Genomic DNA, 70442 nt, shown 5'->3' on the forward strand with positions numbered 1-70442 from the left:
AGTCTTGTTATTTCCAAAGTTCCTCTTTTTGTTACTATAGCTACTTCCACCGCAGCTCAACAGGGAAACACTGAGGGAATTTGATGTTGAAAAGACTGTAAATGTTGCAGATATCCACTTGACGTGATCAACTCAGACTGCTGAAGCCTCATATAAGCTTCACATCAACTTTTAAATGCATTTTTGCCCAAATTGGTGGACACACTCTGGCTTTTGGCCCAGTATGAACAGGAGGAATGATTACAGCGAGGAAAACCTATTTTACTTTTCACATGGACACCTGACTGCTGTTTTAAGACAAGCTTGAATAGCATGTTTGGGTGGCATACACTTAATTTTAAGTCATTATAGTCTCATTATAGTCATTATGACTGAAAATTTAAATATCCCATCCAGACATGGTTTAAGATATAAAAAGACAATTTACTTTGGATAATAATTTGACTGATTTGGTTTCTCAACAAAATGGCTCAATTACTTTGTGAAAAAAAAAAATCTTATAATTAAATATTTCTTTTCCCTTGTTGAAAGATCCAGAATCTGATCTGGAATGATTTTTTTTTTCATTTCAGAAGTTGAACTGCTGGACACAAGATGTATCCTTCTTCACTGTAAAGTCCATTTTTAGTGTTTGTGCACCGGAGGCTTCAAGTTTCTACATCACACTTGTGTTAGTTGCATACTGGACCACGATTGGCTCCAAACTAATTGTGATGTCACAAAATCATGCTCGTATGAACACTTGTTAAACTGAGATTTAAGGTGAGCACAGAGAAACTTTCCTTCTTTAGCAGATGAATGTGAAAACAAACTTTGCACACACACCATTCTACACAGAGAAGAGAACAACAGCCAAATACGTTGTTTAGTGGAGGGAGCTTTAATAATTTGATTAAATATATAACATTCCTAGAAGTTTATTGAAATAATATTATATGTCGATAATTTCACCTTTTTTTTTGCAAAATCCTAAATTCCATTAGGCTACATGATTAGGGTTAGATTAGATTTAAAGGGGCACTCCACTGATTTACTTACAGGTGAGTTTACTAGTATTGGGGAGTACTACTCAACATGTAAAACAGTTGCATAGCATCATGGCTGAAAAAATAACCCCAGATGTTGTCATCAGGGTTATCTCAGCTCAGGCTTGAGACTTAAAATGTTTGAACAGAAATCTTGTTTTACAAACTGGAGACCTGAAGTTTGAAAAATGTGGGTCTTTATCAGGTAGCCAGGGCCTAATGAAAAATACTATAAAATTGCATTATGAGAAATTGTTTTTGCATCTTGACATAGACATATGTGCTTCTACTGCTTTGATTTCAACCAAATCTGTTGCTAGTCCCCAACTTTATGGAGTGCTCCTTCACACAGGATACTTATATGCTTCATATTTTGCCCTAATGTCACAGCCAAGTGCCTCGAAAATAGTTTTTGGTCAGTCCAAGTGACCAAATGGTCAAGAGTACACCTCTGTTTAATCCAAGTGCTGGCTGGTTTGCTCAAATGCCACTCTGTTGTGTCCCTGAGGCAAAATGAACCCTACAAACTGATGCTTGAATTAGGTCACTACTCACTGTTACAGAGTGCTGGGATTATGCCAACATCTTTTTGCCTTACCTCAACCTGAACCCAGCCTTGGCCCAATGCACACTAGTTATCTTTGCAATGTCTTGCATAACCAAAAAGTGCCAGCCATAGAGGCAGCACTATGGGAAAAGAATGAATGTGAATGTGAACATGAATGTTCGATTTCTGATTACTGAATACTATTACTTATTACTCAGTGATAAGTAGTAGTGCATACTCAATATATGTTGGGCAACACAGACCTGCTTCCTGCCAAAAACAAGCTGTGAGAGGAGGCAAATAATATGGCACTACTAGTATTTTGTATGAGGAATTTGTCATTTCTACCCTCAAAGTAATGATTCTTTCATATAGTTCATGCCACCAAATCCTCTGTATGCATCTTACAGGCTGCTGAGAGTACTGGAACCTTTTGTATTTCAGTTCAAGCATTTCCTTAAACCTAAACAAAACTCAAAATCTTGTTAGAGGTGCTCTCCTTCCCTAGACAGTCTTTGCACAATACTGAACATATCTTTTATATGAAGGATAAGGCTGCCTTATTTTCACCAAAATATATAATGTGTTAGCTCTTAATACTGTCTTACTTCCCTTCCCTCTCTGGGACCCTCAGGCCCAAGCCCAATGTCTCCTATTGAAGATGTAGATAACAAATATACAGTTTCTTTTAAAAAATAAAAACATAAAAAAAGCTCAGTACAAGCTGGGCATTGTAGTTCTTAGCAAACATCCCTCAAACAAGAAAAAATAGTGCATTTGTTAGGGACTATTTTCAGTTGTGGATTAATACATGCTAGTTAGCATTTATGTGGGATTGAACCAAAAATAAACTACAATGCCCCTGTTCACCATAACGAAGGAACATGTCACCCAGTACAACAAGGGGTCTGATTTAGGCCTTTGTGTTTCAATTATAGATTAATGATAAATAGCTACCCAATATCAGGATTTATATTCATGACTTATCCTTAACCCTGTAAACATATAAAATACAGACATATAGGCAATATAATATTGCCTATATGCTGTATGTATAATACTTTACAGTTATCCATAACATTTGTAATCTCAGTAAACTGTAAATGTACAAGCCTCTGAGGAAGCACAGTGACTTGTATTGTGAGAGCTAGAGGCGGAGAAGTGTCGGGAGCGCGCTCTGCTGTGGGCTCTGCGCTCCTGTGGTTCTATCCGGTTGGCTGCTGCGGGAGGGGAGCGCGCCCGGGCGGCTCCGTAAAAAAAAAAAAAAAAAAAAAAGAAGCAGTGAGCTCGGTGTGACAGCTCAGAGCTGTCCACGTCAACACACCGAGCGAGCACGGCGGCAGGCGGCAGCGATGGACTCCACGTCTCTGGTGAGCCTCTCCGCCGTTTTATCGGACTCGGGAAACGCGTTTTGGTTTAGAGGAGCAGGGCTGGTAATGTGCACGGCAGTTTATAGAATTTTTAAAAATGTTTTTATTAGCGTGCGGGACATTTGTTGCATTATGGCAGTTTCTGTGGTGGGCAATACGGGAGAGAAGGGGAGGGAGAGGGGGAGGGAGGGAGGGAGGGGGGGGCTTGCTGCAGATTGTTCATAAATCAGTAACAGGTTTTATTTATTCTTTAATGCTTATACTGTCTGTGAGTTTGACTCTTGACAGCGGGCGTCATGTTGTGCGATTGTGGACGCGCAGGCCTGACCTGACAGTGTTTCACATGCAGCCAGACAGCGCGTTCAAAAGACACACTTTTTTCATTCTGTGCGTGTAAAAATAGTACAGATGGTCTGTTCTGGTTACAGTGCGAGCAACTTATTAGGGTGTTAAGTTAACTCTATTACAATACACCGGTTGAGCCACAGCTGTTATCCACTTATCCACACAGAGTCCAGTGCAGAGCGCAACAGGACAGTAGCCTACTATAAGCCAAAGCTTCAGTTACTGCATGGATCACCGCTACAAAACCAGTGAAGAGACACAATCCTATCTTTACCACACATTAGGATAAATAGAGGAGTGTGTGGTGTTTGGTTAAAGCACGTCCGGGGTTTTTAAATGTGCGCTTGTGTTCAGCATGTGTGCACAGATCGGTTGACGTGTAGAGCAGAGTAGGTGCCACGTCCACCGTTCTCTCTCGCTCTCTCCTCGTTTGCCTTGCGCACCATTTATTCAGCCTCATTCTCAGTCAGTCAGTCTTTAATCTCCAATTTTCCCGACTTTAAAATGTGTAAGTCATTATGTCAGTTTTAGCTGTTCAAATGTCTTTGTTTCATTTTGTCTTTTTTCACTTTTTCTCAGTGGTGGAAAAGTAACGAAGTACAATTACTCTAGTTGTAGCTTACTTAGTATTTCCATTTGATGCTCCTTCTACTCCACTGTGTTTATCTGACAGCTTTAGTGAGTTACTTCACAAGTAAATAGTTTACATACAAAACCTGTGATAATCTTATAAATGTTAAACTAACCAACAGTAGTTAGTAGCTCCACCTGACCAACTACAACATTAAAATTCTACTTAGACATTACTGCGTCAGTAACAATACCATTGTTTGACACAATAGGACACTATAGGAGTTAACAAGTACTTGCACTGATATAAAGCAGTTAAAATTGATCTTGATCATCTTGACCACCCACAACAATAAAATGTGTACATGTTAATGCATGAATAGTAATAACCCAATTATAGATTATAATTTAATCCCCTAAAAGGAGCCAATCGATATAATGAGTGAAACTTGTCCTGCTTTCCCATCCTGTAACATTAATCAATTTCAAGTAAAAGACCTACATTCAAAATGTTGCTTAAAGCACAACTCAAGCTATTTAGTAATGCACTTCAGTAAAGTTGGGGAGTTTGTTAGAGACAAAAAAAGAATGATCAAAATCTGTGCTGCAGCAGAGGCCAAAATATATCCTGTCCTTAACTCTCTAGTATGGGTCAATCTCCAAAAACCCTGGATCCTACATTTCCCATAATGCAGTTCAGTAGCAGTGGTGGCCTAAAGGTTAGAGAAGGGAGCTGTGACCGGAAGGTCTTTGGTTCAATCTCCAGACCAACAGGATAAATCTGGGTGGGGAAAGTGAAAAAGCAGCGCTTGCCCCTCTCTCATTACCACCACTGAGGTGCCCTTGAGCAAGGCCCTTAACCCCAACTGCTCCAGTGGAGCTGCTCAGTGGATCAGGCTCACCTTCCAGGTGTGTGTGTAACTGTGTGAATGTGATCTGGGTGTTCCTGCAAAAGAGAGACTTCCTCTCAGTGAAACGTCCCTGAATAAATAAAGGTTAACGTCTTGCAATGCAGGCTTTCTGATATTAATTTGTAGTATCCAAGCTGAGATAATCCAAATGACATCATCAGGGGTTATTTTTTCAACTTGACAGTCTGCAGCTTTTGGATCTGTGGTGTTATAAATAGGTTGGTAATCATCATGCAAACAAATACAGCTATCAAAAATAAGTTAACTTCCAGAGAAAAACGCATTTAAAACTGATGGCACTGTTGGGAAAGCATGTGTCTTCCAATTTTGTCTGACAAATGTCAAACAAAGAAAAACTATTAAAGTTATGGCTATAAGTTATAAAATGGATCACCTAATATTCAAGTAGAAATTTAATAAGTAGCATAAGCCAAGTTTCCAAATGTAGTGCAAATTGTAATAGAATTTACACAACATCGGCAAAAGAAAATGTGAATTAAGGCGCGTTTCCATTCACTGCTGTTTTGCGAATACTGAGATAAAGAGTTTGTGGCGCTAATTCTTAAAGTGTAAAAGTGTAAAAACTTTTTAAAATTTCTGGTGTTTCCACTCAGGGTATTTTTATGCGCAAAAATGCTCATAAAAACCATTGGATGGAAATGTAATTTGTGCTAGTGTTTGCCGAAGTTAAGACATCTTGCTACATTTGCTCTGGTAGAATAACTCCCTCTCCCTGTTTTGTGCTGTTAATCTTTTGGTTGTATTTTGTTGCATCAAAGCCTGTGCCAAATTTAGACTTTCAGCTCATTAAGCGTTCTAATGCTGGTTTCTTCAATTGAAAAGTAAGGTTCTCCTCTAGTTTACAGGGGTTTTAAACAATAGAATGACTGTTTGTGGTCTGGTTCTGTTCAGAAAAGCAGATGCCAGTAAAAATTATAGTTTGAAAGTCTTTTTTGCATCATTTAATATTCTTTTATGAAGGTCATTGTTCAAGAAACTGACCTGAAACAGGTCTCAGCCACTGGCAGTTATTCAGTATTGCAGCATCAACTAAATGCATAGAATGTCCTGTTTGCATATCTGGTCCCATAATGTGTTAAAAGTTGAAAAGTAAATCAAAATTGCTGTTAAGACAAATGCCGAGTCCAAATTGTAAGAAGCTACAATCTTTTATGTGTTTTTAGTTAGAGGAAAACTTTCCAGACATCTAAATTGGTCCTCTGGTTTTGTCTGCATCCATGACCTACTTATAAACATGCACACCAGTGAAAATCTTTCATTATGTTCAGACCAAACAGCCAACTTTTGCACTTCAGGCATTTAGCTGTCATCTTGATCCAGAGACTTACTGTACAGTGAGTGCAGCAGTCACACAAGTTTTCCCCTTTAACATTTACATTTGACATTGTAGGCTTAAACTGAGACTAAGGCTGTTGATGGACGGTGTTGATGTTGATGGTGTTACATTTGAATAAAGGATTCTTATTATTGTCATTTTGCAGGGAACAAACAGTGGTCGGCTTTTCATAGACAAGAAAGACTCTGATCTTCTAGAGTTATCCCTAATTTTCTGACATTTGCAATATACTGTTACATTTATATATTAGCCATTAAGCTGTTAAACTAAAGTAAATAATTGAGTGATCAGGTGTTTTTAATCCATCATGTCCTGTAAAGAGCTGTTCCCCTGAGCACAGGGCAGGACCAAGAATCAGCAGCTGTTTGTAACTTCAAACTTAGTCTAGTTATTACATGAGGGTTTCCTATGTGGGGATTTACGCATTACTAAATTAAAACAGGTTGCACCAGACAAACTAGTTCTTACATATTTATACTTACTACACTGCCAGACATACTGACACATAGCTGAATGAAGAAACCGACAAAACTAGCTCTCTAACATGCAAATCATTTAGAGTGAAGAGTAAAACAGACAGTATGGAAGATGAGCAACATGTTTGATCTGACATCTCATCGATAAGAATATGTTAGTAGAGGAGTTATAGTGTGCAGGCCTCACTCTCAAACTGTGACAATGACTGTCAACACTAACCTTAAAGGTGCTTTGTTGAGCAAACAAAAGTTATATTTGTATTAAGTGTCACTCACCAAACCATATCGTGTGTATCCATGAGTCCTGACAAATGGGTTGAATGCTTTTCCTTCCCCGTGAACCACTGGCAAAACCAAGTATTGAGATATGTACGTCGTGCATTGTTTACATCAATGCTTGCTAGTTTGCAGTCTTCTTCACTGCCTTTCTTGGCACGTTATCACTGTCAATTAGCAATTAGCTAACGTGTGAAACCGGTAGCAGATATCTGTATAATGTCGTCTGCATTCCCTCATGTGTGCAGATATGTCCTTGTGCATGTGCACAAAACACAAAACAGGCATCCACTCATAAAATCTTTGCTCCATAGCACTACTGATGGTCAAAAACTGTACAGGGTACCGTTAATTAACCAACGTCATAACAGATTTTAGCAAGATAATGCTAAAATGTTAGAATTAGTAAAGCACCATTAACATACATTTCACATAATAGCACAATATGCCTCAAATTGCAAAAACATTATGCCAATAACTCTGAAACACACATTGTCTGTTGTAAGTTTAATGCATCACTTGGCCCCCTTAAACTGTTACATTTGGAAGTTGTGTTATAGTTTGTGATGATACAGTAACTTCCTGATTACACTTTTGATGTTTTCTAGCAAGTGATTTACAAATCTAACTAGTACTGGATAAAGTTATCCCACAACAAGGTCAATTTTGTATCTGTTCTGGAGCATCAGGTTTCCCAGATGTCATGGACTGTGGATTCTCGTCCATATTGGCTTTAAATTTGAGATTCAAACTTAGTATGTTACTTGCAGCTACAAAGAATTAATGAATGACTTTACACACAAACTTAGTGATGGATTTACAAATAGCTGGTGCAGCCCAATCCAACTCTGTACATCACTGTGTACTGTGGGCCTACCAGCAGTGATGCCAACTATTAATGCAAAATAAATACAACCACATTGACAACTTTGATTATGAAAATTAGGGGTCAGTCAGTCAGTTGGTTGGGATCCTCTGATGCACAGGCAATGCTCCAGTCTCGCAAAAAACAAGTAACCCTTGCTGTGCTGAGAGGATGATGAAGAAGACTGTTGGGCCAGTCAGTGAAAAGAGAAATGATTTTCAGGTTTCAAAGTGGACTGGCTGATATTTTGACCTTTAAATATATTGCACATATCAGGAGGATCAATATTTTTAGCCACCAAGCAGTGTGGCTCTAAGAACTGACCACTTTGGTCCAGACTGAAATATCACCACAAATATTGGATGGATTATCATGAAATATGGTACAGATATTTGAGTTCCACAGAGGATGTCTTTGTTGATCCTGCATTTAGCGCCACCAGCAGCTGAAAGTTTCAGTTTCGCAGTAAAATATCTGAGCAGCTATTAAATGGATTGGCGCAACATTTGGTTCAGACTCTCATGGTTTCTAAAGGATGAATCCCAATAATTTAAGTGATCTCCCAACTTTTGATCTATCACCATCGTCAGGTTAAGCTATACTTTGTGTTAGCATGCTGGTGGATCAATCTATCTATCTTCCTCCTCCTTATCATCTTCATCCTTCCCCTCACTGTAACAATGGCGATACAAGGACAGTGGAAGTTGTTAGTTCCTGGTCTAAGTTCTGTGATACACTCTGACTGTGAATCTATGCTAGTCAGTGCATAACAGAACTTTGTCCCGGATCTGAAACCTCTTCGCAGAGACCAGCGGATGGATGAGTGAGATATGAGATATTTTCCAAGTCATTGTGGCCAATTGCAGATGCCGATACCGATATACGCACACATTTTTTCCACCTGGCTGAGGAGACTATTACACATGCAATCATAGATTGTACTAAGTATGATCAAGAAAGGCAATATATGAAGGAAGAACTTAGGAAGACTGGAGTTCAAGAGCTCTGGTTAAAACTTAAATGAACCTGCTGAGTGGGTGGAGCAGTAGAGTTTTCTTTGAGTTAATTAGACAGACAGGATTAATGTGTGGGATTTAATCTCTGGTCCACATGCAGAAGCAGGGGGTGGCGGTAATGCACATAATAAGCTGGTTGCCAACCGCCGTTATAAACCAAAAAAATGAAGAAGTTTGGGTTTTTTTTTAAACAGAGTGGTACGTCCTGTCAGCTGAGGTGTTTTCTATCTGTGCAGCCGAACACAGCAGCTCCTCCATGGACTGTTTCACCCTGATGGTCCCGATACCTCCTCCACAGGCTCCACTTCACTCAGCTGCCCAACAGACCAGCTGCTTCTTCTAACCTGAATAACAAGCCAGGGTTCGGTGCTCTGGTTGGATCCACATGGAGAGCCAGGGCTCGCTGGGAGGGTAGCTGACTTAAATGGAGCCTGCGGTGGAAGCACAGCCAGGTGGCAGAGGAGAAGGCGATGAATCGGCCTGTCATATTGGCAGAAACGTTCATTTTGGGCCGATGCCGATATTTCATTGTAAAGCCTTTATTGGCTGATACCAATGACGTGCTGATATTATCATGCATCCCTAGAAATTTCTTTGGTCATTTCTTCTGGAAAAGTGTAAAACAAACCTGTGTGACTGACCAGAACTAAAGCACAAACTTTTCAGAGAAATAACTTAACAACCTGTGAATGCATTCTGGGGTCATGTGTAGAAACTGGTTGGACTGGGCATGAGAGGGAATGTAAAGCAGGGTGTTGCTGGAAAAGGAGACTTTATCTGGATGATAAATGTTGATACAACATGTTGACCAGGTGTGGGAGGAATGACTGTGACTGTAGCTGGTATTATGAAGTAGACTTTGCCCGTCCTAGATGTTTTTCTGAGGTGACTCAGCAAAGCTTAAATATTTATGATTTTCTTTCTGTTTTTTGTTGCAGGAACCTTCTCTCTACACAGTGAAAGCTGTTTTCATTCTTGACAATGATGGCAACAGACTTCTGTCAAAGGTAAGTTTAAAGGATTATACCAGTGATTTTTCTTTTTTTTTTTAACCCATTAACAACAAATCTCATATATATCACATGATCCAAAGCATATAAAACACAAGTTTCAATTCATTCACTGTGGAAAAAAGTTAGGTAATCCATCACAAGGAACACATTGTTGTCTTTATTTATTTTGTCAAAGTCACATTTACCCAAAAGTGCATTCCCTTGGCAGACTTCAGTGTTTTTTTTCCCATTGGGTTTATAATTGTAAAACTCATATGACAGGTTTTACATTTCTTCATAGGGGAATATTTCGACATTTTTGGAAATACAGATATTTGCTGTCTTGCTGAGATTTAGATGAGAAGATTTATACCACTCTCATGGTAAATATGAAGCTAATGCCAGCTTAGTTGAGCACAAACACTGGAAACAGCACTTTTCCAACTCTGACACTTTTGTTGTGAGACAGCCGCTTTCAGGCACTGTCTCACGCTGTCCAGACAAATCTCACGCCAAATAAGAAGAAGCCACAAAGCCACTCCTTGATGAAAACTAATGCTGTATAAAGTAGGTTATTTAGGCTTCCTTTGCACACAGAACGACGTCTGAACATCAGGCTTTATTTCACCTTTCAGCACTTTTGTAAATGTTCCATAAACAAATGCAAATTTTTGTGGCTTTTGTTGATAAAGGCGCACACATACAAACCTCTCCGAAATCATAAAACCTTCATGTATATTGATCTTTGTACACACAATTTTGTACTTTCTACAGTTTCACATTACAGATTGAAATGTCCAATAAAATTCAACTTTTAATGGGATTATGGGATTACCTGTTAGATTAATGAGTTTTATAAATAATGTTGTTCATGTCATTGAAGGTAATCCAGGGTTTTGCAGAAACAGATTTTTCTCTGTTTGTTGCCTACAACAGTTTATATGTAGCATTTTTTCCTTTTTTCATTTTTTCTGCACAATACCTAACCCCCTTCCAAAACCTCTAAGGCTCACAAATTATCACATTTAGTTTATTTAATCTAAAACTGAAGCGCAAAAACAACAAATTTGTGCTTTAAAGGGGGTTTTGTGCATGACTATTTTTCGGCCGGGACCGGTTACTTCCTGGAGACTCCGCTAGTTGCCTGGCAACAATTTACAGGTGCTGCAAGTGGATTTTGTTATCATTGGACAGAGCCAGGCTAGCCTTTTTCCCCTTGTTAACAGTCTTTGTGCTAAGCTATGCTAACCAGTTGCTGGGTGTAGATTTATATTTAAAGGACAGATGTGGGATTTCTCATCTAACTCTGAGCCAGAATAACCATATTTCTGAGCTATTCCTTCAACCTAGCATTTTTAGCGCCAAAGCTCATCCACCCCTTCATGTCCATGTTCTCTGACTTAGCTCTATGTCCATCCATCCTGTCTGTTTCAGTACTATGACTCTGAGCTTTACCCCTCCATGAAGGAGCAGAAGAACTTTGAGAGGAACGTTTTCAACAAGACTCACAAAGCAGACAGTAAGCTCCACTCTGTGTGTGTCTGTTCTGGTGTATGCTGCATGTGGCCCTCCCTGTGTATTCTACTGAACACTCACGCTCACACACGTCTCCAATGTCATCTGTTACTTATTCGTCTGTCTAGTAGCCCAACACTTGTCCATGATACCAGCCTGAAGCAGTTTTTACATTATCCTGGTTTCAACTATGGAGCCAAACTATGATAATACAGTGTTAGTGTGAGCCTTGAAAATCTAGAAAATTGTGTTTTCTATTGACTTTTAAACTACTACTACATTACACACTGTCTGCTGCCTTTTGTGGCCCTGCAGAAGTTTCATTTTCAGGGCAGAAGGGTTTTAAGTCGAACAGTTTTACCCAGCTGATACCTGAGTCTCTGCCCCTGGCCTCCTTATCGCCAACCCAGTATATTCCTCCTTTTGTTCTAAACTCCTCCTTCATTCCTCTCTTTCTTCTCTTTCTTCTCCCCTGTCATGCTATATCCCCTCAACTCCCCTCCCATCTCATCATCTCTTTATCCTGCTCTTCCCTTCCTTAATGTATCCTATTGCTCCCTCTGTTTCTCACCCTCTCTTTTCTCCTTCCCTCCCTCCTTCATCATTTTACCATCTCTTTCTTCATCTTTTTCTCTTTTCTCCTCCCGTAGCCTACCTGAATGAACAAAAAAAAGCCTGCTATTCATGCATCTCTGTATTTTTATTGGCTGTTCTATTAAATCTGTTTTCCTGTCCTAGTTTTCATCTTTCACCCATCCCTCTCTCCTTCTCTCTTTAGATGAGATAGCTTTCCTGGAGGGGATGACCATCGTCTATAAGAGCAGTATAGATCTCTTCTTCTATGTGGTGGGAAGTGCTCAGGAGAATGAGGTAGGGTGCATTCAGTTGTCTCTGCCAAAACAATATATTTTTTCTGTTTACAGAAAATAATAAAAGGAAGATTAAAATGATTTGAGACACCCTCTAAAGCTTTGCAGGAAGGTCATATGTCGTGTTCATATCCAGAATAGGACCCCCTAGAGCTGACAGAGATTTGCTCACCAACCCTTTAGCAAGGTTTTAGACTTAAAGGATAAGGCTTATTGTCAACAAATCCCATGAAAAGACCAAAACCAACAATGCATTAGTTCGTCTCTCAATACTTTCTGATTTCCTTACTCAGCCTCAAGCCCATTGGTACTGACGACGTAAATCTTCAGAAAACAGATCACAAATATATAGTTTCTTTTTTAAAAAAGGTCAGTAATTTCCTAACACAGTTGGACACTGTCGTTTTTAGTATTCGTTTTTCAAACAGGAGTAAACACTCCATTTGTAGGGGACTATTTTAGTGGTGGATTAATGCACATTTGGTGAAGCAGGATGGTGCATGTGGGATTGACTCAAAATAAACTACAGTGCCCATGTTCATGGTAATGAAGGAACATTGATGTGTTTCAGATAGTAATGTACCCATTTAAATTGACTTTGTTAAGTGCATTTGAAATAAAGGTGTTTTTAAGGTATTAAGGTTTCAACTTTTCAAATAAATGGGCAAACTGATGTCTCTTTACCATACCAAACTCCTTTGTGTGTCTTCAGAGGTAAATTAATGCTTAATTAAGGGCATTTTCAGGGATTGTTGTTTCATATTGTGAAGGTCTGGAGATATTCTTGTTTTTACCCATCCAAAAAACAACTGCAGGTGGCCTCAGGCAGTCAAAAGGCTGCCTGAGGATTTTGAAGGTGCTGTTATCCCAGTATTTTTTTGGAGAGATTTTCCCCAGACATCTGTGAGCCTGAAGATATTCCTCACTACATGAGATTAGTGGGATTGAAAATGTGACTTTAAGTAGCCTGACACTGATGCTAAATATAGCTAAAAGAGAAATGTGGTAGTGCAAAAACACTACTTAGCAGCGTCAATTGTTAAAAAATTATTAACGCTGCATTGATTTAGGCCACAATAAACATGTGTGATTCTTAGCTTGTTGTAGAGTTTCCAAGTGGCCATAAAAGTCTAATTAATGCAACTTTAAAAACAAGTGTTCTTATCTTAAAATTGTCCTTTTTTCTTTTTCTTCCTTTCCTCTTTAGCTGATGCTGATGTCCGTACTGAACTGCCTGTTTGACTCCCTCAGTCAGATTCTCAGGTACGTATCAAGCCTTAATAAAATTTGAAAGCATAAATGATTGTGGATTAATTAAATGATTATTCATGTTCTAAATGAAAACAATTCTCTGTGGTGTCTGCAGCTTCAGTTATGTTGCAAGATGAAAAAAATTTCAGACTTTTCTCCATCCACATCCATCATTGTGATGTTAGAGCTTTTTTTGTCATGTGGTGATTCACACACTTCTCCAGTCTAACACTGCCATCCTTCCAACAGAGCCTCTCAGGGAGATAATAAGTCCCTGTGCTGAATTTAATGTAAAATTCAACAGAAGTGTGTATTTTTTGACCTGATTCCATTTACAAAATGATATTTGACAAACAAGGGAGCTGAATGATGACAAAATGACACCCAGTCCTCATTTTTAGATATTTATTCAACCAAGATTAGTTTGCAAAGCCGTCTGTGTGTGTTTCAGTCTGTGTGTGTTTGTGTGTGCATGTTGCACACCAGGATCCCTCACTGTTGACTGCAATATTACCAGCCAATCAGCGGCTGATATAGTTGCTATGGGAACCGATGCAGTAGTGATGCAGAGTGTGAGCGATAGAGGCATGAAGAGATTATATTATAATACAGTATGAAAGATTATAGGCTATTCTAAGTTCCATTGTTCAATATGTAAATATCCAGATTTTAGAGTACAGTATAAAATCAATTTTAAACTTGAATAGTAATTGTTCTCTATGCCAGCATAGTGTATTCTTTTCAAATACTACAATACAAATTGTTTTGTCCTGCCAATTAGACCTGGTTCATTTTGATTTAAATATTAATTTGAATTTTAGTTTGAATTTGAATCCAATAGAGATGTGGACAGAGGGCATATTTACACATTTAAACTGCTCAATTCATGCATCCTCACATTATCTGAGCAATAGGTCAAATGACTTTGTGTCATGTGAAAGGGCTCGCTCATAGTGATGAATCCATGGAGAATTATGGCCTGACTCTGCAGTTCCTCTCAGCTCTATGCAATATTTTAGTGTCTTTCAGGTCATTGTTTTGGTTTTATGGTTTGCAGCTTTACTGTTTTTTTATTAAGTCTCACTGTTGTCATCAACCTTGTTGCAATCTGCAGCAGGCAACTGTTTTCAGCAGGAAAGCTCTGTTAAACCCACTGTACACTACCTACCCAGCAACTAGTTGGTGAACATAGCAGAGGTAGTGCAAACCAAAACAGAACTAAAAGCAGAGTGAATATTGGACTTACATTTATCTGGTCACCAGAAACATGACTCCAAATGGATGCTAATGTTGCTCTGTGTCTGTGTTAATAGGCAAATGTTTGCTAATGTGTTAGCATAACAGCTTTATTCTGTAATAAAATGTTAACATTGTGCTTGCAGTGTGTTCTACTGTTCCCAAGTGGCCAAAAAGAGATGAAAGCAGCTTTCAGAGAATATGAAATGGCGATTTTGGAAGAATTACCTTATCTTCAAATGTGCGACGCTATATCCAAAGAGCTATACAGTAACGTGGTCTGTGGCTAATTGTTGTGTTTTTCCTGCAGGAAAAATGTGGAGCGCAGGTGTTTACTAGACAACATGGAAGGAGTTTTCCTTGTTGTGGATGAAATCATTGATGGAGGGTAAGAATGAATGGGGTAAAGATATACTATTAAGAGCCATTTAGAGACCAAGACTAATATATACTAACTTAATTCCAACTCTTTTTACGGCACGTTCAAACAAATCGACTTATGTGTTTTATCCTGTTGGCTGGTAAAATAGTTGCAAAGTCTAAGATATTTTTCTGCTCTGGTAGTCACTTTTGCATATGGACAAAATAGTGAAGCCTGTCTGTGTAATTAAAGTACAGTATGTACAGATTGTGCTGCACTCAGTTCTGATTGGTTGCTTTTGTCCCGTTGCCAGGGTGATCCTGGAGAGTGACCCCCAGCAGGTGTTACAGAAGGTCAACTACAGGGTAAGATGATGGTCAATCATTCACGACTACCAACCATACCAATTTATTTACTGATTTGAATCATTGGAAAATCTAATAGAAAACAAATGTCATATTCTGAAAAAAAAAATGTTTGGCCTGTTCAGAATGATCCATACTGTAGCTTCCCACAGCTTTTCTCATTGGCCCCTTGCCTGCTCTTACCTGCTTTACCTTTCTCTCCTTCTCCCTGTCTCTCTTCTTCTGATTGGTGTCAGCTAATGTCAGAGCCAGCCTATGGCTTCGTCCTGTTTGATTACATCACCGGTAACCTAGAGGGCCAAACAGACAGGAGCCAGCTGCTGTAGACAGACAGACAGACAGAGGGTGAGAGAGAGAGAGTTAAAGAGAGAGATAGTCAAGTGGAAAGAGAGGATGAATGAATGAGAGTGAGACAGACAGGGAGGAGATGAAGGAGGAATGGTCCAGACAGATGAGGTATATGCATGGTGAGAGAGCACGCTGACTAACGGGTTTTAAGGATAAGGCCTGTGATATTTTCTTATTGTCAACAAATCTCACAATACTTTCAAACTTCTCTACCCTGCTGTGACTTTAAAAAAGGCTCAATAATGTCCTAAAACAGCTGGGCACTGTAGTTTTTAACAAACATTACTCAAGCAGGAGGAAACAGTGCATTTGTTGGGGACTATTTTCAGTGGTGGATTAATACACATTTGGTACTCTAGTGAGTATTCCTGCGGCAGGATGGTATGTGTGGGATTGAATCAAAATAAACTACAGCTTGTGTGCTCATGGTAACGAAGGAACATGTCACCCAGTGCAACAGTGTGGCTCATTGATGTGTTTTTAATAGTTTTTGAACAACAATGGAGCTCTAGGTCACACTTTGATTCACACACAGTACTTGTTAGTAGACCAATTCATTGTTGGTTTTGGTCTTTTCATGAGATTTGGTGACAGTAAGAAAAATGTAGAATATCATCAGACTTATCCTTTAAATCTCAGACTCATACCAACATTCACCTGTACCAAACTAACATGATGAAGCACTTTGTTTACTATTAACCCAACAGGAGATCAGAAGGAGGTCAAAGGTCAGAAGTCACAGTCATTCCCATGTTCTTTTAAAGAACCCTCAATGGTTCAGTTTTCCTTTTTGTGTCTTCTTTTTGTATCATCCTGACCTGTGACCTCCCTGTTATTAGAATTACTGCTCTGTTTTTGAAAGTATTTATTTCATTTTTCACATAAACTTATTTATGATTCAACTTGTTCTTTAAAGATCATCAGGATGTTCCTGTTTCACCAGAAGTTGCACAGGAAATGATCAGTACCATGTTTAGTTTGATCTGCAACAGATGGTCAACCAAAAATTCACGACTTGTTATGCTTTAAAAAATCTGTGTGTGTCTACTGGTGAAAGGCATACTGAACTGGTCCTCTGACACTGGCTGATGAGTGACATCAGCTGGCACCAAAAGAGCAGCCAACAGCAGAATAGAACTGAACGCATGCAATGAACACAGCAAATTCAATTTTGAATTTTGAAGTGTACTGCTGGCTTTCAGTGGTGGAAAGTAACTCAGTACTTTAGTTCAACTTTTATGTACTTGCACTATACTGTTAGTATTCCCGTTCAATAGTACTCTATACTTCTACTTAAGTGCATTTCAGAGGCAAATGTTTCACTTTACTCCACAACATCTATTTCACAACCGTAGTTACCAGCATCTCTGCTAATTAAGATTTTACATGCAAAATATATGATGAGATTACAAAATGTGGTAGATTGTTACACAACCCAGCAGTATATAAAGTAGTTCAAAACAGCTCCACTTAATAGTAGAATACTCCTTATACATGAGTGCATTAGTAATAATCCAATAACATGATTTATACGATAATGCAACACTCACAGGGGTCAATGAGCACCTTTACTCTTGATACTTTATGTACATTTTACTGCTAATACTTGTACTAGTACTTTGACTTCAGTAAGAGTATGAAAGCAGGACATTTGCCTATAATGGAGTATTTTTTACACTGTTGTGCTGCTAGTTTTACTTGAGTAAAGGATCTGAATACTTCTTCCACCACTGCTAGATTTAGGTGACCACCGTAGCTGGAGCAGCAAAGTATCTGACATGGCTTAAAGTCAGTCTGCAAATGACACAAATGACAAAAGACAATTTTACTGCAGAAATTAAAAAAAAAACATACAGTGAACAGGTGAATGTACTGCTTTGGCATGCAGTATACTCATCGTTTCTATCTGACAGTGCTGCAAGGGCAAACACTCTCTTATTAACACCATGCTCCATTACTGAGCTGGTGATAATGTGATTTTGTTCCAAAACTGTGCCAGAAGGACTGACAGACAGAAATATCACCAACTGGCCGAGTAATCACTGAGGCATTAATCCTTTAAATATACTGAGTATGTATGTGATGTTTTGGAATGAAACTCTCTGTTGTGGAAAAATTCTAATATGAGTTGGGATTGGCCAAGCTGCTAACCAACATGCTTTAAATGTCACTGATCTACAGTATGTAATGCTAATGGAGTTTGCTGCAGTGCTCTGCTTCCATGTTATGTGTGTGTGTGTGTGTGTGTGTGTGTGCATCAATTGTTTTGCATGACTTTTGCATCTTTCTCTCAGGAATTAATGTTTTTTTTTTCTTTTACAGGCGGATGAAAACCCACTAACTGAACAAAGCGTGGCCCAGGTAACACACACACACACACGCACAGAGATGCACACACATGCATACAAATAGAGACCAACACATACACACATATAGTAATTGCACTTATACACACATACAGAGACACACATATGGTATTGTGGATAGTCATACTTTATGCACCAAGGAAGCACAATATTTTGTCCTTTAACTTCCTGTCTATGCCATAAATGGGAACATGTCGTGTTGTGTTAATTGAATTCCGCTGCTTGTGACCACTTCCGGTGGACATTTATTATATATTAATATATATATTAATATTTACCCAGTGTTTAGGATTTCTATAAAAAAAGAGAATGAGACTTTCCTCAATGGCAATCTGACAAACATCAGCTACTAATTAGTTCCGTTCTTCTGTACAATGCCAGATCAGGTAATCATTTGTTATACTGTTAAAAGTCATGATTCAGAAATCAAGAATGAGCTGTGTTTGGGGCACCCCTGTGGTTTGGGGGTTTGGAGGCCAACATGAGCCAAAATGTCCCCAGTTCAAGTCCAGCTGGGGACCTTTGTTGCATCTTTCTCTTCTTTGTTTCCTGGCTCTGCTGGCGCAGTCAAATAAAGGCATAAAATGCCCCCACAAATTATATATATAAAAAAAGAATTAGCTGTGTGAATCAACAATTAGCTGACTGTGGAGCTGATTTATTTTAAATTTCCTCTGTCAGTATAAAGGTCGAATTGCCATCTGTGCTGTAATCAGCCAGATAAACCACAGCATTTAACATGTAGTTTCAGAGGGAGCATTAACAAAGCAAATAATGTTGATATGTTAATAACATGCATGCATTTATGCGCAGTCTGATATGTTAAGCATCAGTGCTTCACAGTAGAAACAACTAGCTATAACGCAAAGTAAGCTAGTTGAAAATAATGTCTAAGGTAACGGCCATTTTAATCACGTATCAATGGTAGACGTAGAATTGTATCTACGAGGAAGCTATATGAACCGATCAAACCTGAGATCATTACCTTGTGTCTTTATACTAAATTGCTGTTGCCGTCGTTGTGGACTGGAAGTTAAGAGACAAACACAGAAATGAAACGAACAAAATGGCCCCATAAGGTCAACAGATATGACAGACTTTTCATGCAAACACACGCACATAAACTCACATACACACTTAGATGTTGTTACTGTATGTACATACACATTCATACAGACAAACTGGTAGATCCACACATAAATCCTGCAGCAGGCACACACATGTGTACCTAATTTCTATACTGTTATTCATATGTAAACCTTACAGCTGCTTCTCTCTGCTACCATTAGCCTATAGTATAAACTCCCACACACCCTGATAAGAAGCACACAGACTTCATGGCAGACAAGCTCACTGTTTTCTGACAGAGTGATTAGTAGCAGTTTGACATCTGTCAGCTACATATATTCAGCAGGCTGTATGCTAACACTTTAGCTCACCATGCATGTTAAGTGGAAGGTAGCAGCTAGCTTGGCTTCATCTCCAAAGTACCATACAGCACTAACAGGCTCGACTGTGAACAAATGAACTGAAGAGTTGGAAAATTCTTGAGATGTAAAATTGCTTTGCTGATCAGAGACCTCCTCTGCCATAAAGTCAGTGTATTATTTTACTGTAATATCATTCCATCACCACAATCAAACTGCTCCTGTACATTGCATGCTTGAATTATTGCATATTGAAAGCTTTACTGATATTCTTCTTCTGTAGCTTGTGTGATGTCTCACGGCTTGCGTGCAGGAGTGAATATGTGCATGGACATGTTTCTGTGTTGCTTATAGAGGAGTGTGTGTGTATGTGTATGTGTGTGTGTGTGTGTGTGTGTGTGTGTCTTTGTGTTTCTGTGTGTTTATGCACATGCTCTAAGCTTCTCTTTATCTGCTGCTTTAACCCTGACAGCACATAACAGAGAAACTGGCTCTGACCACTAACGTAAGTCTTTACTAACTTCACAACAGCCCTACACTGCCGTACAAAGCTTATACTACTGTCATATTACACACCACATTATATAGTCAACACTGACTGTCAAAAGATTTTGAAGTATTTAGAGATCAGGGAAACTGATTTTGAATTGTCTCTTCCATACCTACATGTAGGTGTACATGTGATGTACTGAAAACATTAAATAACAGCTAAAAATAACAAGTTTATTCTGACTTTTCTCACTAAAGTCCAGACAACAGGATAGTATAAGCGTTATGATTGATGCAAATAAAATCTGTGGTGTAGGTTGCTGTGGCAACACACAAACATGGCACACAGTGCACTCATAACAGGAATCCCACAGTGACAAACTGTTTGTATGACTGTGATAACAAACAGACAGCTGTGACAGTAAAACATATGTAGGTAACAAATATATATTGCTGCCATTTGACATTTTTGACCCCTAGTTGTGCTATGGAGCAATGCTTTTACAAGTGGCTCCCTGTTTGGTTTGTATTGTGCACCTGAGGCCATGGCACTGCAGGGAGGTGTGTTGATCATTGGTGGAGGAAGTATTCAGATCCCTCACTAAAGTAAATGCAGTAACACTGCAATATAAAAACAGCCTACTCCATAAGTCCTTCAGTGAAAATGTCACCATATTAAAAGTATGTATTACTAGAAAAATATACTTAAAGTATCAAAAGTAAAAGTACTCATAATGGAGAAAAGACTTTGAGGTACAGATGAGAGCATTGCTCTGTATGATCATGACTGCAACCCTGCAGTGAATATTACCTGAGCTCCATGTGCCCCCTGCTGTCAAAATGCAGAACGACAACCTCACTGTTGAAGTCTTGATTTAACTTGTGTCGATCATGAAAAGACTGAAAGGAGAGATGATCACCTCGGCCTCTTTGATAGCGTATTCCCCCCCTCATGTCCCCTGTGTAAACTATTTTTATCAGCCATTTACTAGCCCACATACATACAGGGAAACTAACTAACTAAACTAATTCAACTAACTTTTCCATAACTGACTTTTTTACACACACACACACACACACACACACAAGAAAAATTACATTACATTACATTTTTTAAAATCAACCGTAAAAGTTTAAAAGACACTCTCATAATCATTAAATTGTGTGAAATATAATTAATATATATTTATAATTCAAACAGCTGTGAGATTGAATGCTGCTGATAATTACAGCTATATTAAACATGAACCACACTGATTGCAAGCTTTTACTTATAATGTTATTTCCTGTCAATATTTCACAGAAATATGTTGAAAAATGTTTTAACATGTTATAAAACTTGTAGAAAGTATTTGCCAAGTTGTCCAGCTAACACTGAATTCACCCTACATACTCTCTCCTCTAGTTTATTTAATGAATTAGACAATTGCATCAGTGATTAAAGCATTCTGTCATTGGAAATTGGCTGTATTTTGATAGTAATAAATTACAGATCAAGTAGTATATGTTTTCTGTGTCTGTAATGAAACAACAGGTGGTAAATATTTCAGTTCTTATCCCTGTTGTGCTCCAATATGAAGGCATGAAACCCCACATGGTCGCTCAGTTGCCTGAAAATATGCTCAGTCTGACATCTAGTGGTTGAACTGTGATACTCCAACACTAATCAAGTCATACAGAAAAGACTCCAAACATATATTTTTGTCATCAGCATGGACACCATAAAAAAAAACAAGCAAACAAAAACACTTTTGTCTCTCACTTGAGCTCAGCATGAAATTGCTTAAAACCAAGGACCAGGTCTTTAATAGTTAACTATAAATAATCTCATAGATGACATGCACACTTTATGACTCATACTGTATATTGCTTTATATCCTATAGAGGCCCATTTAGTCCTATTGTATATAATGCAGTTTATGAGCTACATAAAATAATGGATTAAAGCCTGTGCTGAAGTGTCACTCCCATTATATCTACAACTCAGCCAACACATTAAGGTCAATCAGTTTTCATATGATTATAAGGTAACCCACAATCAATGGTTCAATCACATGCATTTTCATTAGGAATTGCTTCACTAGAATATACTTTATATATATTTTATTTAATCAGGCTACATTATCTCACATATATATTTTTGTTCTTTCTTTGTGTTTTCCAGGTTCTGCAGTCGGCCAAGGAGCAGATCAAATGGTCCATATTGAAATGACTCCAGACAAATTTAGGATTCTTAAGAATGTTCTAGAGAACATTTCTAGTCCCAAAGCTATTTTTTATAGTAACAGACTAAAGGGAAGATCGTTACGCGGCTGCTGCCCTGTAGGCTGCAATTAACAAGTCAGTCATAGGATTTTGTTTCTCTGTGCGATGGTATTTTGTTACATTGTGTGTGACATGTAATTAATTTATGTGGTTTGAGAGTGATGTTAGGACACACTCATGTAGCAATGTCATTTAACAGGCCAGCTGACACCAGACACTAATGAAAAGTGGAGGCTCAGATAGTTTTATGGTCCAGCTGTGCTTCAGCATAACAGTTTGAAACTAATCAATAAGAATATTGGAAGAGTGAGTAGCGATCAGTTTCTGTTACTTTTATTTTGGTGGAGCTGGATCTTCCACCCTCATTCACTCAGACCTGAAGTGGCTATATGTGTTGCATATTAGTTAAATGCATTTTACACAATTTTATACACAGAGAATTGTTTTCCCCCAAAATATTTCATCTGCTAATAGTTTTGGAACAATCTTGTTGCAAAAATTGAGAACTCAACAATGCTGCATGCTGTAAAATGTTCCTATTCGTTAGTCAGTGTAGAAGTGTGTTATCTTCAGTGGACTGTGTCAGCATGCACAGAACTTATCATGTCACATTGTGTGGACATTCTGAAAAGTAAGAGTTGACACAACACTACTGCAGCAAATATCTGCAAATCCAAGCTGAAAGTTGAAACAAATTGGCTGTACAAATGTTACAAAATGAGAAAATGAAGTTATGATTGGAACAATGTCATTTAAAAACACACACGCTCTGACATCACTTGTGCACTGAAATGCTCAGTTGAATACATTTTGGGTTGTGCCAGTTGGCTCCTTAAACAACACTGCTTGTAAAGCTTATTTAAAGACTGTAAAGGAATAGTGATGCTTTATGACACTAAACAAATGTTAGCAGTATGTGTGTCACAGAAGAGGCAATATGTTACTTTTGCACTGTATGGAATTCCCTCATGAAGGTAAATTGATATCTGTACATCTTTACAATGAAAGGGAAACATGATTTTGTGGCCGGGGTTATAAAATAATGTCTATTTTATTGGTATAATGAGAGTAAAAGATGTTAATAGATATTAAATAAATATTTTCATAGTTGAAAAACAGAAATAAGCCAAAGACAAACTTGATTATTTTGTTAACATTTGGATGTTGAAGCTAACATTTTTGTCTGATTTGGGGCATTTTGTCTGTGCGCCATTTGTGAGACTGATAATAAAACTGTCCTGGTTCAAACAGTCTTCTTGTTCCTTAATACCTTTGTGTTTAATTTGCAATTTATTCCTGCCGGAAATCCTTGTTTTTTCCTTTTAAAAAGATGAAAAACAGTAATTGTGTCAGATGTATAATTCATTTGCCCACGTGCGTCTTTTGTCCAATCAGAATTCAACATCTACGACCTCAATGAATATTAATGAGCTCCATAAAGACGAACCCAGCCAATGGGCGTGATCAGGGATGTAATTGGTTGGAACCAGGCGACGTCAGGAGACACATGTGTGTACTCCCTCAGCCAATGGTTCGTTCTGGTTTTATTTCCCAGTAATGTGATTGGTTAGTTGCCTCATCCTCCTACAACTGATCCCCAAACAACCCGAAATACATAAAATCACATTAAAAATGAAGATTATTTGAAAGTTGACTTATTTGACTTATGTCAGCAAAGGAAAGAACAGAGGATTCATTTATTCATCATCAAAACCTTCAAATCATTCTAATATGCATTACTACTACAATTGTTATTACATTTTAATAACATATTTTATATTATTTACATTAAAACATATTTGCTATCAATTATTTTGACAAATTATGAGGAAACGTAAATATGATTTAATCACTGTGTTAAAAAATTAGAAATAGGCCTAAATAATCATTTTCTAACGAATTGGGCTCTCGTGATTTTACTTTTCATTGTTTTAAAAAGGATTTTTGACATTTCCATTATGTTTTCATTATGTTTTAAGAGTAAAATAATAATGACAATAATAATACCACAGATTTTCTATCTTCCTCCAGGTTTTTACCAGACGAGGTGCTTTACCTGCTTTACCTCTACAGTGAGGGGATCTGTTATGCTTTGGGGGGCATTTTGCTGGCATGGTTTGGGTCCACTTGTCCCCTTAGAGGGAAGAGTCACTGCAAATCAATACAAAGTTGTTCTGAGTCATTACCTTTATCCTATGATGAAACATTTCTATCCTGATGGGAGTGGTCTCTTCCAGGATGACAATGCCCCAATTCACAGGGCACAAAGGGTCACTGAATGGTTTGATGAGTATGAAAATGATGTGAATCATGTGCTATGGTCTTCACAGTTACCATATCTCAACCCAGTTGAACACCTACGGGAGGTTTTGGACTGACGTGTAAGACAGCCCTCTCTACCAGCATCATCAAAACAGGGAAAAGGGAATCTTTTGGAAGAATGGTGTTTCTCAGCCTTGGCATTGATTCTACAAGTCTCTGGAGCTCTTCTGGAAGGATGAAGACCATCCCACACCACTCAGAACAACTTTGTATTGATTTGCAGTGGCTCTTCCGTCTAAGGGGACAAGTGGACCCAAACCATGCCAGCAAAATGCCCACCAAAGCATAACAGAGCCAACAGATCCCCTCACATAGGGGTCAAGCATTCAGGCCTGTACCGGTTTCATTAGTGCGGGCAGTTTGTCCAGATATGGGAAGCTATAGCCTGTGGGGGGGAAAAAGATGAACATAGGCAACTGTAGAAACTAAAAACGATCATTTATCTAAATATGTAACCTGCAGGTTTCAGTATAGGTGTAAAGACCAAACTGAATGATAAGGTGAAAAGTAAAGAAAAAAATGGAAGTGAAACATGAATCTCATAAGTGACGCTGATTGTTTCCTATGCCGATATCTTTTAGTCTGCCGTTCAGTTCTCTGTCTCATAGCAAAACTGTCATGAAATTAGCTGAGACCACAGCGCCCCCAGTGGTCACGTCTGTTCATAATGCCCACAGCAATGTGGCCCGGCTAGCTCAGTCGGTAGAGCATGAGACTCTTAATCTCAGGGTCGTGGGTTCGAGCCCCACGTTGGGCGCTAGCTTTTGGGTACAATATAAGTTTGATTAGGATCATTAAAAGACCAAGTCTTAGAGACCTCCATATATATATGATACATATATATATATATATATATATATCAGGATCAAGTGCAAGTGATAGTGTTCTCACCGCACGTGTATGTCTCTTAAACCATACAACAGCGTCATTAAATGCATCTTCCTAAATTAAAGCACATGTGACTGCTACTGCAATCAAGTGCAAATGTCAAACTTGCAGCACAAACACGTTGATTACCTTTGTTATACTGCTAATTATCGTGGATTTCTATAATTGAATGACCCAGTTTTCAAGACACAACCAATCAGAAAGAATAGGGGTTGACTATTTAATGCCTGTGGAAAAGCTTAAGCTAAGGTTGGAAAAGTCCACAGACCCTTTATGTATTAAAAAGAAGCAGAAAATACAGCGAGCAGACAGGTGCTGAATGAACTGTGTGGTTACACACAGGTCAGGATTACAACTCTGCATATACTGGACCCGTTTAATAAATCTTTTGACAGTAAGTGATGACCACCACCAGATGGCATTGCAAGTGCCCGGCTAGCTCAGTCGGTAGAGCATGAGACTCTTAATCTCAGGGTCGTGGGTTCGAGCCCCACGTTGGGCGGAAAGTTTTGATTAACAGGCAGATTAAATCATGTCTTCAGTGACACAAAGATGTCAATGACGTAAGAAAATCTGCTGCTGCTGGCGCTAATGATGTGGCAGTCATTATAACTGGTCGACGTGGAGAACATTTTAACTGCTTTGTATGCTGTTGGGGAGTTTAATCTATAACACTGCATCATATTTAATTTATTGATCATCTGTTTTGTATCTAAAATATGAACCTGTGAAGTAACTAAAATTGTCAAATAAATGTAATGGGGTACAAAGTACAATATTTCCCTCTGAAATGTATAAAAGTATAAAAGTAAGAAAAGTGTAAAGTGAGAAAAGTATAAAGTAACAGAAAATGCAAATACTCCATAGTAAAGTACCTCACAATTGAACTTCAATACAGTAATTGAGTAAATGTACTTAGTTACTTTCCACCACTGCCTGGAGATCGGTTATAATTTCGGTCTGTTAACAATATTTTTAATTTCATGTATGATCCATAACTATTTCAGAGATAAGAGGAGGATACTGTCAAAGTATTATATTGTTTATTGCCTTCTAATAAAATGCATTTAAAAGTTTTCAATGATACTACATACAGAAAAGAATGTAGTTACATTACTATTGCATCCAACAGTCAAGGCCATACATATACAAAACATTAAATAGAACCATTTTAATGTGTTGACATCTTATTTGAAATACGGTATTTTGATGGGAGCAAAAAGAAAATACGAGCTTCTCTGTGTTTCCTGTAACATGATTTGATTTTCAACCAGTGATGTTAGATTTTCATTCAGACAGGAAGATAGATGTCGCCCTCTGGAGGTCGACAGCTGTTATGGCAACAACTAATAAGACAACATGAGGAGAGCAGCCATCAACATCATGATCTGTGTTATTTATACATTCTATTTTATTTCTTCAGCTATATGTTATGTTAGGTTGTTTATTGTGTCATGCACGTATGAGACCAGGCCACATGGACAAACCAGAAAAAAAAACAAAACAAAACAAAACAACAAAAACTGTTACAACAACAACAACAAAAATGGTTGCGGTGGAGTCAAACAAACTTCGTCCTCTGCCCCATGCTTACCAAATTTAATCTGCCACAAAAACACATTATCAGCCAGAAGAACTATCAAAACGAGCGACTAAAAGGTTCAGCCCTTAAATGATCATATTCTGAGCAATATATCATTATCACTAAATTATATGAAAATATATTTTATTTAGTGAAACAGAGCCATTGTTAATGTTTTCAGTTCCACCTGTGTTTTCCTCCCATGACAAGTCATAATGTGTGCTCTGAAAAAGCTCTATTGAGATGTAGACTCTGATTCAGACGCTCCAACACATGAACATTGTTGTTTTTAACCCGTTTTGCTTTATGCTTGCAAAAAACAAATTTTCTCCTAACTTTGGTCTAATCAGACCATAGACGCTTCTTCCAGCTGACTTTAAGGTCTCCAGAAATATGCTTCTGAAAAACTGTAACTAAGATGTCACGTGAGTCTCGCTCTCCCACCTCTCTCACATAAAGCTGTGACTGGTGTCACACCTGACCCATCTCTCCAATCTGAGTCTCTGAAGCTTGAAACTCTTTCAGAGTTGTCAGAAGTCTCTTGGTGTCTTCCCTCACAATAGCCTCCCTCTGGCACACTCACTTTTTGAGGACGGCAGGTTTACAGCTGTATCATATTCTTTCCATTTCTTACTGACTGATTAAACTGGACTTCAAGGGATGTTCACTGACTTGAAAATGTTCTTACATCCATCCCCTGACTTGTGGTCTTCAATCACCTTTTCACTGTGTTGCTTGAAGTGTTCCTTTGTCCTCATGGTGGAGTTTTTGCCATAATATTGACTCACAGATACAGGTGTATTTATACTGCAATCAATTAAAACCCTTGACAGCATGCAGGTGATCTCCATTTCACTAATTATATGACTTCTAAAATCAAGTAGCTGCACCAGTGATGATTGAGGTGTGTCTTATTAAAGGGGATGAATACTTATGCAAACATGCATTTAGTTTTTTATATTTGTAATTAATTTAGATCACTTTGTAGAGATTTGTTCTCACTTTGACATAAAGGATTGATTAGTGTTAAAGACAACACATGGAAAAATCCAAATTCCCAGAGAAAAATATAAAAGACCCTTGACTGTAGCAAGTATAGTTGTCTGAAAATATAAATGTTTCTTGCTCTATAGAGCAGGTTTTGTAACAGCCAACACTGAGATGAGAGACAGAGTCCTGCAGAAATTCAGAAAGATGGAAAATATACGCACAGAGAGAAAATGGTTAGGGGTGGACAGACTGCAGTGTAATGACTGGCTTTGACTTGGTGCTGACACAACAGAAAGAAATAGATCATCATCATCATCATCATCATCATCATCATCATCATCATCATCATCATCATCATCATCATCATCATCATCTGTCTCAGATGGTCTGGCTTTAATCAGAGCAGGTGTATGTAAACACACATGCACACACACACATACACAGAAAGAAAGAATGAAAAAAGAGGCAGAGGGGGAATTCAGACTGTTTGATTTGGCACTTGTTGCTGAGGTGTGTGTGTGTGTGTGTGTGTGTGTGTGTGTGCATGTTGGTGGGGGTCATGATTATGTTCTTTCGGTGAGGAGTCATTACCATGGCAAAGAGTGGGAAATAATTAGATAAAAAGTATACTTTTGCTTTCTCTCCTATCATTCCCCCACTTGGGCTGCTTTTCCAAGACACCACTTGTCAATCAAACAGCATGAGCAGGACTGTAACATGTCACTGGACCCTCTGTTGGTCCATGACATAAAGCTATCTGACATTTTTTCTCTCCTGTTCTAATGTGTGAATGTGCCTTGTTCACTGCCTGCCTGCTTTATATATGGCACTAACAAAGCCACACTTACTGCCATTGGCTGAAGGAAATTAACATGCGGCAGCTGATTGGCCAGAGTTTTGACAGTGACAGATTGGCCTCCTGGTGATTGGGTAATTAAGCTCTGATGTCACCAAATGTGGGTTGGGTGAGAGAAGGGTAGAGAGATAGAGAGAGAGAGAGAGAGAGAGAGAGAGAGAGAGAGAGAGAGAGAGAGAGAGAGAGAGAGAACATCAAAGGTAGGGAGGCATAGTGTCTGTGTGTGTGAGAGAGAGTAGGAGGGATGAAAATGAGAAAGAGACCCAGCACTAACATGGGGGGGAGAGAGAGAGAGAGAGAGAGAGAGAGAGAGAGAGAGAGAGAGAGAGAGAGAGAGAGAGAGAGAGAGAGAGAGAGAGAGAGAGAAAGAGACGTGTGTGTGTGTGTGTGTGTGTGTGAGGTAGTATTGCCAATCATCTAGCTCTTCAACAAAAAGCGTCATTGTTTCTCTGGAGCATAAATAAAGTGATTGAATTAACAGTGGTGTTTACTGGCAGGCTGCTGTTGGTTTGATTTTAAGTGAAAAATGATCAAAAATGCCCAAGAAAAAAAGCAGTGAAAATATCCCCACAGGCTCAAATCTGCAAACTATCAGTCTATTTTTGAAATAAAACATTCATCCAGCATCTATTTGATTCCCTGTAAGCCATACAACATTTCAGCTATTTTATTCTACATTGTTGAGTTTCTCTTGTTGTGTAAAAATTAAAATTAAAAATGTACTACCACTTCTCCCTGGTGCCTTTATTATTATAATATCCAGGTGTTATTGTAACCTTATCTTTGCATTTATGTCCGTAGTAATGTTACCCCATATTTCAGTATTACTGGATACATACAGTAGAGTATAGGGTTAGCTTTTGATAGATAGATAGATGGACACAAAGTAGAAAGTAGAAAGTACTTGTCTTTCTAGAGACAAGACTTAACCATCAATCTCTCACTGATATTGTGATGCTTAAAGACATATCTGTCTATCAATCAATCAATTTATCTATCTATCTATCTTAGCCTGGTTTATGTGACTTTAAGCCCTGTATAGGAGGTTAGAGAAGGGATATAAAGAAGATAAATGTTTAAAGCATTTTAAGCTATAGTTTGTCCCTACACTGAGATAACTCCATTTTCCATTTGGCCTCTCTGTCTGACTAAATGTTCTGGCTAAAGGGCCTATGAGTCAGTGTAACATTAGACAACATTATTCTACCATGCCTGTAGGATGTCAAGGCTGATTAAATGCTTTAGGAAATGTTCTGAGTGATTGTTCTGTCTCTGTTGCTGTGATATTGTAATGTCTTGTAGCATGACTTAAGCTTTATTCTTAAAGCAACGGTGTAATATTACAGAACCTAGGTGACATTTCAGCTTTCCATTAGGCCAAATGTTCTGTCTGCAAACCGTCACCTTTAATGTGATGTGGAAATGCAATTATGTTATTTTTCTACAGCAGGCTCCAGCTGGAAGCCTGGCTGTAAAAATTAATTAGCACCTTCAAAACGTCAAACCGCCAACATCATAAGCAGACAAGCGACAGCAGAAGAGTCACTGCCAACAACAGCCGCAGCCGAGGCCTCCAGAGACCCCCAGAAAGACCCACTAAAAAATACTTTAAAGGAATAGTTAGCCATTTTGTCAATTATGCTCACTCGTTTTCTTCCTGAGAGTTAGAGGATCAATACCACTCTCATGTCTGTATTGTAAATGCAGCAGACGGTTAGCTTAGCTTAGCATAAAGACTGAAAACAGGGGGAAATAGATAGCCTGGATCTGTCCAAAGGAAACAAAATACTACTAATCAACACGTTGTAGCTCGATGTTTAATCCGTACAAAGACTAGCCTGTAAAAATGACAGTGTGCTGTTTATGGGGGTAAATGGGCCGGACTATTTCTTAGCCAGGACCAGTCACTTCCTGGAGTCTGCGTTCGTTGCCTGGCAACTTGTCTGAATTTGGTTTTTACCCATCTTTATGCTAAGATAAACTAACCAGCTACTGGATCCAGCTACATACTGTACACATGAGAGTAGTTCTAATCTTCTCATCTATCTTGGCAAGTGAAGTGAATAAGCATATTTACCAAAACATCACACTGTTCCTTTAATACAACCTCAAACAAACTTCCAGAAACTTTTTCAAACATCTGTAAAACTCGGAAAACCTTCAGAAAGTTGTGAACCTCTGGATATTTCCAAAACTGCTTCTCAAAGACTTTTTTGGAGGTTCATATACAGACGCCAACAAAACTTCGATTGTGACAGACCCAGAGACCTTCAGAAACGTCTGACAATCTACAGAAACCTGTCCAGATGACAGAATCAGAAAACTCTGAACATGTCCAGAGATTTCTAGAAATCTCTGGATCCTACTGCGTGACACTTTCACAGACGTCCATAGATGAAATGGTTTGACACTCACTTTCTGTATTAGATCAGATTTGTGTGGTCCGTCTAAAGAACTTGAACCAGATTCTACCTGGTTTGTTCATCCTAACAGCCATGCTGAGGTCTGATCAGCACCACAGAGAGTTAAATACATGATCTGTACAGACGACCCAGCCCTGTCCTGTGCCCAAGCGGGCCAAAATTGGGCCTCATCGCTGAACTCCCATCATTCCTCATTCAGCAGCGAAAAGAGAAACACAACACATGGCCTTTATAGTGCTGGGCTGCACACCTCCTTTTCAAATAAATAGAAACTAAATAAATATAACCTAAGTCTTGGCTGGAGCAAACCGAGGGGCCTCTTATGCCACCATCTGGCCAAAGATCATCTGTGTTCCACAAGATGAATCACTCAATATTAAAAAGCCATCCTACCTTCCTATGTGCACACGCATATAACTCCTTGACTTCATAAAGCTACTCACCATGCTGTACATAACACTGTAAACTTATCTCCCAGTCCAACAAAACAACAGTTTGGTATCGTCATCAGTCAGTTTTACCAATCTCCCTTCAGAGGTAAATCCAACACAGTGAGAGCAGGAGAATTCTTTTTAAGTCTTAAATTTGTGCCATAATATTGAGATTAAATAACATTTAACAAAATCCAGAATTATGTTGCATGATCAAGAATGGGTGTCATTGTCAAACAGAGTGGATTATTTAGTTTTTTTGTTTTTTCTTTTCTGTTTGCACTTTAAAGTAGTTGAGAAAGTTTGGGGTAAAATTAGGGTTAGAGTATTGAAACTTTATTTTATCCCTTAAACCTGAACCTCTACCTTAAGCCTAGATTTCATTGTAATTCTAACCTCAAAACGTAGGCATGAGGTCTAGAAAATACACGTGATTCTTTAGGATCTGCTATACTTGGTGGAACATTTTAGACCCATGAGACAGCAAAAATGCAGATTTAGTATAGGATACATACACACACACATTATAAATGATGCCCCTGTGCTTGAAAAAACAAACGGGTTCCATGAAGGATCTCAGAGCTCTGATTGGAGAAACACAAAACCAGCCAACAGAAAAACACGCAGCCGCAATTAGCAACAGAAAAACCATTTATCCCAGTGTGAAGGTAAACATATAGAGACAAGTTAGTGAAAATAGAGGAGAGGGACGGTGGGGAGGGTGGGTGATAAAGCCAGAAAGCAGGGTTGTGCTTTACATTAACTATACAAAAAACTCTCTCTGTAATGTCTCTCAGTAATGCCATAAAAAATCTACAACCTATAGCTCCACTTGAGTTTATCTGAAAATTCTTTTGTTTTGTTAGTTCCTCCTCTGTAACCAAAAGACAACACAAATGAAATTTATATTTTGGTTTTCTTGCAAATTAAAGTCACATTTCACTATTGAAAGTCATATTTTCAGTTCCTCATCACTTCATCACCAGTAATGTAATCTCTACTGCATGTAGCCTGATGCACAGATTCATTAATACAATTGATTTTTATTCCAGTGGATCTACAATGCTACATTGTATTGAATGATTTTACACAGGAATTATTAATAGTGAAGCAACTGACTTTTTTGTCATTTGTGCAATTTCTTATTATGGCCACAAGGTGGTGCAAAAAGCTTGTTTACAGACAAGTCATTTAGGCTAACAATCACTATTCTCTCTGTATTCTGAACTGTTTACCACACGCACACAAACACAACACACACACACACACACATATAACAACTGCCTTTGTATTTGAAAAGTGCTTTATAAATAACACTATCTTACCTTGCCTTATGGATAAATTTGGATTATATGTAACTGCCATGTGTTATACTGTGGCATTATTTATTGAGGAATGTGTACTATGCTATCTTGTATTAATCTCATAGAATATGCTGTTTCACTCTATTTTAGGAAACCTTTGACCAGGGTTAACAGATGAAAATGATCCCTCTAGGTCAACTCTGGCTCATTTGCAGTATTTTTCTGGTGATCCGTATGCATTGTGCTTGACAATTAAACTTAGAGAATAAATACAGGTCAGTTTACCTGTCATGAAGTGTACTACTCACTACAGAACAGTTGTATAGTGTCCTCTGTGGCTCTATATGAAATGATAATCCTGATGATGTCATCAGGGTTATTGGTTGCGATGTGGGAAGTGTAGGATACAGTGAATTTGGAATTTGATCCCTTGATGCTTAGTACTGAAAGTCAGAACATCTCTTTTGCCTCTGATGCTTTTATTCGTACCATTCTGTTTCCCCACTTAATGGATGTGTGACACTAAATCACTTGAGTACCACGTTATATTGTGTGACTATATACTAAACAGCAGTAAATGATCAAACCAACACATGGATGCAAAAGCAACAGCAGTGTAAATTAACTCATCACAGTTACAGTCATGTAAGCTCATGCTGCCATATTGGAGGAGTGGTAATTGCTTGTGCACATTTCCACTTGATAGTTTTAATCTCTTCCTCAAAAGCAAAAACTTTCTCTTTGCAAAACCAAAAAACTAAAAGTGGCACAAGGAGATACTTTCAGCTTCTTCAAGTTTGTTCGTTCTTCCAACATGATGGCATGCAGTTCATAACCACTGTCAGTGATGTCATGACCAGCTTGGATTCAACTCTATGGATGTAAATAAAGGAGAGAATTTGGATGTAAAGGCCAATATGATATATTGTCTTTGGACAGTGTGTGTGTGTGTGTGTGTGTGTGTGTGTGTGTGTGTGTGTGTGTGTTAAAGGAGAGGGAGTGGTTTATGAAATATTGGTCAAATTCATCATTGCAATGTTGTTACCATGACGTTGCTATGTGTTGTTGCGACAACCCTGGCGCCTTGGTTGGCTTTGATCATGTTGACCACTCTATCACACACACACACACACACACACACACACACACACACACAAACACACACAGAGACGCATAAATGTGTTGTCAAGCAATTCTCAGTGATTGTCACAGTGGCTTTCACACACATTTTCATTTTCACATGCACACACACACACAGGCTTTCAAATGCTTCTCATTGACTGTTACAGGCTTACGCGCACACACACACACACACACACACACACACACAAAGTCATCTGAATGGCTGTCAGTTCTGCTTGTCTGACGTGACCAAAGGGTGTCCGGAACAAAGGGGGGAGTGACAGGCCTCTCTGATTGGTCATGGCAGACTTTGACTGACATGTGATGGCAGCTGGGTGGAGTGTGTGGGAGCCATGCTGCCTCACAGCAGAGTCTGGTGTGTGTTTGTGAATGTGTGTGTGTGTGTGTGTGTGTGTTGTGCTGATGTTGCTGAGCAGCGCAGACTACACGGGGTAACAAAGAAACAAAGTCAGAAGTTGTGATTACTCTCCAAAACAGACTGTCTGAATGTATCTGACAAATCAGGTTTATGATTGAAGACAATATTAAGACTTTCCATCACAGTTAGAAATGTACTAGACAATCTCACAACTGCAGACTGATTTTACTTTATTTTATTTTAAACTTCCAACTGTGTCAAATTGATGAAAATCGACACTTTAAATGATTTTTCTTCTTCAACTAATCAACTTTTTTCTTTAACTGCTTACGGTGCAGACTTGAGTTGTAGTCAGTGCCTCCACTTCAACTGAAATTTCAACTGCAGTTTGCCTAAAGCTTCGGGCTTGGGTCAGGTTCAGGTTGTATTATTTTCAAATGTAACTGAAGAAGAAAATTCTCTCTCTTTGACTCTGCCCAATTGTCCAGTGGGAAACGGGAAAGGACACATCATAGCTAATGCGTTTAGTTAGCTTTAGTTATGTTTCAGGGAAGGCCGAAACATTATGAGCTTGTTGTGACAACAGATAAAAACCTCCAACCTACTTCTAAAACTGCTACTCCTAAAGAGCACTGCGATGATGCCTGTACAAAGCTTCAACTGCTTTCATCTTTATTATGCATGGCCAAAAATCATTCTGTAAATCCTCCCAGCTACATGCTATGAATTCTGACTTTTATTTACTTTAACTTCACTTTATCTATCTGTATTCACCATGTAAAATGTAATCTGAAAGGATGATGATGATGTGCAATGAAGATATTAATAACTTTATTTAAATAGTACTTTTCCAAACAAAGTTACAAAGTGCAAATTAATAACTTATTATAAACTATCTTCATAGAAATACAAATAGTAACCTGAGCTGGTTCAAATGATGATGATGATGATGGTAGTGATGAGGGTGGCTCTCAATAGTGTGATTGACAAATCTGCGCATATGTGTGTGGAACAAATTGATTTATTCTGACATGTGTGCACTTTAACTTATATGAACCGTGTGCGTGTGTGTGTGTGTGTGTGTAATTCATGAGCAAAATACAACTAATTGCAACCACTTGTTAAAGGCTGAGGTCTGCATCTCTTCTTATGTCATATTACACACACACACACACATACACACGCACGCACCACAGTAAGTCATTATTGCCGGCATGAACGTAATCATTAACCTACAACTCTTTGAGACGCATATATCACACACACACACACACACACGCACACACACCATCATGTTCAAGCTAATCATGAGCCAGTGTTCATTTATAATCAATCTCAGGCGCTTGACACTAGCTGTAAATAAACAGACCTGTGTGTGTGTATGTGTGTGCATGTGTGTATGTGTGTGATTTCCATATGGCTAGCATGGAATGGGAAGCAGGAAAGTAGTCTCGGCATCTATCCATCACTTTGACCGTGCCGCAATCCACGTGCCGTGATTTGCCTACTCAATCTGTATGTATGTGTGTGTGTGTCTGTGTGCATGTGTATATTACCCCCTCTGATTGGTTGTAATGTTTAACACATGGCTGTCACAGTGGAGCTCACTTTCCCACCAACACACACACAACGAATCGTCTACAACTGGTCACTGTTGAGTAGTTTGGATTGAAGTGCCTTGCTCAGGGGCATCAAATGCTGACAGTTGACCCAGTGACAGTCACAACTAGTCTGAGAATTTCAACATGTGACTTTCCAGTGCACAAATCCCTCTCATGCACATACATACAAAATTACAACCTCTTTCATAATAAGGGACTTTAATTGCATTTTGACTGCAGGAACCTAGCCTATGTTTTAACTCCTGGCCTATTGATTCTGCCCTCTGTAAAAGTCCCATCTGCTGGGGTACACATTTTAGAAGCTTTAGTTTGCAGCTAACAAGCCTTGAATGAAACCAGCAAGTCCTCCAAATTAAACAACCAAATATGTCGTTTGACCGTGTGACTCCAGAATGACACATATGTTTTCTAATCTGTCGCTCCTATCAGCAGTAATCGGCAGGACAACATAATTTGTCTGTGCTTTCCAAAACCATTACACATCAGTGTTAAAAAATAATGATTAGGTTGTGGATAGGTTTAGGGAAAGATCATGGTTTGGGTTAAAATGATCACTTTGTTAAGGTTAGAGAAACATGTGGTGTGGGTTAGGGTTACTGAGTCCTTGAAGTTAGGTGACCTTCATTGTCATGGTTACAATGATAATCACAGGGTTAAGATTGGGGGACAATCATGGTGTTGGTTCTTGAGGGGCTGTCCAGGCTCGCGGTTGGGGATCTGGCACTTGAGGTTGGGGGCGGGGGGCGAGCAGCAGTCTCCTGTTGCAGGTTCCACTGTTGGGTTTAGCCATCCACTCAACCCACCACCTCCAAATAAGGAAATTTTAACTTACAGCATGTATGTCATTTGAACTGCATCACGTCTCTGGGTCATAATTACTATGGAATCTAATTACTAGATGGAATCTGTCAATCAAACGTAACTATAGGTAATTTTTGGTTGACTGACATCACAAACCTATTGTGTTGTTTTTCTTGTGAGGACAGTCTATACAACCCAAGTTGTAATAAACAGTAGTTTTCTTCTACTAGACAGTGCAACCACTGCACGTCACCTTTCCAAAACATGTTCAAACACGATAGTCACGCGAGCAGGTTGAAGTGTCAAATGCAAAATACTTTGTCTTTTTCTCAGACAAAGCTGTCCCTGTTGTGTCTGCTTATTGGTCTAATTTTCTCTGATCTCCATGGTTCCTCAGATGTGGTGGAAACACAAGAAGACAAGGAGAAGAATGTGTAAAGGGGACATTTTAGCTCCTGGGGTTAGTTCCTGAGGCTCCTTAGTTCCTGGAACAATTAGCCTGTTTAAAGCTTAAGTAGTAACTAATGTTTGTGTTTTAAGGCATTCATTTCAAGAAAGGAGGATGTTTATCTTTAAAACCACAGTACTGGGATGGTTTGTTAAAGTTTGTTTGTAAAAACAGCTAAAATTAGCTTTTAGCCAGAATCAAAGCTTCAGTATTAGCAAAATGAACTCAAATTGTTTTTTTAAAGTGCAATTATTGCGATAGTAGGGCAAAATTGGTCTTTTTAAAGTCTATTGGAACAGGTAAGTTTATGGAACTGAAACAGCTAAATTTAATCATAATTTTCAAAGTCTAAGAACAGACGGGAAGCCTGTTTTTAAAGCCAGAGTTTAGTATCTACATATTAATTGCTTATGTACCAGGACAGTTGGAATGAGGTTGGTGTTTTAAAGCCAAAACTTGGTAAACTTGGTTTAAAACCTCAGTAATGGCAGCAGTGGTATGGGCAATTCATTTTATTATAATAGGGTGTATTTGCATTGTAAGACTGACTTTTCATATAATATGAATGTTTTATAAGAAAAAAAGTAATGATAAGGATGAACACACTTTACAGACCTTTTTATTTTTTACAGCATCATTAATTAGGAAGTAAATAAGAAGGAGCGCTCTCTTTCTCTCTCTCTCCATTTTTTCCTCCATCCATTCATTCCCAGATGGACAGATTGTCTCGGTATTCACCCTGCGGTCACATTTGACCTGGAAGTGCTGTGATTGGTCCAAAGGTCACACGGCTGGCTTCTCATTGGTGGAGAGGTCATTCTGTTGGCCTCAGTAGGTCCCACCCCCATCCATCACTGTCACCACAGCTTCTGTTGACACCATTATTAAAAGTCACTGTGTGTGTGTGTGTGTTTGTGTGTGTTTGTGTGTGTGTGTGTGTGTGTGTGTGTGTGTGTGTGTGTGTGTGTGTGTGTGTTTGTGTGTGTGTGTGTGTGTGTGTGTGTGTGTATGTGTGTGTAGATGTCTGTATTTTTTGATTATTTGGCTTGTTTAATGCAGGAAGGGTACAGTCAGTACTTTAAACTGTTAGTCAGTACTGTAAGTAATAAACTGATGTTATTAGGCTGTAATAATTGATTACCAGGATGACCAGGTCTCTCTAAATGCTTGAGCCAGTTGAGCAGAACTAGTTCTGCCTGTAAAATCTTGAGTAGTGCCCTCCCAAGTAAAACAACAGCATCAGTCATTCCAAATACCCCAAAACACTGTTGCCAGATGAGAAATGTTAACGTATTGCACCAGAGGCTTAAAATGATCATATTATGAGTGAGTCATAACCAAGAGAACAATTAGGTGTAAATGTGTAATTTCAGAAAACACTTTTTGACACTGCCTACAAATCTAGTCAAATTGTTGAAAAAAATAAATAAAAAATTGCTGACGTAGTTATATAATGCATGGAAGGGGGTAGTCTTTTGGGTCTCACTCAAATAAAAATGTCCCAACATTTTGACTCTGCCCTCCTCTTCGCCTCTTCCCTGTCCTCACCCTCCTGTACACTCATCATTTTCTTTACTGTTTTTCATATGGATGCAGCAGTAAACTCTGTCTTGTGAAACTCTCACAGGAGAGCAACAGATGTGTTCGTCAGTCACATTCATCACCACAACAAGCATGATTGGCTGGAAAGACGTCATGTGAGAAGAGATGCGTAAACACGGACGTAGAATCCATATTTTACTATCCTGAACATGTGGGGAACATAGACGTATTATGAGAGAAATGAATTAAAATGAGATAGCCTAGACTGATTACAACTACTAATACTAAGTGTCAAAAAATGATCAAATTATCGTACATTATGGAACTTTTGGCATTACTGATCGTACATTGTACAGAGGGCAAAATTATCGTACTAATATGATAATTATTGTACATCTGGCAACGCGGCCCCAAAACAACATATTTATGCTCAAGTGACAAAGCCTGCTAGCAGCTGTAGGAATTATAGGCAAAGGAGGATGTAGTGTGATGTTATTTCCCATTCCCTACCGACAGTCAATGTTGGTTTCTTTTAACCATGATCACAGTTGTTCCCCTACAGTTTTGGAAGACACAGACAAACAACGTCATACTGTCGATAGTGGCGTCAGCAGTGGTGGAAGAAGTATTCAGATCCCTTACTTAAGTGAAAGTACCAGTACAGAAATGTAAAAATACTTCATAATAAGTGAAAGTCCTGCATGAAAAATCCTACTTAAGTAAAAGTACATAAGTATTATAAGCTTGATGTAGTTAAAGTATTGCAGTAAAAGTAGTGGTTTGGTCCCTCTGACTGATATATTATTATATATGACATCATTAGATTATTGATACTGAAGCATCAGTGTTAGAGCAGCATGTTACTGTTGTAGCTGCTGGAGGTGGAGCTAGTTTCTTTATGTACAGTTAGCCAGTTTAGTCCAGTGGTTCCCAACCTAGGGGTCGGGCCCCTCCAAATGGTCACCAGATAAATCTGAGAGGTCGTGAGATGATTAATGGCAGAGGAAAGAAGGAAAAACAAAGTTCTGATACACAAATCTGTTTTCAGACTTTTTCTCTAATCTTTGATTTTTGGTGAAATATTGGATGATTTGAACATTTATTGAAATGAAAGCATGTGAGAAGTTTAGAGGGAACAATCACTATTTGTTGGAGCTGTGAACAACTCATAGACATGTGAAATGTGACCCCGACTACACACTGCTTTTTGTAAGACGTCAAAAGCCAAAAAGGTTGGAAACCACTGGTTTCATCTTTAACAATGTGTTGTATTGAAAAGCTTGTTATATTATCCATTGTGTCAAATCTTCATCTGAAAAGTGACTAAAGCTGTCAATTAAATGTAGTGAAGTGGAAGTATAAAGTAGCATCAAATAAAAATATACTCAAGTAAAGTACAAGTACCTCAAAATTATACTTAAGTACAGTACTAGAGTAAATGCACTTAGTTACTTTCCACCACTGGGTGTCAGATAAGAAAACATTTGTACTGTATGTATTGTTCTAGATGGCATGAGCGAACAATGTATTTTGTGGTTTAAAGTGGAGGATTTGTTGAAAATAACAGAAAACAATGTAGGTCAAAAGTCACAGACAAGTAATCCACTTTGTGTTTTTCAGTCATATGCTTTTCTGTCTCTACAAAACTCTGCGATGTGGGAAAATGTCACACTTCTAGACTTTTCCAACATTTTCTCTGCCATTAGTTCTGACTAGTTAATTGTTTGTATTGAATAAGCACACACAGTATCTGCTATAATTAATCAGAGTAAAATGAAGTCATAAAATGTGGTTGGCTGGAGTAAACTCAGTGGTAAAACACATATTTGTTGATAGATTATCCCATTTTCCTGTAAGAAACTTCCTAAAATCACCACAAGCAAGTGTTTCCATATGTGCGTAAAATACAATTGAACACAGTTATTTTGTTGATAGAAAATAGATTTGTAAATCTCATTTGCATCAGGAGACATTTTTTCATGAGTGTAAAAATATACTCTCATATCTGTGAACTGATTTTCTGTGGTTAGGTTGTGCAAACGGTCATGTATCATGAGTGGGTGTTGAAAGCTGTTGCATAAAACATGGACTTGGTTTTCACTTCCTTTCCAAATCCTGACAACACAGCAGCCCTCTCAGACTGGATCCAGTCAAGTTCATGCTGATGCCAATTATATAATGTTAACCTTATTACAGTAGTTTCCTCACAAAATTGTGTTTTCTCACTTTCTGAATTATTTTGCCTATTTGCGTCATCCTGGTGTAGCATCTATGTGCAAAAGGATGTCCATACTTTTGTGTACTTTTGGGTTCGGACTGTTTTTCATGGTTCAGGCTAGGACCCTTAGTTCCAATTAAGGGAGATCTATACTGTATGCTCTATCCACCAGCTTTAGCATACAATGATATTCAGTGGTGGAAAATAACAAAGTATGTTTACTCAAGTACTGTACAATTAAGTACAATCTTGAGGTACTTGTACTACATAGATATGATAAACTTATCATGTCTACATAGTACAAGTACCTCAAAATTGTACTTAATTGTATGCTCATAAATGCATTGTTTCAAGCTTGAACCAGTCATTTCCAATCTTTCTGGCATGTGAACCCCTATAAAAAACAGTCAGGGCATCTGATTTAGATGTTTCACCAAAAAATGATTTCTCTAAACTTCTTGGAAGGTTCATTGAAATAACTGTTCCAGGCCCAAAGAGGGAAAATTATCCAATGTCTTACAAAAGGCAAAGATTAGAGAAAAGTCCAAAAAACACAATACAAACTTGTGTAGTTTTCTTGTCATACTCTGAAGGCCTGATCGCTAAGGTTGAGAAACACTGGACTAAACTGCCTAACTGTTCATAGTATAAAGTAGTTAAAGTGAGCTCCACCAAATAGCTATACAGTAAATAGTAATACTTAATATAAATAATACTTATGCACTGATTCATTGGTATTAACAATATCTTAATATATATTGTTATACAACAATAGCTTTCTTCCAACTTTTGACACAAAGCCATATCCTTTAAGAAGGAATTTGAGTGCCGGACAGCATACGGAAGCCTTAAGGACAAAAAGACCTGGGTGACCTGCAATTTTCTGCTACTAAACCCAGACAAAACTGAAGTTATTGTGCTTGGCTTAGAGACACATTATCTAATGATATAGCTACTCTGGGTGGCATTGCCCTGGCCTCCAGCACCATCATAAGGAATCTAGGAGTTATTTTTCTCTCTAGTCTCTAAAGATTCTCCAGCTGGTCCAGAGTGCAGCTACACATGTACTGACAAAAACTAGAAAAAGAGATCATATTTCTCCCATCTTAGCTTTGCATTGGCTTCCTGCAAAATCTAGAATAAAATTTAAAATCCTTCTCCTCACCTACAAAGCCCGCTGTCGTCAAGTGCTTGCTTATGGGGGAATTGTTGGGTCTCTCTCTCTGTAAATTAAAGAGTATGGTCAAGACCTGCTCTATGTGCCCTGAGATAACTTTTGTTGTGATTTGGCGCTTTATAAATAAAATTGAACAAAAAAATTGAATAAGAAAGTGGGCCACTTCAGATAATGATTTGGCACTGCTGGCCTTCTTCTGGCCCAGACAAAATGGATGTGAGCCTGAAATGGCCCACATGTAAAAAAGCAAATATGGCCCATATATCCCAAATCAAATGTGGGCCTTTTTTGGTAAAGATGCGGTGCTCTCAGCTATGAGTATTCTGGATGTGGGCCAGTTCTAGTTTATCTGCTTTGGTCTTGAATACGGCTTGCTTATGGCCCAGATCTTGGAAATAGGAGCAGACCGCCCAAGTGCCATAATTCCACATAGTATGTGGGCTGGATGAAAGTGCCGAAAGTGTTGGGTGTGGGCCGGATCTGGGCCAAAGCAATTTTGTTATCTGGGTCACTTGTAATATTGGTACTTAAAGTATCTGAACACTCCTTCCACCACTGATGACATTTGAGACAACAGTGTTCTTCCATCTTTGTGTCAACAGTTGGTATTCGTGTGTTGTCTGTTTCCACATGACAATGCCCCTGCGCACCAAGCCAGCTCCATAAAGAAATGCTTTTCCCAGTTTGGTGTGGAAGAACGTGTCTGGCCTGCACAGAGCCCTGACCTCAACCCCATCCAACACCTTTGGGATGCACTGGAACACAGACTGCAAGCCAGGCCTCTTTGCCCAACCAACATCAGCGTTGAACATCACTAATGCTCTCGTGGCTGAATGGGAACAAATCCCTGCAGCCAGGTTCAAACATCTGGTGGAAAGCCTGAAACCAGAAGAGTATTCCACAGGATGATGTCACAGTCCGCCTCAGTCTCATTAAATCAGACAGCAAACACACAGTGAGGGAGCACAGACACAGCCTGATTTCCTGAGAGGACGCTTCCAGTCCAGGCGTCATTCTGGGAATCAACAGCTAATTAAACTGGCGGCCTTCTGTCTGTGTGTACTGTGTGTGTATACAATCATTTTGTATTTGTATGTGCATACATAAATGACTGTACTCCCTCACTTTGTTTGTGTGTGTTTTAGACCATATGCTGTCAGTTTGTCTGTGTGTGTGAGTATTTATCAGGCCAACTATAGCATAAACCATTGGTTCTATACCCTTGGGTTGGGACCCCCCAAAGAGCTCACAAGATATATGATATATCTGTAGGGTCACATGATAATTGACAGGATAACTAAAAAAGATATTTCTGCTTCACAGTTTTCTAAGAGCATGGAGTTTATCTCATTCAATGCCAGGAAAATGCAGTATGACATGCAAACTAGCAGCTGGAAATATAAAAATGGAAAAGGAGGGAATGCGAAAAATTATTAAGAGGAATAAAAACCACTCTTGGGACTGAGATTGCAGCCAGATTAGGACAGTAGAACCTGTAGAGCTGAGGGCTCTGAGAAAAATACTGAGACTTGAACACTTTACAAATGAAGTTTTGAGGTATGGCCGAGACTACCAGTTAAGTCACTTTTTAGAAATAAATCACCATTTTATGTGATGATTTTGGGAAGGCTCTCTCTCTTAAAAATCCCAAGCCAAACTAGATCTGCAAGCAGGTATACCAAGGTCTAATCACCAGATGCAACTCAGAACAAGAGGCACTCCAACTCAGGACAACCAGGAAACTGAGACTATTGCTGAACAGAGCTTTAACAGGTAGTTTAACACACTCTGCTGCAGTGCACATAGCCAGGATCTGCTCTAGTCGTTGACTACAGGGACTTTGTCTCTGTGTATGCCCAAAGACTGTCAATAATTAATGATTTGTTATACACTGTACAACAAAATACCTGAGCCAACCACAGCATGATGTATGAGTGTAACTGTTATATACAACTTATATATATATATTTATATGTGTGTATGTGTGTGTTTGTGTTTGTGTGAAATGTTTTACATTTAAGCTGAGTTATGTTTGCTGTTGGTTTTCTCCTCTGTTTGGTTATTAACGTGGGACCTGTCAGATGAACTGCCAAAGTGGAAATTTGCAGAAACTTGCTGCTGAGCCACAGAAAACAACTGGAAATGGCTTCCTTCAGTAATTGTTACATTTTTTTCCTTGGCCAAGGTGCAGGCTGCCCAGATGTGGCTTACCAGGTTTTTCTTTCATTTTGTAAATGTCTCTTAAAACAATATTACATTCACAAAAAACAGTGGATTTTAAAGGTTCTCATTGAGAAATTTACATATTTACCCCAAACCCAGCACCACACGCCTCCTCAGTGTTGACACTTTCACATAGAGCAACATTTGGTGCAGAGTCTGTTTGGAATGAGGTTAAACCCAACTCAACTCTTTGCCTTATAATTTCATTGCTGTTACCACTTACTCAAACTACTACAATAAGTGAAATATCTTATTTAAAGGCTTAAAGAAGATGTTCAATTAAAAAGACAAACATGTTTCTTTAGAAAATAGAGCCATTTCAAGAACACACACACACACACACACACACACACATAAAAACACAAAGCTCGAATGGATGTTGTGGCAGTTAGTGGTACAGAATCAATATGCCCTTTGAATCTGCTTATCACACATACACACGCGCAAAGTCAGTCCGTCAAACACACACCCACGCCACCCTATCATTGTCACCGTTACATGAAGCTAATCCATTAGCATGTCACTACCAGGGCTGATAAGTTTGTGTTTGTGTATGTGCATGCCTGTGTGTGTGTTGGTGTGTGTGTGTGACCTCCAGATATGGCAATAATTATCTTCTTGCATCCTGCAGCCTGATATGGTTCCAGTATATCTGTTTTCTTTTCTTTCTGTCTTTGGACAGTGTTTTTCTTCAGTGCCCACCAGCAGCTTGTGGTTGCACTGTCTGAGAGGGAAGAAAGATGGAATTCATAACAATGATTTGGTGATCAGAAAAATAAAAACAAAATATCCTAAACCGAAATGCAACCCAGAAGTGACACATCATCAGTGCACAAGATCATCAAAAGTGACCATCTGTCCAATCCACTTTGTCCCTGTTCCATCCAAATTCACACGCTGACTGGATGGCAGCTGTTGTTACGTAGTTGAGCAGTGGTAGGCTACTGAACACAGCAATTTACCAAACAATCGGTGGAATAATATCAGGAATAATATCAGGAATACCAATATATATATATATATATATATATATATATATATATATATATATATATATACATATATAATACAGGTTCTTATTTTCATGTTCATAGTTAAAGGTTTTAGTCAATGTGCACATTGACTTGGAGTAAAAAAAAAGAGAAAAATTAGGCTTGCTCATTATCCAGCACACTAACATACTAAAAACACTTAAAAACACTTTAATTGTTCTTATGTTAATGCTAGCTCTTACAAAAGGTATGGTAGTTGCACCCAGTATCTCTTGGAATTACGTCCATATTAGATTATTCCACACTTCATGATTTACATCCAATGACAATATTTAGTGCCAAAGCAGGACATTGTGTGAGGTGCAAAATGTATCGGTTGTAGTGGTGAAAGGTTGTGTAGTGCATCTGACTTTCATGGAGGAGACTGAAGTTCATGTCCCGTTTTTTATTAATTGTAACCATGATCTTTCCCTAGCTTTTTAGTTGCCTAATTCTACCTTAACCATAGTATGTTTCCCATAACTATGGTCTTTTTCCTAACCAAAGGCGTATCCTTCGTAGACTGCAAAAGCCAGATGAGCGTTAAAAATGAGCCGGTCTAGTCTATGGAGGATTTCCTATTTGGGTTGGATCCGATCTGTTGGATCTTCCAAATTAGGCCCCTGAATTGAGACACAGCTATAGAGACACACACACAAGGTTGATGTTTATGTTGCTAGCTAGCTACAGCTAATGTGTGTACGGTTGGTACATTGGCCACATAAAAACAGACTCCAAAACATGCAGTGGTGGTGAATCCATATCTGTTTTTATACATTTGCATGTCAAAGAAGACACACTAATTAGTTCCATTTGAGGAACAATCAACTGTTTGCAGCCTTTGTTTCTCAAAAGCAGAAGACTTCCGAAATGTCCGCCAGATGGTGTAATGTCACGTAAAAGCCAGCTACAGTCAGAAGACATTTTTATGATATCCTTCACTATGTCCCTTCCATCAGGCTGTTTTATTTCACTTTTCGTCATTTTCTCTCTCCATCTTTCTTTTCGTCTGCCTCCTTTCTTGTCGTTTTGGATGTCGTCTCTCTTCTTCTGTTTTTAACACCTCCCCCCCTTCATGTCACTAACTTCCCACAATGCTGAGCATAGCAGGGCAGCGCAACACCCGCGGAGCATCACTTTCACGGCCCCACGCGTCATTTTAGTGTCACATTTATCAATCTATCTGTGTGTGTCTATGAGTGTGTGTCAGGTGGTACCTAGCCAGACCAGACCCCAATGGGTCCATGTCCCCTGACACACACACACACACACACACACACACAGAGAGCTCTGCCAGCTGCCCTCCTTCTTCTACAGGGAATTGAATACACTTCTACCACCAGCTGAGCTCAGAGAGAGAGAGGGAGCATCTGTCCATGAACAGGCAAACTCACTGTCCGTTATGTTTGTATGTGTGTATGTGTGTGTGTGTGTGTGTGTGTGTGTGTGTGTGTGTGTGTGTGTGTGTGCGTGCGTGCGTGTGATCACCTTTATGTGTAGGAGCGTACTTGTGTTCTTCTATGTGTGTGTGTTCGTGTGTGTGGCCGTTCCAGGGGGTTAGTTTGATTAATGCCCACCCCGCCATCACTCCACCTTCACTCTGAACAGAAAAAAACAAAACACAAAGAGAGAGAGAGAGCGAGAGAGGGAGAGAGGAGGTTAACTGCTCTCTCTCTCTTTCTCTTCTCTCTCTCTCTCCCTCTCTCTCTCTCTCTCTCTCTCTCTCTCTCTCTCTCTCTCTCTCTCTTCTTTTCATGTGGGCCCCACATCCTGTCAGAGCTGATTGATAGCCAAGACAATGATTGGACAGAATTATAGAGAGAGAGAGACCGAGCAAGCAAGGGAAAGGGGTGGACAGAGAGAGAGAAAGAGAGAGAAAGGGGTGGGGAAAAAGAGAGAGAGATCCAGCGAACCAATCAGGGTGCAGAGAGGGTGTTGATTCACCAATGGCGGGGAAGAGAGGATGGTTGAGCAAAGGATTGGGTGGAGTTTGATTGCCCCCCAATGCACAAAGAGATGGAGGGAGAGAGTGAGAGAGTCTTTTGTTATTGAGCATGTCGTTTTTTTTTTTAGTCGCATATGTCAATCTAACATCAGTAAATCTTTCTCACTGTGTTTTGATTGTGTGATAGTGTGCGTGTTTGTATGTGTGTGTGTGTGTGTGTGGTCATAACGGAGTAAAGAGAGAGTGAGTGGGTATTTGAATAGTGAGTCTGTATTATATGTCTCAACTCAGCACACACACACACACACACACACACACACACACATACACACACTTTCCGTTTCCTCTTCAGTTGTGTTGCAGTGTGTCCAATTGTTGTAGTTATAAAGTCGTCCCGTAACTGAAACACCCGATGCTCTGGACCCTAAAAATGAATTGCTTACAAATAAGTTAATTACTTATAGATTTCAAGTGAAATCCAGTTAATCAAAATTCAAAAGTCTGGTGTTTTCACAGAAAATTACTTGTGAAATAATTGTGATATCCTAAGTAAAATTAATAATTAATAATTAATAATTAAAGGGAACACCAATGTTAATACTATTCACTATTATTAGTTAATTGCATATATTTAACTGTATGGAAGCAAGTAGTGATATAGCAAGGAGTTAATTAATTGGAGTTGGGATCAAATTACAAAAAAGTAATTTATAAATAACTACAGTGGATATGTTTTGAAGTATTGTTTAATTTGTTTTAACAAATAAAATTTGTTGTAACATATTAATATTGCATTAAGGTATAATTATTACTTATTAAGGTAATACTAATCAACTGACATTAACTCATAAAACATTTTATGATCTATGATAACTAGCTGAATTAAAAGCATTTATGACTGTTTACTTTCTATAACTGTTTTGATTATATTTAATTATATGTATACTATATGAACATGAAAGTTCAGGTTTTAACTACTTCAAATCAATTTCCCAGGTTTTACTGGTGCTTCTTTTGATGAAGAATGAGGACCAATTGCGAGTTCTGCAAAAAGCTAGTAAGTGGACCTTGAGTAAAGATATCTTTTTCTTTGTAAAATTAATGATGTCCTTTATATACATAATCCCCACATAAAAAACTAAATAATATTAATATTAAAGTGACTGTCTTTGGCCTTTTAAATTGTGCATTTAAACAATTCCATACTGCTTTTATGTATGGTTTATTTTGGCCTCCATAAAGTGTGTGAGTGAAATCATGTGTTTTGTGTGGCTAGGAGCTTGGCTAAATTATAAAACTTTTATATAAATGTTAAAATTAAACTTGAATTAAATTTCTTGAGGAAAATTATGTCTGGCATGTTGGAATAGATCATTTCAGTTGCTTTTGTTTTGGTGATAAGTATTTATCTATTTCATGACTGCTTTTTGTTTTTCACTTAACTTGTTTTAGAGCAGATCCAATTCACCAATGCCCCCATATCATAGCCTGTGACAGGTCAGATACACACACACACACACACACACACACACAAACACACACACTTCCCAGTGTGCTGTTCTTATTGAGTTAGAGAGCAGGAACACATGCAAAGGGGCCTCGTTGATTGGGGAGATGTTGCAGCAGTGGCGCCATGCTGCCTGTCTCCCCACCCCTTCCCTCTCTTTCTCTCTCTCTCTCTCTCTCTCTCTGTCTCTCTCTCTCTCACACACACACACACACACACACACACACTCTCAAGCAGATGTATGAAAACACACAACCATACATATTCTCATCAACAAACAGACAAATTCATACAAACACACAGGGGCAGACATACAGCTACACACCGGCCAATCATTGGAGAAAATTGAGTTGCCGTTGTTGAGTAAATGTGATTTGGAGTACCAGGTCTGTGTGGAGAGCAGGGGTTAAGCTGGGGGGAGGGTGGGGGGGTGTCTGAGTGCCCTGGTTCATTCAACAAACAGCTTTTGTAGAAGAGAAACAACCTGGGGCTGTATTTATCAAGTATCTCAGAGTAGGAAATCAATCTTAACTGGCATTTTGGGTCCTACCTTTCAAAGCATTTTATCAACTTGCTTAACTGAGGAAATAACTCTAATCTCTGCAGATATTTAGGAGAGCTTCAGAGGTGTTAGGAGTCACCAGGAGATGGCGTTCAGGGAGAAACGTGCACATTTTGTGGGAGGAGAGATGATCGTTGATCTATACAGCATCAGCAGCTGTTTCCAACCGACCGTCAAGCAAACTGTATGCAAACTTTCCCAGTGATCCAAAAGCTCTGCAGTGCTTCCATCAATAAAATTTGCATGAAAACAATACACTAGTAGTATCAGATAGGTTGATGTATTGTACCGTGAAGTTGGATGCAAACTCCACTAATCATAAGCAGACAAAGAAACAGCATCAAAAACATAGTGTGTGCGCCAGTTCCATACTTTATTTTAATAATGCAACCAGTCGTCCCATCAGTGTTGTGTTTTGGCAGTGACAAGGCAAGAAATGAATGTACAAGGAAATTGTACAAGAAAGTTGTGTTTTTGCTTTTTAGTGCTCTAAAGGGCAAATAATGACTTGTTTGGGATTCTTTACTCAAAGTTTATGAGTTGGACTTGATTTCATTCAGGACTTCATAGTCAAGACTTGAGACTTACTTGTGACTTTGTCCCATTTCTGGGGCAAAAATTGGTTGTTGGGCCCCCCATTGACCCCCACTATACAAGAAAGTATTCTAGAGCTGAAATGATTATATGATTTATTGATTATTCAATTTGTCAGAAATGTAATTGGCAACAATTTTGATCATTTTTAAAATCTTTTGATGAAGAATGAGGACCAGTTCTGCAAAAAGCTAGTAAGTGGAACTTCAGTAAAGATTTCTTTTTCTTTGTAAAATTAATAATGTTCTTTATATACATAATCCCAACATAAAAAACTAAATAATATTAAAATTAAAGTGACTGTCTTTGGCCTTTTGTATGGTTTATTTTGGCCTCCATAAAGTGTGTGAGTGAAATCATGTGTTTTGTGTGGCTAGGAGCTAAGGTAGTGGCTGGCTAAATTATAAGACTTTTATATAAATGTTCAAATTAAACTTGAATTACATTTTTTGAGGAAAATGGCATGTTGGAATAGATCTTTTCAGTTGCTTTTGTTTTGGTGATGAGTATTTATCTATTTTATGACTGATTTTGTTTTTTACTTAACTTCATTTTTAAAATCTTTTGTCATTTTTGAAGAAGAAATTCCAAAAATTCTCCAGTAGCAGCCCCTGAAATGTGAATATTTTCTAGTTTCCCCAGTTTTCAATGATGACAAATTCAAATTCAAATATAAATTCAACATCTTTGTATTTTTGACTATTGGTCAGACAAAACAACTAGTTTTAATATGTTAACTTGGGCTCTAGGGAATAATTTTCAGCATTTTTCAGTAGTTTCATCACTGAGCAATTAATCGACTAATAAAGTAAAGCATTGTCAGACTTAAAATAGTTATTGTAGTATATAGTTTTTGCAGCCTTACAGTACTCCTATGATCCAATAATCCTATATTGCCCACAGTTTACTGTGTGTAGCTTGATAAAACACAACTTTACAGAAAGTGAGATCAATATAACTAAAACAGTGACTGTTTTAAAACTAGTCCCTCTTCAAGACCAGGACTACAAGATGGAGGATGGAGGACCTGTCAGACTTGATGGTAGACATTTCTAACAAATTTGCAATTAATCAGATTATGTAGACTCAACTGACATGGGGGCAACCTGGGGCTTCTGGGGCTCCTGGGCAGTTGCCTACTTTGCCCAGTTGGTAATCCAGCCTTGCTTCTGCATTAGAAGCTGTGAAATGAACTATTGAGACATTAATGTTTAGCTTGTAGTTGATAAATGTGATCCAAACATCCCTGTGTTTGTGTTGGTGCATGGATAGTCATTAGCTAGCACGATGTTATTGCTAACTGTTAACTGTTGTTACTAATCAGCTGTGGTGAAGAAGTTATTCTTCTTCTGGTGTTTTTGGCAGTCATAGAAGAGCCTCAGGTGCATTACCATCACCCTCTGGAGTATTAAATGACATCTGGGCTTTATGTGAATATGTGATACTTGATAAAATGACAAGTGTAAATGGGAGAAGATGCTGGTTTTCATGTCAGGTACAGAACAGTCAAGTAAAAGCCTCTTTGTGACCTGTTTTTTGTGTCCTGAAGTACAGCCAGTATGTGTGTGGCAGTGCCCAGTTTTATTGGGAAACTGTTATGAGACTGTTTGACCTTTTGAAAACAGCATCCATCCTCTAAATGAGTCATGAAAAATATTTAAAAACTAGGAGAGCTGTTATTTCACTCTTTAGGGGCGTCAGACAGAGTGCTAAAGGATCTCTTTCTCACATTCTTTATTGCATTGCTGTGTTTTCTTTTCCCTCACACACTGCAGGGCCTCTGGGTGGAAAATCACACTTCACATTTTCATAATTTCTCACTCATCCACAGAGACTGCCACTGAGGTCAACACAGGAAAAAGGTCATTCGCCAATATTACAAGTAAACAATCATGAGAGGTCATAGGACACAAAAACATGAAAGAAAATGGAATACATATCATGGGTTTTATAGGTGGAATGAGTAAAAGCAAGAAACTTTTTCACTTTTGTAAATCTCTCAGATGTGCGCACGTACGCACACACACACACACACACACACACACACACCTCCTTAGGCCAAGTAATAACAGTTACGAGCCGATAATCAATTATTCCTAAATTAATGAATATCCTGTCTTGTTGGAACACACCCACTCATCCAGCACAGCACAAATACAACTCTCACACACACACACACACACTCACACAGAGCCTACATTGTGTTTCAGTGCTGTCTGTTTGACTTATTTTGCCTGGTTTAATGAGAAATATCACATTACCTCACATACTGTATATTGTAGGCAGTGAAGGCTAGATGGAAACCAGACTGAGAGACTGAAGCCAAAACTGCAACCATGCCATGTTCTCTTCACTGAAAGCTGAATTAATATAATTACAACTCTATTTCAATTATTTTTATTGTTATTTGGTTTAATCATTTTCATTATTTTATGTATGAGTGACACTGGTGACAGTAGTAGTGGCAGTAGCGGTTGCATCAATAGTAATAAAAGTAGTAGCTGTAGCTGTAGCAGCAGTAATCATAACTGTAGGCTGGTAGTAGAAGTGAGAATAGTATCAGTGGACTTTGTAATTTTGTTTGGAGAAATGGGAATATACATCACTAACAAAGAGGTAGGTGTGTGTGCATCCTATATTCAGGACAACAGATTCAGTGAAGGACACTAGATTTTAGCTCCCAAAAAATTATTTGACCATAACCCTAACAGGCTTTCATGAAGCAAATGGACAACATGACAAAATGCAAGGTATATATGCACCACCAAATTGTTACATCATGCTGAGGCCATTATATGTACAATTCATGGAAGGACTTGATACATAATCAAGATCAATCAGTGCCTGTCACATTTCCCACAAAATCTATTCAATAATATCTTGTTAAATTGTTTATTGTAAAATACACATTATTGAGAAAGAGATACCACATAACAAGGCAAGACTATACTAAATTAAATAAACCAGATAGACACAATTCTGTAAAGACAAAATATAAATATGCAAAATTTTATTTGTCAAAATTTTATTCTAAGGAGAGAAAAATGCAACTGTATATTTAAGACTAAAAAGCCACATACTATTCAAAAACATTTTTAATAAATCAAAAAACACAATAAATCTACTAAATAACTCTCATAAACAAATATTTGAACGAGTGACAATACACACCATTAATACACTGACATGATAAGTGTCTTAAAGGTGCAGTGTGTAGAATTTAGTGGAATCTAGCTGAACGGACTTGGCAGAAATGGAATACAGTATTAATAAGTATGTTTTAATTAGTGTATTATCATCTGAAAATAAGAATTGTTGTGTTTTTGTTACCGTAGAATGAGCCCTTTATATCTACATAGAGAGTGGGTTGTGCCGCATGTTGCACTGCCATGTTTTTATAGTAGCCCAGAATTAACAAACCAAACACTGCTTCTAAGGAGGGTCTTTCACGTTTTTTGGAAGTTTCGCAGCCACCGTAGATTATTCTACACACTTGGATGGGGAGATGCTTTATTACCTGATATTGAGGCAGCTAGCAGGTTAATTTGACCAAGAGTGTGTACCAGTGGTAGCATCAGCAGCACCTGTAGCAATAGCAATGGAAGTAGTAGTAGTAGTGGTAGTTGGTTTGTCGTACCAACAGCAGAAGTACTGGAGCTACCAAAAGGATTAGCAGTAGTAGCTATGGGTGGAAAGACTCAACTCTATGGTAGAGTGGCTCACTGATGTATGGTGGTTGGGGTTTTTCTTGTACAAAGGGAGAAATGATTGGGTGGTTAAGACTCAACCACTAAAAAGTAAAAAACTGTGTCTGACACCACTCTGAACCAAGAGAAAAGATACATTCAAGAGAATTAAATTATAATTCTACTTTCTGAAAAACTAACTAAAGCTTGTCACTAGACAAGCCAGCACTCAGCTTCAGCTAAGTCTGCACCTGAGTCAACCCACAGCACGGCACACCAGGATTTATCCTGATCCTCCTGATTACAACTTTGCCACTGTGCAAGTACAGAAGCTATCCGCATTTAAGTTTTCCCAATTCATGTTGTTAGAACTCATTTTTTACAGTGTTAACCGGGGATTTTTGTGCTAGTGAGAACAGTTTTCCAGCCTGTATTTGGTTTAGTTTTATAATAAACTCCATGTATCCCACAGGAAAAATATAAATATAATCATACATCGTTGCATGTGTTGATGTCAACTTACAAGCTGCAGTATTTGGTCAGCTATTGTAAACTGAAAGAGAATCTGATGATCATGTCTCTTCATCGACTGAAATTCAATGTATTTTTGATTTTCCAATTTTAAATCTCAAGCAGCAGCAGCAGTATGAGTAACTGTGTGTGTGTTTATGTCTGTAGCTTGCTCAGCACAGCATCACAAAAGGTATACAGCGGGTGTCACTTCATCTCTTGCACAACAACCCCCCCCCATTTCTCTCTCTCTCTCTCTCTCTCTTTCTCTCATACACACACATACAAACACACACACACACACACACACACACACACACACAAACACAGACACACACACTCACATGTCCCACCCCCGGAGCTTGTGTTGCAGGAGGCCCCCCCTGGTGCTGTTAAGTGAGTCCTGAGTGAGACTGATGGGGGTCAAGACCCCCCATACACACACTCCCACTGACACACATACAGATCTGCACACTCGCAATACTGTGTTAAGCATTTAAAACGTGTACAGAGACACAAATACACACACACAGAAACACACACAGCACCAGAGTGCACCACTACCCTGAGGCAGTATAGTGTCAGACCCCCCACCCATCAGCACCCCCACCCAGGAGCAGCAGCTGTGCCAACGGTGCGCACATACACACACACACACACACACACACACACACATACACACTCGCTCATCCTGGGTGCATGCTGAGTCTATATGTGTGTGTATCTCAGCACACATATGCCAGTGTTTGTGCACGTCTGTATGTGTTAGTGTTAACCAATGGTGTGTTTGTGCTTGTATATCTATATTGTGTGTGTGTGTGTGTATGCAAATCTGTGTGTAATGTTTGCATGTGCCTTTGTTTGTGTGTGTGTGTGAACGGTCATAAATGCGGCAAGCAGGAGAAACAAAAAGGCTCATGTCACCCCTGCGGCGCTCTCCTCCCTCCTCCTTTTTTCTGTCGTGTTTTCATCTTTTTTATTGTCTCTTTTCCATCCTCCTCACGTCTGTTTCATCCTCTTCAGCTCCACAAAGGCAGAGAGAGACTCGCCTCAGTTTAATTCTGTTTTTACTTTCTCAGGCCCAGTTTTCAGTTGTTCACATCTTATACTTCACATCATTTGTTACAGTAAAAAAAGGTTAAACCTGCTAAATCAAGACTGCTCTCTGAAACCCTGAGTGATAAAAAAAATTCTGGTGATCCATTTTCTGTCTGATCTAAAGTGTTTTCTCTCCTGTGTTTATGACTGAAGAACAGGTGAAAAAAAAAGGTTTTGCCAGAATAATATTTCTAAGTTGTTGTTTTTTTCATCTGTGAAAAAGTTTTGACAGTTTTTTTTTGTCAGGATCATTTGAAGTGTTTGTTGTTGTAATACTCATTTTGGCCACAAGAGGCTGAAATGCAATACTACCCCATGTTTTAAATAGCACGAAAAGCATTCATGTTTTCTTCCAGGTGAGTTTTAATTTCTCCATGTACTCCAAACACAAGGTACATATATTGTGTATTAGCAAATTATGTTGCACTACTGTCATGTCTTTCTTTTGGCTAGAAATGTATTTTAATAGGCTCTAATCTGATCTGGATGTCAATAGAATTAAACCATTTCAGATATCTAATCTGCTTCCTTGAAGAGATTGCATAATCTACTCAGATTGGCCTGATTGGCCCATCAGTCAGTTGTCAGTAGTTTTATAGAATATCAGGTAGTTAGTCCCCATACAAGTAATGAAAGTAGTTTTCTACAATTTAGTTCATTTCAGTGGTTCAAAAACACCCACAGCAACTGTGACAATTTACCCTTTAAATTGGACCCAGGGGGTGCCTTGAGGACAGGCTAAGGGCCACAAGATTAATCATATCATTGTTCATTTAGTGTGCGTTTTTAATAACATCTCACCACTTTATAGAAATCTGCAACATTTACATTAAATATGTTTTATGTTATGTTTTCAATCATGTCAAAACAGAATAGAAAAGCAATAAATATCAAAATTGTTCTTCAAATCTGTTTAATATGCTGGTATGCCACAGGTTGTCATAGTAGGACAACACGTTCTCTGGTTTGGGAGTTTTTTAGGAGCTCAGCAGTCAGAAAAATAAAGTGAGAGCAGCGATGGATAGATTTGAGACCATAAACAAATCTCAAAGAAATTTTGAAACATCTCAACACAGAGACGACTGAATCTGTGCTATTGCATGTCCCCCATATCATATATGTGTGATGTGGCTCACTCATCCCTGGTATACATGAAAACGTGTATGAAAATCTGTAAATCTGCACAGGACCTGTTGGTTTTTTATGACCTAGGTGTGAGTGACAGTGATAGAGGTTGTCATGAGCTATAGCCTATAGATTGTTAGGCTCTTACAGACAATTTTTTTGATTTGTGATTTTGGGCTATATACCGTAATTGAAATTGACTTGCCTTGACTAAAGCTCATCTAAATTTGGTCCCTTGTTGAAGTGAGTAAATGATTGTTCTACTATTGCACTCATTGTAAGCTGTTCTGGATTACAGCCACGATTAAATGACTCAAATGTACAATGTAAATGTGAAATTCTAATTGCTAAACACTTTTCATGTTATTAAGAGAACAGGACCATAGGGCTTGTGCATCAATACGTGCCCACATAGCATCAATCCAGCCCTATTAGCAATGACAAGAGGGTAAAAGTCTAATATAGTTACCAATACTGTTATGCCATTTATCTGATGAGTCGTCAATAGTCCACCAAGATGTTGATTTTTCTCTCCCTCCCTCCTGCCCTCTCTTTCTTTTTACCTGTTCAGCACTGTGTCGCTCTCCCTCAGTCATAGTTCAACCTTTACACTGAAGCCATATGTTAACGGTGACAGTCTATACCTACAGTAGCTTTTCCCCTCTTTCTCTTTTTAACCCTGTGGGTCATCAGTAGAGACTGACCTCATCAGAAAAGCACCAACATTAGTTGTTTCAATGTCATTTGGATCTTTGACAAAACAACCAATACTGTTATTTTTCTGATTGTACAAAACACACAAAGACACTGAATTTGTCACCACAGACTGCTGTTTGCATCTACTTGTCTTTTACCAACAGTCAGTGTTGGTTTATTTCAGCCATGACGATGAGTTTTCTTTAAACTTGACTTACACTGATCAGAAAATGCTCATATGAATCATTTTGCAATGGTCATTTAGATTTTGAACTGCACCAACAAATGATGTCGTCCTGCCGATAGATATGAAAATACTCTATTGTTAAAATACTATTGTTCAGGTTGGAGGTTGGTCCAAGGATTTGCCAGACTGTTTCTTTTTCTCTGTTGCACTTCGATTAGTGACACAGTGTCTACTACAGTTTATAAATGTAATAGTGGTTGCAGTAGTAATATTTTACTGGTTGGTTTTAAATAGTGATACATACAGTGAATGCCATTGGTGTATTGGGTTACATCTGGAGGAAAACCTGAAACCAGAAAAGTGGAGGCTGTTATAGCAGGAGATGGTTTTGGAATCACATGTTCAACCATTGCATATGAATGTAATGTTCTGGTGTCCACATATTTTTCACCATGTAAATGTATGGCATTTTTTGTTGTCAGCTCTCTCCACACCTTCTCTGTTTTGCATTTATCTTATGGTCATTTATTAAAGGGAGTTGTTTTCTAGCTGTGAGTTTCTCTCTCTCTTTGTGCAATATGTAATATTGTTACATATACATTAATCCCATTAATTTTGGGAGGCGTCAATGGTCTTTGCCCAGCTGTCGATATCACTCCCACTTCACCATGTCTCTCCTCTTCCCTCACTCTGATTTACAATATCGTTACTAATACAGTTATGTCATTAGTTCTCCACCTACATGTCAATTTCTCCCCCCCCCCACTTGGAGGATTTTGAAGAGAAGATCATTGATTGGGAACAGACATCAATGCAGAACACACAGATCAATAGTTCACTTATGGACAGCTTCAGGTCATATGAGGCAGGGGCCAGACTCAGAGGCTTTTAAAATCCAAACTGATGTTTGCAACATCAATTAGAATATATTTTTCTTAATCATTGCAATTTATGTCTCATTCAAAATATACTCACACTAGGTCAAGTAGGGATGGAGATCCACATACATAATCATACTGATGTCAGATGCTCTTGTAGTTCTTTCACAGTTACTTTTCCCCACACCAAGTGGACCCAAGCATTTTTGGGCCTCTATGTAAAAAATGTGAAATTAAATGTTTACAATTTAGCAGCTGTGTGAGGCTGTAATTTTTGTTGTAAAGAAAAACATATTGTAAGATACATGTAGATAGATGCAGGTTAGATTAATTCCTTTGTAGTTGCAGTGAAGGAAATTTAGAAATGGTAGCATTTGGTATGGCTGTGGTTGACATGCTAACATGTTTACAATGACAACATGCTGATGTTCAGCAGGTATAATGTTTACCATGTCCTAGCATCTTAATTTAGCATGTTAGCATGCTAACATTTGTTGTCATGAAAATTAGCACTTAACATCAGTTAAGTGGTAGATGGTATCCGGTTTGACCATGTGACTCCAGAATGTTATGTTATGTTTATGTTATGTAATGTTATGTTTTATGATGTAACAACGCTATGATCAAGGTCTGGTTAGGTTTTAGGGATTAGGAACACTTAATATAATGCACTCCAGTACACCACCACCACTCACTTAGACCTCAATTATAAACATAAGAAAATTATCACCTTTATGTCAATGTCAGGGAAAACTGAAAACACATAAGCTTTGTAAAAGTTAAATTTATGACAGAGGTGTTGGATTGGATTGGATTCCAATTGTATTTCAAGTCTGCAGTAGTTATTTGTGTCCAGCAGAAGGCAGTGCTGGCACTGCAGAGGTAAAAAAAAAAAAAAATCAGTGCTTCCTGGTTAGAACAGTAGCAAGCTAAAGCAACTAGCACAGCAGAGCAAGAGTAGAAATGTAACGATAATGAAAATAAATCTGAAACAGGTTACAAAAAATAAATGGCTGTGGATTTGATGACTCTGTGTGTCATATTCTCCGGTGAGCCATGCTGTGCTTAACGTAGCTGAGTCAATTTGTCTGTATAGAGTGGGAAGTTCTCTTAGGGTTTTCTTTTTCTTTTTGTATGCACCTGCTAATGTGCAAGTAAACAGACTGTTCGTTGGACAAATCAGGAGGATGGATTAACTCCACATCTCTTTATCATTTCATAAGTGAAACCAGTGTAAGTAACAATTACAACATTACACAAATATGTAATTATTATAATTATATACCACTATACAGGGGTCTCTATTTCATGTATTGTTCTACAAATGATCATATCTGATCAGAAAACTAACTAATATTAACTATTTAATTTCCAGGTGGGTTTTAGTAGGCCGGTTTGAGGTGAAGGTCCCGGGCTGATTTTTATTCCTAGTCCACCCCTGCCCTTTATGGTCAAAACACAATCCTTGTCGCAGACATTACTTTAGGTTCTACAAATATTTAGTCATTCCTCCTCTTTACTGTGTGTCCAACTACTCTATATGTCCATCCATCCACTCCCTCTCTTTGTCTCTCTCTGTCTCTCCCTACAGGAAGCAGAGGGTGTGTTAGGTAGCTAATGGCTGGAGGCTTTTTATTCCTCCCAGCCTCTAATGTGTTACACACACACACACACACACACACACAGATGGACACCTACACACCCAAATCCCGCTGTGACATCATGATGGAGTGTCAGGTGCTGCTGGCTAATTTCTGCCTCGACGTGTGTGTGCAGGAGAGGTAGAGTGGATGGGTATGAATACTAAACAGCCAGCTAATGATATCTATTTTGTATGTGTGTGTGTGTGTGTGTGTGCGTGTGTGCGTGCAGCAGCTAGCTAATGATATCTATTTTCTTAGTGAACAAGCTCACTGTGTGTCTCTGCAGAGGCAACTGCTGTTTTTCACCTCTCCTGCTGACTGCACACACACACACACGCACACACACACACACGCAAAAGGTAGAATACACATATCACCATATACATTCATCCTGCTCCCACAATGCATTTAGGCAGCATGACATACAAAATGGCTGTAGCTATTTATGAGTGATCGTGAGCATAAGGTTGTGAGGTAGTTTTACTGAGCAGAATGGATGTGAGATTAAAATGTTCACATACCTTGTTGCTATAACTTGGTGACACCCACATCCAAACAGTGGGTTGATGTATTTTGTATAAGAAAGGAGTCACTCGTAGGGATGAACCCACAGAGAATTATCACCAGACTCTGCAGTTCGCTTCAGCTTTACTGAGCGTTTTAGTGTCTTTAAGCTCATTGATTTGATCTTTATGTCCTACAACTTTACTGTTTTGGCCCAATCTCACTGCTCTCATACCATTGTTTGTGCTGCACCCAACAGGAGATAGACAAAGTTAGAGACTAGCTGGTGAACATAGTGGAACATTTAGCAGCTAAAAAGCCAGATACTGTATCCTGACTAGAAACAGAGCTAAAAGTAGAGTGAATATAAATGCTAATGTTGCTCTGTATCTGCTGGATGTGTAAATAGTAAAGTTTCTCTGAGCTCACCTTAAATCTGAGTTTAACACATATACCTACAGGCAGGATTTGACATCACAACTAGTCAGTCTGATAGATGTTCTGCAGTATAAATTAGCAACCCAAACCTTTATACAGTTTTGTGACAAACTTACTATTAATGTTAACAAAACTGAGGAGATGATGTTTGACCCCAAATCCATAGGTGACTACTCAGCAGCAGTCATCCATAAACATGCCGTTCAACAAGTCAGCTCCTGTAAGCACTCGGGGGTTCACATAGATAACCTGAACAGTCCAGACAGGTGTTCAACAGATACAGCAACCTGTAAGTGAAGTTAAAGGCACAGGTCAGCTGCCTCATACAGAGTGCCATGAAGATTATGGGACCCAGATCTCCAGACCATACATGAGGAAAACATCTGTCAGACAAGAAAAATTATTTCGGACCTCACTCATACCAGCTCCTCCCCTCATGCAGGTGTTACAGAGTTCTTCAGTGCAGGCCTAAACAGATACAAACACTCCTTCATCCCTCAGTCCATTAAATCCATAAACAAACACACCAGTGGCCAACAGTGGCAAGGGTTGATTGTTGTCGTTGTTGTTGATGATGATGTGAGAATTCTGAGTATTTATTGATATTTTGTATTTATCCTGAGTAATTTATTGTACTTTTTATCACAGTATTTATGAGATGTATGATATGTATTACTGTTGAATTATTTGGCACTTTACAGCAGCAGCATTAGAGAAGTGGATATAAAATTTAAGAATTTAGTCATTTTTAACAAGGTAATTGTTAAATTACCTTGTTACTTTAATTAATTGTTACTTTTTGTGTGGAAAAACTGTATAAGATGTATAATTATTTAAATCAGAGTATTTTTGTATGTTTTAAACCATGTCTGAAGAGGATCTTTAAGCTTTGCAATGTAAATTATATGTGCAGAATACCTTGCATTCAAGAGAAGTGTGTGAATCATGCGTGTATGTAAAATGTTACTTTTTTAAGTCATCCTGTGGTTAAAAAAAAATCTATTGAATGTTTGTTGTACTGTTGTATTTCAGCACAGTGTACTGATACTTCAAATGTAAAAATGTTACCTTTGTATGAAATCCTTAGGAGTAGGTTACATGTCCCACTATTCCTTAGTTTTTACTTACTGTCTGACTCGGCTTCCTCACAAGTTTTTCCCATGCCACTGGGCCACAGCAGAAAGCAGGTTTAACAAGGCTATAAGCAGCCCGTTGATCTGACATCTACTCCTGGATTTTTTTAGAGTGTGGGTCTGTGAGCACATATGTATATTTATCATTTCAAACCCGCTGTATACAGGAATGCTTTCTGCTTTAATCATAAACTGACTTTTTCCATCATGATTTCTCTTCGACAATCCCTCTCCTCTCTCTCTGTACTACACACACAGTACTACTACCCCAAGTGTCATGACCTTTGACCTCCCCTAGTGATGTCATTCCTTTGGCCTGAAGCAAATTGACCCTCTGGAGACATGGCTACAAGAACCCTCTGTTAGTGTGTGTGACTGTGTGTGTGTGTGTGTGTGTGTGTGTGTGTGTGTGTGTGTGTCTGTGCCTGTGTGTCTGTGTGTGTGTTTGGTGTGTGTATAAAGTCCTTGCTCTGTGTGTGGCCCTGTGTTTGGCCCATTTACACACAGGACCTGCTGCTGTCCCATAATCAGATTGTAATATTCCTAATGAAATTAACAGAATTCTATTCCAGATTATGAATGATGGAGAACAAAGTCAGTCTCACACACACACATACACACTGAACACACACACACACATACCCACAAAAGGATTCTCTATCTCTCTTCATTGTTCATTATCTCTCTTTCTTAAATCTATGTATTGTCAAGCACACACACACACACACACACACACACATGCACATAGGTTCTGGCAGATGCATAAATACTGTCTCTCTCTCTCTCTCTCTCTCTCTCTCTCTCTCTCTCCCTCTCTCTCTCTCTCTCTCTCACACACACACACACACACAAACACACACCTCTCAGGATGCCGTTCATCACTGTGGTAACAGCAGCAGAATGGGAGGCTGAACTTTGACCCCTGGAGAGGTCAGGTCCCAAGGGTTGGCATGGCAACGATCCCTGTTGTTTGAAAAGGAAGACATGTGGGCATCTGGCTTGAAACAAAGATGGTCTGTCTGCGTTGTTGTTTGTATGTACGTGTATATGTATGCTATATATATGTACAGTATATATATCATACAATATATATACTATAAATTTGTCTCTATTTTTTAGCAACATTTTTTAAGAATATATGTTTACCTTTAAGCTCCATCAGATCATTTCACTCTTTAGTGGCCCCGGGTGGTAGAAAGAGGCAACAGTTTTAATTTTGCAGCTTTTATGCACAAATCAGAGGATATTACAAAAATAAAGGCGCAGAGCTTAATGTTGAAGCCAAATATCTTCAGTTGCAGTTCCTCTAATAAACACCAGACGCTGGCCCTAAAAAAGAATCCACAGAAAATCTAAATAACTCAAAAGCTACTTTCAGTTCTTCTAACACATGTTTTGTTGGTCATTGTTTAAATTTATTAAGAGAGCAGTGCTCTCTCCTTTGGGAGGGCGGACGGAGAAACATGAGGGAGGTGGGTGTTTTCTGTGCTCCACACTGTCTCAGTCACTCACTGTTTAAAGGTGCACTGTGGAGTTTTCTTGTTAAGAACCAAAAGTTATGTTTACATTGAGTGTTATGCCAAAACACAAAGTATGCATCTTTGAGTTGAGTGTTGAATGCATTTTCTTCCTCATAAAACATTTGCAAAGCTGGTTTTTTAAAATCCAGCATTGTTTGCATCCATGTTTACTAGCTTGTAGTCTTCTTCTTCTCTGTCTGCCACTAGAGGTCAAAAACTCCAAAGGGTACCTTTAGAAGGCCCTGTTCACACATTCACACCTGGAAGCTGCTATGCAGCCAGAGTCTGATCTGCTGAGCAGCTCCACTCGAGCAGTTTGGGGTTAAGGATCTTGCTCAGTGGTACCTTGATGGTGGTGATGAAGGAAGGGCAAGTGCTGCTCTTTCTCTTTCACCCCACCCAGATGGACACATAGACAAGCCCGATTGTCTAAGCTATAGACCACCAAAGTGGAAATAGAGAAAGGAAAATAAGCTTTTTCGTTTTCTTCCCAATAGTTAGATGAAAACACTGATATTACTCTCATGTCTGTATGCTAAATATTAAGCTAATATTAAGACTGGAAACGGCAATCAGGAAGTAACTCCTTTGAGTTTTGTCATCGCTGTGAAGTTGTATATCTACTTGCAACTAATGACACATGGATGCAGATGACAAGCAAAGTCAGAGAAAGAAAGAGAAAATGTTCTTAATAAATTACATTTAAAAAAAGAATTAAATCCAAACTCAAACCCATATCCATCAGAATCCAATATTGGATTTCAGAACTCTACTAGCATTAAATTAAGTTAAAGATCTTTGGTTTGACATAACAAAGCTAAGATAATCCGCACTAATATAGTCATTGCCCTCACACCACAATGTATAGTGGGAGATATAGTGGGGCTTAACTTCAGCAGAGTATCTTCAAAGAATAGAAGGATCTTTCTCTGGTTATGTACGGTCACAGAGGAGGTAATCATGAATAACTGGACTGCTTTAAATACAGAAACTCAGAAAGAATGAACCACTGAAGCAATAGATGATTAAGTTGGAAAAGGAAGCTTTTAGACTGCAAAGTAAGAGACAGAATATGTTGAAACATGGGCGCCAGTGGAAAAGTATTTAATCAATATTAAAAAAAATCCAAGACCACCATTTTAATTTAATTTAATTTTTTCTCCTTCCTGGCTTAAAGTCCAGATGAAACAGCATTTCAAGAGTATCTAACTTCCATATCGTGACGTATTTCTGGATGAAACAGGATAGAGAGGCAGGACGTAATGTTGGGAGGATCTTGATTTGAATGTTGAAAAGTGGGCGTGTCATGATGAATCTTAGCTCTGTGCTGCTAAAAGTTGAAGATTGTTTGATGGGTGGAGGTCATGATATTATTGGTTGAAATTGAATATAAGAATACAAAGAAATTGGGGGGTTTTGTAGTTTTTTTGGTATATATTGTTAAATAGGTGCACAAAATGAATGGAGATGTGATCCAAGAGGGTTAAAAAGGCATTTTTTATTTAATCTCAACTTGAAGTTAATAATTGTTGTCTTCTTTTTCCGTCGGTGCTGCTCTACAGTATGAACATTGCATGTTACCTGTGCTGTAAGATGAAATTACAGTGAAAATTGAAGGATAGTAATAATGTTTATGACTGATGGTGTTTGAGGGGTTTATGGGTAAAAGGTTGGTTTAGATCTGTAAACTGGTTTGTAGGAGGTTAGAAATGGTAGGACTCATTTGTTTGTTGATTAATTGTCAGAATTGTATATCTTTTATTTCTCTGTGTGTATCTTGTGAGTCAATTAAAATAAATACATAAATAAAACTACTGGCATTAAGTGTTGTAGTGTCTCTGATGTGTTCACCAGGTCATAAAAAAGAGATTTTTAATCTCATTGACACATGTTTAAATGATGGTTATAAATTTGACTCCACAATACAGTAAAAGCCCCAACTGCCTTTTTTTTTTTTGACAGCACTGTTGCACCCCTTACTGCTCCAACCCTAAGTGTCCTGCCAGCTGTCCATCACACCAGCTCCCACTGATGACCCTTTCCCATAACCCTTTCCTCCCACACACACACACACACACACACACACACACACACACACAAACAGACAGCAAGAGAGAGAGAGAGAGAGAGAGAGGGAAAAGAGAGAGAGATACTTCTACTAAAATGGTGTCAGTGTTAGAAGTATCAATCAAAATGACAGAAAGACAGACAGGAGTTACACAACTAACCACACACACACACACACACACATTCACACACATACACACACACAGCTACACACTTTGTCTCTGTCTCTCTCTGTCATGCACCCATGCAGACATATAATCACTCCCACCACCACCAAATACACAAAACACACACATGTACACACACACACACACACACAGAAGCAGCCAGTGTGAGTATGAGTGATGGTTGCAGCTCGTGTCTATCCATTACAGCGGTCTGGCTGCAGACAGGTGAGCAGGCTGATACATGAGCAGGGCTTTATCTGCACTCACCGACTCCCCACACCGTTTCATTCAGCCACTCGCAGCGTTAACAGCCCCCCATACACACACACACCCCGCAACACCACCTTCACCTCCACAATGAAAAGAGATTTTTTTTTAAATGCAGCTACAATTTAAATATAATTTCATTATCAGAATTTCATATTAATGGTAGCCAAGGGAGAAACATGAGGTGGGTGTTATCTGCGCTCCACACTTGCTCCATCACTCACCGTGTTCTTTAATTGGCAATCAAACACACACCAAGGGAAGAGTTTGTTTCTTAAAAAAAAAAAAAAAAAACATATTTATGAGTGCATTTTGAGAAAAATAAATAAATTAGAAATTAATTACCTTAAGTTCATAATTCAAGTTAAAGTATAGGGTGTGTTCAAATACTGTGCTTGCAGGCAGGATGAAAAAGGAGCTATATTTGTTGGGTGTCACCTTTTTAAAAGACCTATATGTCATATTGGAACTAGACTTTTCAGAAATTTAATCATTTTTAATGAAGTAGCTTGACTTTCAACTGTTACAGCAAAAGAGAAATGGCTGCCTCTCTTATGATTCTGCATCTTAGAGGGATTTTATTAATAAATCCATTTTAAGGGAATATTTCATGAAATATTGTGACCCCACTCTCAACTTCTGCTGTATTTACAAAAATGCTGATGATTAAATCCTTTGTAATGGTTCCTGATACTATTGTAAATGACTATCCATAAAAATGAATTGTTATAGCACTGGAACCAAACAACAAAAACAAGCCAATCTGCAGAATAACCAAACAGGAGAGAAAGTGAAAAAAGGGAGGTGAATGGGTAAGAGGGCATTTACATTTCTTGTTTATCAGGTGAAACTGGATTCTATAAAGTGTGAAAACAATTCATCATATATGGGACTTTATGTTCTGGACAAGGCCTATTTCTTGGCCAGGACCAGTAACATCCTGGAGTCTCTGTTGGTTGCCTGGCAACTGACAAGAAATAGTCCAGCACATAACCTTCTGTAAAACCACAACTTTTCATTTTTATACTTCAGTTTTTGTACTGATTAAAGAAACAAGATATAACATATTAATTATCAAGCTTTAGAGGTGCTGGTAGCTGTTTCCCCCTGCTCCAGTTTTTATGCTAAGCTAAGCTAACCAGCTGCTGGCTACATATTTATTCACAAGGTATCAATCTTCTCATCTCACTCTCAGCAAGAAATCGAATAAGTGTATTTCCAAAACTTCTTTAACTAATCCTTTAATGTTTCTTTCACTGCATATGAATGAATGCCCATTTGTAAGTTTTTGTTGTTGTTGAAATAACACAGCAGTGATCTTGCTTATACAATATCTAGTTTCTGGACACTTTTCAATATGCAGCTGTAAACATAAAGGAATAAATATACATATTTTTAAATACATTTTGGAAGTAATTCTGTTATTAGAGTTCTGGGGAAACTGTTAATAAATTATTAACTATTGAAAAATAATCAAATAATGGATTGTGTCTTGTTTTGTCTCTGTCCAAAACGATTTTGTGAACAATTCAGTCAAAGACAAGAGTATTTAACAATCACAGAGGGGAGAGGAAGAATCAATAATCAAAGCAGATAAAAAGAGAGGAATTGATGTGGCGGAGGGAGGGAGACCACAGATGAGGAAGAGCAAAACCTAGAGAGAAAGACAGAGAGAGAGAGAGAGAGAGAGAGAGAGAGAGAGAGAGAGAGAAATGAAAGAGGGAATGAGGGGTTAAAGTGAGTAGAAAAGCAAATAAAGTGAATTGACAAAAATAAAATGTTAATAAACATATGACACACACACACACACCCTCACAGAGCATCTGTGCAGTGTCAGGTTTTGGCACACACTCTCCTGTTTTAGTGTAATGGATGGTGGTGTCACACACACCAAGCGCTGGTTAACTTCAACCACTCTGAAAAGCAAGTGTGCGTGTGTGTGTTTGAAAATGCTTTGCACAGGTGTGTGTGTGCTTAAAGATTTATGAAAATCTGCTGAAACTATGTGTGTGTGTGTGTGTGTGTGTGTGTGTATGTCATATCCATCCATCACACCTGGCCAGCGCTGATTGCTGACAGGAAGTGCCCATGGCCCTCCTGCTTCCTGATTGGCCAGTCCCTGTGGGCTACCAGCATGCTCTGGGGTCAAATGGTGAGACTCAAAATCAAAAGTATTTGAAATTAAACAGCACATGTGAAAACAGTATTTAAGGCTGCTTTGGTGACACTGGGTCAAACTGTTATCACTTGCTGCCACATGGAGGTGCCACTGTGAGAAGACATTAACATATTAAATGAATATAATGAGGCACCAAAATAGTAGACTTGTGGAGGATTTTGTTAGTTTAAATCTTTGGACATTCTTGGACATTCTAGGAGCACACTGAACCCCAAAGTGCTTATGGTTACACATGTATGCTCTCAATAGCGAACAAGTGAACTTCATTTGTCAAGTTTTAAGATCTCCTCCACACATGTTTGAAGACATAACAATACTTTGCTTTGAGTAATAATTTGTGTCTGATATTAGTTCAGTTACCTTGTCATTATTCTTAAAATATCATTTCTTCCTTCTTCCTCATTCAAAAATCCAGAATCATTGAACATGCAAATATTGTTCATTTCACAAGTTTAACTGCCTGACACAAGATGTTTCCTCCTGCACCGAAAAGTCCATTCTCAGTGTTTGTGCGCTGGAGGCTTCCACATCACACTTGTTCAAGTTGCATACTGGACCATGATAGGCTTACAAACTGGTTGTGATGCCACAAAATCACACTCATACGTCCACATGTTAAAGTCACCCTCCACTCAGAAATGTGTTTTTCGTATTGTCACCGGAATTGATTTGTGACATCACAACTAGTTTAAAGGCAGTATGAAACTTACACAAAAGTGATGTGGAAGCCTCCAGTGCACAAACACTTAGAATTGACTTTTTAGTGCATGAGGAAACATCTTGTGTCCAGCAGTTAAACTTTTGAAATGAACAATATTTGCATATTAATCAATTCTGGATTTTTTTCAGTGAAGAAGAAGTAGAAGGAGATGGTATTTTAATAAGGTAATTGTACTTTTTTGAGGAAAAACATATGTGACACATTATTATTCCAAGCACAGAAAAAAAACATTTCATTAAATAAATAAAATATTTTTAAATATTGTAAATTTATTTTTGGTTACTGGTCAATACAATTTGTAGAGGTGGGCGCTTGTGTGACCATGCTACAGCCTTGATGCATGTTGACTTATCAGACCTGTAACAATATATTTACATATATGGATTTAGATAAGTGTTTACAAAGGGATTTTTTCAAACCAGACAAAGCAGGTCTCTAGAGAGTTTTAACATATATAATATACAATGCATGCTGAAGCATTCTAATAACCTATCAATAATTCCTAACAAACGTAATTTGATGAGTTGATTGAATGGTCAGATGTACGTTTACTCAATTCATAATTTTAAGCCACAGGACAATAGAATAATCTATGCAAAAGACTTGAACTCATGATTATAAACAATTAGATAATTCAGTCTGGTAACTAGAAATATTTTAGGTAGATTTGACTTGCAAGTTATCTATAATAATAACCGATCTTTTTAGCTACAGTATGAGATTTTATCATGCCAGCATGTAACAAGAACATTTTTCAGGTTTTAAGTGAAAGAAAAAAATGTTGCTTCACTTTCTGATCAGAATACATCAAACTGAAAATAACATGAAACACGGGGCACAAAAGGGTTAATTATTGTGGCAATACACAATATAGTGACTTCCAACACAAAGTGAAAGCATGAAAAATCACGTTCATTATAAACCCACACACACACACACACACACACACACACACACACACACACACATACATTGACCTGAATCATATTGTTGCCTGAACAAACATATAAATGTATTATTGCATTATACAGCCTGAAGCAATCGTCATTACCATAATAATTCATGGTGGTAATTTTCTGTGTTTTTCTATCAGGTTTCACTGTCAATGTTTCGCTTCTGCAAGAGAGACCACAGACAGAGAAACACACCTTGTAGTCCTCCACTGCATTTATTCTCATTTCCGTCCTGTCCTCTCTCTGCTCTATTATCACTCTTAGTGTCAGGCTCTGTGAACTTTGACCTCTATCTTCCATATAATGCTGAAGGCTCATTTATTAAATTCTTTAAATACTACACCTGAAATTCTGGTTTAATTTACTGAAAGGAAGCTTCCAATTGAAAAGTAGAATAAAATAAGATTTAAAAAATGTTTAATATTAATAGGTGAAGTTGTGCAAAGGAATCTCACAACAAT

The 70442-nt window shown here is 38.4% G+C and overlaps 1 protein-coding gene and 2 non-coding genes across 5 annotated transcripts; all 3 read left to right on the forward strand.

The window, feature by feature from the left end:
* Positions 1-2839: 2839 nt before the first annotated feature.
* copz2 (COPI coat complex subunit zeta 2) lies at positions 2840-23490 on the forward strand. Of its 3 annotated transcripts, XM_044330504.1 has the most exons (10): positions 2840-2942; positions 9697-9765; positions 11185-11269; positions 12044-12135; positions 13342-13397; positions 14932-15009; positions 15296-15347; positions 18018-18056; positions 19961-19993; positions 22142-23490. In XM_044330504.1, the coding sequence occupies exons 1-10, from the start codon at positions 2925-2927 to the stop codon at positions 22187-22189; spliced, it is 570 nt and encodes a 189-aa protein (XP_044186439.1). In that variant the 5' UTR covers positions 2840-2924; the 3' UTR covers positions 22190-23490. The 3 variants fall into 3 exon arrangements, with proteins under 3 accessions (XP_044186439.1, XP_044186438.1, XP_044186437.1); XM_044330503.1 differs by lacking the exon at positions 19961-19993 and having other exon boundaries at positions 2860-2942; XM_044330502.1 differs by lacking the exons at positions 18018-18056; positions 19961-19993; positions 22142-23490 and adding an exon at positions 15584-15690 and having other exon boundaries at positions 2860-2942.
* A 1758-nt stretch (positions 23491-25248) lies between these two features.
* Positions 25249-25321, forward strand: trnak-cuu. The gene has a single exon. It is a non-coding gene; the product is annotated as a tRNA-Lys (tRNA).
* A 560-nt stretch (positions 25322-25881) lies between these two features.
* trnak-cuu lies at positions 25882-25954 on the forward strand. The gene has a single exon. It is a non-coding gene; the product is annotated as a tRNA-Lys (tRNA).
* The last annotated feature ends 44488 nt before the right edge of the window (positions 25955-70442 follow it).

The sequence above is a fragment of the Thunnus albacares genome, chromosome 17 (genome assembly GCF_914725855.1).
Source record: "Thunnus albacares chromosome 17, fThuAlb1.1, whole genome shotgun sequence".
In the NCBI taxonomy this organism is placed as follows: Eukaryota; Metazoa; Chordata; class Actinopteri; order Scombriformes; family Scombridae; genus Thunnus; species Thunnus albacares.

Bases quoted from the DNA above. Each gene is read 5' to 3' on its own strand.
- copz2 (XM_044330504.1), top strand. The intron at 13,398-14,931 runs GTACGTATCAAG...TTTTTCCTGCAG, and splicing joins TCCCTCAGTCAGATTCTCAG to GAAAAATGTGGAGCGCAGGT. The intron at 19,994-22,141 runs GTAAGTCTTTAC...TGTGTTTTCCAG, and splicing joins AACTGGCTCTGACCACTAAC to GTTCTGCAGTCGGCCAAGGA.